The sequence below is a fragment of the Hordeum vulgare genome, chromosome 6H (genome assembly GCF_904849725.1).
Source record: "Hordeum vulgare subsp. vulgare chromosome 6H, MorexV3_pseudomolecules_assembly, whole genome shotgun sequence".
Classification (NCBI taxonomy): Eukaryota; Viridiplantae; Streptophyta; class Magnoliopsida; order Poales; family Poaceae; genus Hordeum; species Hordeum vulgare.
In genome coordinates this window covers 355,366,620-355,438,708 of record NC_058523.1, presented here as the reverse complement: position 1 = coordinate 355,438,708, position 72,089 = coordinate 355,366,620, and the positions used below count along the sequence as shown (strand labels likewise).

Below are 72,089 nucleotides of genomic sequence, written 5' to 3'. Positions count from 1 at the left end.
GTGCAACCCAGACATTCTGAGTATGTGTTCACTGACAGAACTATTCTCCTACATCTTACAGCTAAAGAACTTGTCCGAGACTTCATATCTCTTGAACCGGGCATGAGCTTGAAAAACAAGTTTCGGCTCCTCGAACATCTCATATGCTCCGTGTTACTCAAAATGCCTTTGGAGCCCCGATTCTAAACTATAACGCATGCCGCACTGAATGAGAGAGTAGTCATCACTCCGCGACTGCCAGGCGTTTCTGGCGTCCTGGTATGCCGCGGGAACGGGAGGATCACCTAGCAGTGTATCAAGGATATATGCCTTCTTGGAAGCCATGAGGATGAGCTTCAAGTTACGAGCCCAATCTGCATAATTGCTACCATCGTCTTTCAGCTTGGTTTTCTCTAGGAACGCGTTGAAGTTGAATGGGACATTTGCATTGGCCAATGGATCTACAATATTTGTAAAGACAATTTTAGACTAAGTTCATGATAATTAAGTTCATCTAATCAAATTACTAATGAACTCCCACTTAGATCAACATCCCTCTAGTCATCCAAGTGTTACATGATCCACGTCGACTAGCCCGTGTCCAATCATCACGTGAGACGGACTAGTCATCAATGGTGAGCATCTCCATGTTGATCGTATCAACCATATGACTCGTGTTCGACCTTTCGGTCTCCCGTATTCGAGGCCATGTATGTACATGCTAGGCTCGTCGAGTCAACCTAAGTGTTTTGCGTGTATAAACTGGCTTACACCCATTGTATGCGAACGTTAGAATCTATCACACCCGATTATCACGTGGTGCTTCTAGACAACGAACATTCGCAATGGTTCACACTTAGGGGAACACTTATCTTGAAATTTTATTGAGACATCATCCTATATTTTCTACCGTCGTTCTAAGCAATAAGATGTAAAACATGATAAACGTCACATGCAATCATATAGTGACATGATATGGCCAATATCATCTTGCTCCTTCGATCACCATCTTCGGGGCACCATGATCATCGTCGCCACCGGCATGACACCATGATCTTCATCATCATGATCTCCATCATTGTGTCTCCGTGGATTCGTCATGCTAACTATTACTTCTACTACTATAGCTAGCCGTTAGCGATAAAGTAAAGTAATCAACATGGCATTGCATCTCATACAATAAATTAAGACAACTCCTATGGCTCCTGCCGGTTGTCATACTCATCGACATGCAAGTCGTGAATCCTATCACCAGAACATGATCAATCTCATACATCACATATGTAACATCACGTCCTTTTGGCCATATCACATCACATAGCATACCCTGCAAAAACAAGTTAGACCTCCTTTAATTCTTGTTGCAAGTGTTACGTGGCTGGTTTGGGTTTCTATAAAGAACATTTCTCACCTACGTGACAGCCACAACGTTGATTTGCCAATGCTATTTACCCTTCATAAGAACCCTTTTCATCGAATCCAATTCGACTTAAGTGGGAGAGACAAACACCCGCTAGCTGCCTTATGCACCAAGTGCATGTCTGTCGGTGGAACCAGTCTCACGTAAGCGTACGTGTAAGGTTGATCCGGGCCGCTTCATCCCACAATACCACCGAAAAAAGATAAGACTAGTAATGGCAAGCAAGTTGACAAATCAGCGCCCACAACTTTTGTGTTCTACTCATGCATAGAATCTACGCATAGAACCTTTGCTCGGATCCCACTGTTTGGGGATCGTAGAAATTTCGAAAATATTCCTACGCCATACAAGGATCTATCTATGGAGAAACCAGCAACAAGAGAGGTTCTAGAGCATGTTCATACCTTTGAAGATTGCTAAGCAGAAGCATTACTGTGAACACGGTTGATGGAGTCGTACTCGCAGCGATTCAGATCGCGGTGGATTCCGGTCTATGTGCCGAACTACGGCACCTCCGCGTTCAACACACGTACAGACCGGTGACGTCTCCAACACCTCGAATCAGCAAGGAGGAAGGAGAGGTTGAGGGAGAGATCTCCGGCAGCATGACGGTGTGGTGGCGGTGGAGCTACATGGTTCTCCGGCAGAGCTTCGCTAAGCTATGCGGAGGACGAGGAGAGAGAGGGTAGGGCTGCGCCGAGAGAGAGAAATTTCGTGTCTCAAATCATCCAAAAACTACACTATATATAGGGGTAGAGGGAGGAGGTGCCCACCTTTAGGGTTCTCACCCGTAAGGGGTGCGGCAGCCCCATCTGCACCAGGGAGGTGGCGGCCAGGGCAGGGAGAGGAGGGGTGGCGCCCCAGATGGGCCTTGGGCCCCCTTGTGCGCTAGGGTTTGCCCCCCTTCCTCCCTTGTTGCGCACTGGGCCTAGGTGGGAGGCGCACCACCCCAGTAGGGGCTAGTTCCCTTCCACCTTTTGGCCCATGCTAGCCTTTAGGGCTGGTGGCCCCTCCCGGTGGACCCCCGGAACCCTTCCAGTGGTCCCGGTACGATACCGATGATGCCCGAAACACTTCCGGTGTCCGAAACCTCATATCCTCTATATCAATCTTTACGTCCGGACCATTACGGAGCTCCCCGTGATGTCCGGGATCTCATTCGGGACTCCAAACAACCTTCGGTAACCACGTACACTATTTCCCTATAACCCTGGCATCATCGAACCTTAAGTGTGTAGACCCTACGGGTTCGGGAGACATGAAGACATGACCGAGACATCTCTCCGACCAATAACCAACAGCTGGGTCTGGATATCCATGTTGGTTCCCACGTGTTCCATGATGATCTCATCGGATGAACCACGATGTCAAGGATTCAATTAATCCCGTATGCAATTCCCTTTGTCTATTGGTTTGATACTTGCCCGAGATTCAATCGTCCGTATGCCTATACCCTGTTCAATCTCGTTACCGACAAGTCTCTTTACTCGTTCTATAACACATCATCCCGTGGCTAACCCCTTAGTCACACTGAGCTCAATAGGATGATGGATTACCGATTGGGCCCAGAGATACCTCTCCGTCACACGGAGTGACAAATCCCGGTCTCGATTCGTACAACTCAACAGACACTTTCGGAGATACCCGTAGTGCACCTTTATAATCACCCAGTTATGTTGTGACGTTTGGCACACCCAAAGCACTCCTACGGTATCCAAGAGTTGCACAATCTCACGGTCTAAGGAAATGATACTTGACATTAGAAAATCTTTAGTAGACGAACAAGATGATCTAGTGCTATGCTTAGGATTGGGTCTTGTCCATCACATCATTCCCCAATGATGTGATCCCATTATCAATGACATCAAATGTCCATGATCAAGAAACCATGATCACCTATTGATAAACGAGCAAGCCAACTAGAGGCTCACTAGGGACACATTGTGATCTATATATTCACACATATGCATGCAAAGGGCTAGAAAACGTAGTGAAGAATGTTTTCCCCCATTGTGAGCAGAGGGAGTGCTTCGGCCATATGTGGATGAATTTGATCAAAAATTTAAGAGGTGAAGAATTTGGTCGCATGTGGCCAGTAGCAAGATCTTACACTAAGCACACACATTCATATCATCTTGGTAAGATAATGACAGCATGCCCTGAGTTTGTTCAATGGGTGAACACCTACCATTCTCTGTTATGGTATAGGCCAGGATTTAACACTGCCATCAAGTGTGATCATATCAACAACAACTTGGCAGAAAGTTTTAACAACAAGGTGAAGCAGTTAAATTTTTTGCATGTGCATGACATGGTTGACCAAAGTTCAATGGGTGAATATTACTCAGTAGCAAAATTCAAGGCTGCATTAACAATTCTAGCACTTACAGATCAGTCTCAGTGGGTGAAGTGGAAAACGAATTTTCCATGTGTCCTCCCCTAACAAAAAGGTAGGCTGACACGCCTAAAGGGACTAGATTCAAGGCATGGTTTGAGAAAGGTGGGAGTAGTAAAAAGGGCAAGGGAAAGAAGGATGGAGAGCCAAGAAGTCCCCAAAAAGGTAACAAAAATAGATGCAAGTTGTGCCAGGAACTTGGGCACCGAAAAGGATCTCCAAAAAAGTTGTTACACTCCTAAAAGGCCAAAGTATGTGGGCATATGTTTGCCATGTTTAATATCTTGTTGCATTTTTCAATTACTAACCAGTTGACATGCTTTATCTTTTTAGGAGGAAACGTGCAGGTGATCCCGTTGTTGTTGAACATTGTTGGCCAAAGAAAAAGTCAAGATGCAATGGCTGTAGAAAAAATAGAACTTCTTGTGAAACAATACACATTCAACCAGACTTGGAATGTGTTGTGCAAAATGAGCAAGACTTGGATGGTGTGGTGCAAAATGAGCAAGTCTTGGATGTGCTGCTGCAAGATCAGCAAGATTTTGATATTGTGGTGCCAACTGAAGATATGGTGACCTTTGAAGATATTCCAGCTAATGTGGTACCAACTGAGCCTATATTGGAAGTTGTGTTGCCAACGCCTGATGATATTGGGTCCGATGATACTACAAATGTTTTGATGTGAAATAAATTTGTTGTTCCAGGCAGTCCAGTGAAGAAAATCAAGATCTTGAGTGAACTGGGTGTTGTACAATCAAAAACAAGCATTGCTAAAAAGAAGAAGAAATTGAGTGGTAGGAGGAAGCACAAGTGAAAATTTGTTCAAACTTGTGTATTGCTACTATGGTGTTGAAATTTGTTGAAAACTTGTGTATTACTTTGATATGATATGTATTTGTGTAATACTATTCAAGGATTCTGAATAAATTCAAGGATTCAAGGATTTGTGTAATACTATTCAAGTTTGAAACTTGTTTAAATGTTGGTCAAACATAGGTTTGACCAAGTTTGAAATGAGCATAAAAATTCAAAACAAAATAAAAAATTGGATAAAACGTGCACATGTTCTTACTTTGTCATATACTAACAACTCAAATTGATTTGGCTATTTTAGACATTGTGGACAAAAAAACTTCCTTAGAAATGGTTTGTTGAAATTTACCCTACCTTTGGAGCTAATTTGAAACTCATGTGTGAAGACAAGTGGTTTTGGGTGTTGAACTTGAAACTTTCAAAAACCTCACAAAAGATTCCTTTTGGAGTGACTAATAAGTATCCAGGCTTGGTTTTTCATTTTCATGTGTGAAACTTGTTTAAATGTTGGTCAAACTTAGGTTTGACCAAGTTTGAAATGAGCATAAAAAATTCAAAAAAAACATAAAAACTAGCTAGAAAGGAAACTTGACATCTAATGTGTGTATACAAGAGTCCGTCCTAATATGGGAGCGTTTCGATAAAATATGACATACGTAACACTAAACCCTAGCTCACTTCTCTTGAAAACCCTACAACCTTGTTCTTGATAGCCATATTTGTGAAGGTTTTTTTCACGAAAAACTCCATAGTCCAGGCTTCTTATTTTTCCTATCGAGTTAGTCACATAGAATGATGATTGGCACAAGTTTTCTATTTTTTTATTATTTTTTTGAAGTAGTTATGCTAAACTCTAACCCTTGAAAACCATACACCCTCGTTCGTGATAGCCAAGTTTGTGAAGGCTTTTTCATGAAAAAGTCCATAGTCCAAGTTTCTTATTTTTCCTCTATACTTAGTCACATAGAACGATGATCGGCACAAGTTTTATATTTGTTTTGAATTAGTTATGCTCAACCCTAACCGTTGAAAATCTCTCAAAACCTCTCAAACCCCCTCAAAACTCCCTCAATCCCCCACACCGCTCTGGGCCATTGGATCGTTGTGAATGGACGGTCTGGATCAGGCACTAGGGCTACGTCACCGATCCGCGGGTTGCACTCTGATTGGCTGATCCGCGGGCTGGTCATTTTTTTAGTTGGATAAGATTGAGCACGCCGACCATCTATTGTTGGGCTTAATTAAAGCGGCCCACCCGTTGGACCCATGGACACCACGTTGATCCGGTTTGAGCAGGCCTGAAAAGCATGCATGCATGCGCGCACAGCCCTGCGCTTCCCGCCCTCGTAGCCTAGATGCCCGACCATCGCTAGCCGCTGCATGCATGGCATCGAGCTCATATCACTACGCATTTTTAATGGCCACTTTGCTACGTGAGCTACTGGCAGTACTACCACGATGCCACACATGCAGGCACGGGCGGCACATGTACAGAACAAGCAGCCGTGAACCCCGACCGACGACATAGAGTTGCAGCTTGGCTATTGATGCCGCCTTCGGTTTCCCATGCGTGTACATGTAAGCTCCCCTCCCCATCGCACGTCGCTGCTTGGCTATTCTATATGTCGCTCATCTCTCCATGTGTGTATGGGCGACACACGCATAGAAAGGGTGGCACACGTGTAAGCTCCCCTCACCATCGCACACGGGCGGCACACTCATACGTCCATTTTGCATCATGTTTTGATGTTGATATTTATCGCTTCTTGGGCTGTTATTTCACTTCACGGTACAATACTTATGCCTTTTCTCTCTTATTTTGCATAGTTTACATGAAGAGGGAGAATGCCGACAGCTGGAATTCTGGCCTGAAAATGGAGCAAGTTTGAGATACCTATTCTGCGCAACTCCAAACGTCGTCAAAATCAATGATGATTTTTTCTGGATTTATAAAAAATACTGGGCCGAAGAAGTGCCAGAGGAGCGCAACCAGAGGGGCACAAGCCTGGTAGGCACGGCCACCCCCCTCACCGCGCCTAGGGGGCTTGTGGGCTCCCTGCTGGCCCACTGGCCCCCCTCTTCTGCTATATGAAGGGTTTCATCCGGAAAAAAATCGAGAGGAAGCTTTTTCGTGGATTCGCCGCCGCCACGAGGCGGAACTTGAGCAGAATCAATCTAGAGCTCTGGCAGGACGATCCTGCCGGGGAAACTTCCCTCCCGGAGGGTGAAATCGTCGCCATCGTCATCACCAACACTCCTCTCATCGGAGGGGACTCGTCACCATCAACATCTTCATCAGCACCATCTCATCTCCAAACCCTAGTTCATCACTTGTAACCAATCTCCATCTCGCGACTCCGATTGGTACTTGTAAGGTTGCTAGTAGTGTTAATTACTCCTTGTAGTTGATGCTAGTTGGATTACTTGGTGGAAGAGTTTATGTTCAGATCCTTGATGCTACTCATTACCTCTCTGGTCATGAATATGATTATGCTTTGTGAGTAGTTACTTTTGTTCCTGAGGACATGGGATAAGTCATGCTAATAATAGTCATCTGAATTTGGAATTTGTTTGGTAATTTGATGTGTTGTATGTTGTTTTTCCTCTAGTGGTGTTATGTGAACGTCGACTACATAACACTTCACCATTATTTGGGCCTAGAGGAAGGCATTGGGAAGTAGTAAGTAGATGATGGGTTGCTAGAGTGACAGAAGCTTAAACCCTAGTTTATGCGTTGCTTCTTAAGGGGCTGATTTGGATCCACTACTTTAATGCTATGGTTAGAGTAGTAATGGCAAGCAAGTTGACAAATCAGCGCCCACTAATTTTGTGTTCTACTCGTGCATAGAATCTACACATAGAACCTTGGCTCGGATGGCACTGTTTGGGGATCGTAGAAATTTCGAAAAAATTCCTACGCCATACAAGGATCTATCTATGGAGAAACCAGCAACGAGAGAGGTTGTAGAGCATGTTCATACCTTTGAAGATTGCTAAGCGGAAGAGTTACTGTGAACATGGTTGATGGAGTCGTACTCGTAGCGATTCAGATTGCGGTGGATTCCGGTCTATGCGCCGAACTACGGCACCTCCGCGTTCAACACACGTGTAGCCCGGTGATGTCTCCAACACCTTGAATCAAGAAGGAGGAAGGAGAGGTTGAGGGAGAGAGCTCCGGAAGCATGACGGTGTGGTGGCGGTGGAGCTACGTGGTTCTCCGGCAGAGCTTTGCTAAGCTGTGCGGAGGACGAGGAGAGAGAGGGTAGGGCTGCGCCGAGAGAGAGAGATTTCGTGTCTCAAATCAGCCAAAAACTCCACTATATATGGGGGTAGAGGGAGGAGGTGCCCACCTTTAGGGTTCCCACTCCTAAGGGGTGCGGCAGGCCTATCTGCACCAGGGAGGTGGCAGCCAGGGCAGGGAGAGGAGGGGTGCCGCCCCAGATGGGCCTTGGGCCCCCTCCTGCGCTAGGGTTTGCCCCCCTTCCTCCCTTGCTGTGCCTTGGTCCTAGGTGGGAGGCGCACCAGCCCACTACGGGATACTTCCCTTCCAACTTTTGGCCCATGCTAGCCTTTGGGGCTGGTGGCCCCTCCCGGTGGACCCCCGGAACCCTTCCAGTGGTCCCGGTACGTTACCGATGACGCCCGAAACACTTCCGGTGTCCGAAACCTCACATCCTATATATCAATCTTTACCTCTGGACCATTCCGGAGCTCCTCGTGATGTCCACGATCTCATTCGGGACTCCGAACAACCTTCGGTAACCATGTACACTATTTCCCTATAACCCTGGCATCATCGAACCTTAAGTGTGTAGACCCTACGGGTTCGGGGGACATGAAGACATGACCGAGACATCTCTCCGACCAATAACCAACAGCTGGGTCTGGATATCCATGTTGGTTCCCACATGTTCCATGATGATCTCATCGGATGAACCACGATGTCAAGGATTCAATTAATCCTGTATGCAATTCCCTTTGTCTATTGGTTTGATACTTCCCCGAGATTCAATCGTCTGTATGCCTATACCCTGTTCAATCTCGTTACCGACAAGTCTCTTTACTCGTTCTATAACACATCATCCCGTGGCTAACCCCTTAGTCACACTGAGCTCAATAGGATGATGGATTACTGATTGGGCCCAGAGATACCTCTCCGTCACACGGAGTGACAAATCCCGGTCTCGATTCGTACAACTCAACAGACACTTTCGGAGATACCCGTAGTGCACCTTTATAATCACCCAGTTATGTTGTGACGTTTGGCACACCCAAAGCACTCCTACGGTATCCCGGAGTTGCACAATCTCACGGTCTAAGGAAATGATACTTGACATTAGAAAAGCTTTAGCAGACGAACAAGACGATCTAGTGATATTCTTAGGATTGGGTCTTGTCCATCACATCATTCCCCAATGATGTGATCCCATTATCAATGACAACAAATGTCCATGATCAAGAAACCATGATCACCTATTGATAAACGAGCAAGCCAACTAGAGGCTCACTAGGGACACATTGTGATCTATATATTCACACATGTATTACGGTTTCTCGTTAATACAATTATATCATGAATAATAGACAATTATCATGAACTAGAAATATAATAATAACTACTTTATTATTGCCTCTAGGGCATATTTCCAATAGTCCACACATATGCATGCAAAGGGCAAGAAAACGGAGTGAAGATTGTTTTCCCCCATTGTGAGCAGAGGGAGTGCTTCGGCCATATGTGGATGTATTTCATCAAAAATTTAAGAGGTGAAGAATTTGTTCGCATGTGGCCAGTAGCAAGATCTTACACTAAACACAGACATTCATATCATCTTGGTAAGATAATGACAGCATGCCCTGAGTTTGTTCAATGGGTGAACACCTACCATTCTCTGTTATGGTATAGGCCAGGATTTAACACTGCCATCAAGTGTGATCATATCAACAACAACTTGGCAGAAAGTTTTAACAACAAGTTAACAACAAGGTGAAGCAGTTAAGAAATTTGCATGTGCATGACATGGTTGACCAAATCAGTATCATGATCATTTGCTTGTGGGAAATGAGAAGAAGGATTGGGGATTGTCTACAAGGGGATAAGCTTCCTGCGATGGTACAATAGGTGGTTAATAGGAGCAGAAATTTTACGCATTTATCTGTTCAAAAATCTTCTGTTTCGGGTGCTGAAGTTAGAGATACCAAAACTGGTAGAAGGCATGTTGTTAACACTGAAATGCATGATTGCACTTGTTCGGAGTGGCAACACACTGTGAAGCCATGTGATCATGCCATACTTTTCTTGGCCTCCCGACCAAAGATAAACATGCACCCATATTTGAACGAATATTACTTAGTAGCAAAATTTAAGGCTGCATATGCAACTCCAATTCCAGCACTTACAGATCAGTCTCAGTGGCCTGAAGTGGAAAATGAATTTTCCATGTGTCCTCCCCTAACGAAAAGGTAGGCTGCTAGGCCTAAAGGGAGTAGATTCAAGGCATGGTTCGAGAAAGGTGGGAGTAGTAAAAAGGGCAAGGGAAAGAAGGATGGAGAGCCAAGAAGTCCCCAAAAAGATAACAAAAATAGATGCAAGTTGTGCAAGGAACTTGGGCACCGAAAAGGATCTCCAAAATGTTGTTACACTCCTAAAAGGCCAAAGTATGTGGGCATATGTTTGCCATGTTTAATATCTTGTTGCATTTTTCAATTACTAACCAGTTGACATGCTTTATCTTTTTAGGAGGAAACGTGCAGGTGAGCCCCTTGTTGTTGAACATTGTTGGCCAAAGAAAAAGGCCAGATGCAATGGCTGTAGAAAAAAGAGAAGTTCTTGTGAAACAATACACATTCAACCAGACTTGGAATGTGTGCTGCAAAATGAGCAAGACTTGGATGGTGTGGTGCAAAATGAGCAAGACTTGGATGTGCTGCTGCAAGATCAGCAAGATTTTGATGTTCTGGTGCCAACTAAAGATATGGTTACCTCTGAAGATATTCCAGCTAATGTGGTGCCAACTGAGCCTATATTGGAAGTTGTGCTGCCAACGCCTGATGATATTGGGTCAGATGATACTGCAAATGTTTTGGTGTGAAATAAAGTTGTTGTTCCAGGCAGTCCAGTGAAGAAATCAAGATCTTGAGTGAACTGGGTGTTGTACAATAAAAAACAAGCATTGCTGAAAAGAAGAAGAAATTTCGTGGTAGAAGGAAGCACAAGTGAAAATTTGTTCAAACTTGTGTATTGCTACTATGGTGTTGAAATTTGTTGAAAACTTATGTATTACTTGAATATGATATGTATTTGTGTAATACTATTCAAGGATTCTGAATAAATTCAGGGATTCAAGGATTTGTGTAATACTATTCAAGTTTGAAACTTGTTTAAATGTTGGTCAAACTTAGGTTTGACCAAGTTTGAAATGAGCATAAAAATAAAAACAAAATAAAAAATTGGAGAAAACGTGCACATGTTCTTACTTTGTCATATACTAACAACTCAAATTGATTTGGCTATTTTAGACATTGTGGACAAAAAAACTTCCTTAGAAATGGTTTGTTTACCCTACCTTTGGAGCTAATTTGAAACTCATGTGTGAAGACAAGTGGTTTTGGGTGTTGAACTTGAAACTTTCAAAAACCTCAGAGAAGATTCCTTTTGGAGTGACTAATAAATATCCAGGCTTGGTTTTTCATTTTCATGTCTGAAACTTGTTTAAATGTTGGTCAAACTTATGTTTGACCAAGTTTGAAATGAGCATAAAAAATTAAAAAAAAACATAAAAGATAGCCAAAAAGGAAACTTGACATCTAATGTGTGTATACAAGAGTCCGTCCTAATATGGGAGCATTTCGATAAAATGTGACATACGTAACACTAAACCCTAGCTCACTTCTCTTGAAAACCCTACAACCTTGTTCTTGATAGCCATATTTGTGAAGGTTTTTTCACGAAAAACTCCATAGTCGAGGTTTCTTATTTTTCCTATCGAGTTAGTCACATAGAATGATGATTCGCACAAGTTTTTTATTTTTTTTATTTTTTGAAGTAGTTATGGTCAACTCTAACCCTTGAAAACCATACACCCTCGTTCGTGATAGCCAAGTTTGTGAAGGCTTTTTCATGAAAAAGTCCGTAGTCCAAGTTTCTTATTTTTCCTAGATACTTAGTCACATAGAACGATGATCGGCACAAGTTTTCACTACAGGAATCAACTTCTTTGCCGTCTGCCATCACAGACGGCAAAGACAAAATCCCGGACGGCAAAGACAAAACAGCAGACGGCAAAGAATCTCACGGCGAGCAAAATTTCTGCGTCAGCCTACGACGGCATAGGACCTTCTTTGCCGTCTGCCCCCCCCAAAGCGGACGGCAAAGCTCTTTGCCGTGAGCTTTCCTTAGGAGCAGTCGGCAAAGTGCTCGAGACGGCAGCCGACAGGCGTTGCCTCTGTTAGGGGTTAACGAAGGCTTTGTCGTCTGCCTCCCCTTAATCTTTGCCGTCTGCCTCCCCCTTTATCTTTGCCGTCTGCCTCCTCCTCCCCCCCACTTTTTGCCGTCAGCCTCCCCCTTCATCTTTGCCGTCTGCCTCCTCCTCCTCTCCCCCTCCACTCTTTGTCGTCTGCCTCCCCCCTCCACTCTTTGCCGTCTGCCTCCTCCTCCCCCTCCTCGGTGCCCTCTTCTTTGCCGTCTGCCCACCCTGGAGGCAGATGGCAAAGAGCCTATATAGACACCCGAGGATGCACACCTGGGTGCCATGTGGCACCTTTGCCATCTACCAGCTGATGGCACAGGTCTTTGCCATCAGCTGGCAGACGGCAAAGAGCCCATATATTACCTATTTTTTTGTTTTATATTATTTCACAGCACACACATATATATATATATATATATATTTGACAACACATTTATATAATTCACCACACATATATGATATATAGTTCACCACACATATACTTGCCAACACATATATATAATTCACCACACATATATGATATACATATAAATCAATGTACATCCGCATATATTGAAAGAACCAACATACAAAGTATTGCACTGTTTATCCATATATACATATACATATAGTTCGACATTGTTCATCAACTCAAATGAAAACTAGATGATATACATATAAAGTTCATCCATCGACATTGTTCAACTCCATGAATGCCAGCTTCCATGCATGTAGTATATCCAATCTGCAAAAGTGTGAGTAAGAAAGTGAGAAGAAGAACAAAATATGATGTTCTTCAGCTAATTATGTCATTTTAGCGGAAAACAAGCAAAGAATATAATATTCATGAGCTAACCAAGGTTCTTATGCCATTTTAAGCTTATTATGGCATTTTGGAGCTAAATGGGTTAATTAAAGGAAAGCATAATATGCAAGAGGAGAAGAAAGAGGAGGAGGAGGAGAAGAATAAGAAATCAGGAAGAAGGAGGAGGAGGAGGAGAAGGACTAGAAGATCCTTGTCCTTCTCCTTCTCCTCCTCCTCCTCCTCCTTCTCCTTCTTATCTTCTTCTTCTTCTTCTTCTTCTTCTTCTTTCTTTCTTTTCATTTTGCCTATTTCTTCTCCTCTTCTCCTCTTGTTGGAGCTAAATTACCTAATTATGTCTTTTTGGAGCTAAATGGGCTAATTATCCCATTTAAGAGTAAAACAAGCTAAGTATATAATATTCATGAGCTAACCAAGGTTCTTATGCCATTTTGAGCTTATTATGGTATTTTGGAGCTAAATGGGCTAATTATGTCATTGTAGGGGAAATTAAAGCAAGGATAATATTAAAGAGGAGAAGAAAGAGGAGGAGGAGGAGAAGAAGAAGAAATCAAGAAGAAGGAGGAGAAGGGGGAGAAGGAGGAGGAGGAGATGGATTAGGAGGTCCTTGGCCTTCTCCTCCTCCTCCTCCTCCTCCTCCTCCTCCTCCTCCTCCTCCTTCTCCTTCTTCTCTTCTTCTTCTTCTTCCTCTTCTTTATTTTCATTTTGCCTATTTCTTCTCCTCTTCTCCTCTAGTTGGAGCTAAATTACCTAATTATGTCTTCTTGGAGCTAAATGGGCTAATTATCCCATTTAAGAGGAAAACAAGCTAAGTATATAATATTCATGTGCTAACCAATGTTCTTATGCCATTTTGAGCTTATTATGGTATTTTCGAGCTAAATGGGCTAATTATGTCATTGTTGGGGAAATTAAGGCAAGGATAATATGAAAGAGGATAAGAAAGAGGAGGAGGAGGAGGAGAAGACGAAATAAAGAAGAAGGAGGAGAAGGAGGAGAAGGAGGAGGAGGAGAAGGACTAGAAGGTCCTTGGCCTTCTCCTCCTCCTCCTCCTCCTCCTCCTTCTCCTTCTTCTTCTTCTCTTCTTCTTCTTCTTCTTTCTTTTCATTTTGCCTATTTCTTCTCCTCTTCTCCTCTTGTTGTAGCTAAATAACCTAATTATGTCTTCTTGGAGCTAAATGGGCTAATTATCCCATTTAAGAGGAAAACAAGCTAAGTATATAATATTCATGAGCTAACCAAGGTTCTTATGCCATTTTGAGCTTATTATGGTATTTTGGAGCTAAATGGGCTAATTATGTCATTGTTGGGGAAATGAAAGCAAGGATAATATGAAAGAGGAGAACAAAGAAGAGGAGGAGGAGAAGAAGAAGAAATCAAGAAGAAGGAGGAGAAGGAGGAGGAGGAGAAAGACTAGAAGTTCCTTGGCCTTCTCATCCTCCTCCTCCTCCTCCTTCTCCTTCTTCTCTTCTTCTTCTTCTTCTTTCTTTTCATTTTGCATATTTCTTCTCCTCTTATCCTCTTGTTGGAGCTAAATTACCTAATCATGTCTTCTTGGAGCTAAATGGGCTAATTATCCCATTTTAGAGGAAAACAAGCTAAGTATATAATATTCATGAGCTAACCAAGGTTCTTATGCCATTTTGAGATTATTATGGTATTTTAGAGCTAAATGGGCTAATTATGTCATTGTTGGGGAAATTAAATCAAGGATAATATGAAAGAGGAGAAGAAAGAGGAGGAGGAGGAGAAGAAGAATAAATCAAGAAGAAGGAGGAGAAGGAGGAGAGGGAGGAGGAGGAGAAGGACTAGAAGGTCCTTGGCCTTGTCCTCCTTCTCCTCCTCTTCCTCCTCCTCCTCCCCCTTCTCCTCCTTCTCCTTCTTCTCTTCTTCTTCTTCTTCTTTCTTTTCATTTTTCCAATTTCTTCTCCTCTTGTTGGAGCTAAATTACCTAATTATGTCTTCTTGGAGCTAAATGGGCTAATTGTCTCATTTTAGAGGAAAACAAGCTAAGTATATAATATTCATGAGCTAACCAAGGTTCCTATGCCAATTTGAGCTTATTGTGGTATTTTGGAGCTAAATGGGCTAATTATGTCATTGTTGGGGAAATTAAACCAAGGATAATATGAAAGAGGAGAAGAAAGAGGAGGAGGAGGAGAAGAAGAAGAAATCAAGAAGAAGGAGGAGAAGGAGGAGGAGGAGAAGGACTAGAAGGTCCTTGGCCTTCTCCTCCTTCTCCTCCTTCTCCTTCTTCTCTTCTTCTTCTTCTTCTTTGTTTTCATTTTTCCTATTTCTTCTCCTCTTGTTGGAGCTAAATTACCTAATTATGTCTTCTTGGAGCTAAATGGGCTAATTATCTCATTTTAGAGGAAAACAAGCTAAGTATATAATATTCATGAGCTAACCAAGGTTCTTATGCCATTTTGAGCTTATTATGGTATTTTGGAGCTAAATTGGCTAATTATGTCATTGTTGGGGAAATTAAAGCAAGGATAATATGAAATAGGAGAAGAAAGAGGAGGAGGAGGAGAAGAAGAAGAAATCAAGAAGAAGGAGGACAAGGAGGAGGAGGAGAAGGACTAGAAGGTCCTTGGCCTTCTCCTCCTTCTCCTCCTCGTTCTCCTCCTCCTCCTCCTTCTCCTTCTTCTCTTCTTCTTCTTCTTCTTTCTTTTCATTTTTCCTATTTCTTCTCCTCTTCTCCTCTTGTTGGAGCTAAATTACCTAATTATGTCTTTTTGGAGCTAAATGGCTTAATTATCCCATTTTAGAGGAAAACAAGCTAAGTATATAATATTCATGAGCTAACCAAGGTTCTTATGCCATTTTGAGCTTATTATGGTATTTTGGAGCTAAATGGGCCAATTATGTCATTGTTGGGGAAATTAAAGCAAGGATAATATGAAAGAGGAGAAGAAAGAGGAGGAGGAGGAGAAGAAGAAGAAATCAAGAAGAAAGAGGAGAAGGAGGAGAAGGAGGAGGAGGAGAAGGACTAGAAGGTCCTTGGCCTTCTCCACCTTCTCCTCCTCCTCCTCCTCCTCCCCCTCCTCCTCCTTCTCCTTCTTCTCTTCTTCTTCTTCTTCTTCTTATTCTTTCTTTTCATTTTTCCTATTTCTTCTCCTCTTGTTGGAGCTAAATTACCTAATTATCTCTTCTTGGAGCTAAATGGGCTAATTATCTCATTTTAGAGGAAAACAAGCTAAGTTTGGAGGAAAAACTTACCATAGTGGTCGTCAAGGAGGAGAAACACCACGGTTGCTCGCGGAGGTTTCATTTGGAGACGGTTTCTCTGAAGAAGGGTCGTGCGATGCCGCTCGGGAGTTATTCTGTAGAAAAGATATTTTGCAATGTCTCAGTTACCCTGCCAATCGAAGACAAGACGGGCATCGGCGGAGGGACTTGACCGCTCTTCTCGCACACACCCTGAAGAGTGGGTCGTATTAGTTAGTATTGAAACAGACATTACACACATGATTTGGCTAATGTGAAAAAAAACATACCACAAAAAGCTCGTACAGGGCCCGTTGACCCGCCTCATTCCGGGTCCTCTCCTCCTCAAGCAATCGTGTCTTGGTCTGGTCCCTCTCATCAAGAGTAGCCTGAAGAGCAGCCTGGCTTGCCAATCTCTCTTTCTCAAGAGCAGCCTGGTTTGCCGCTCTCTCTTTCTGAAGAGCAGCCTGAAACACCATTCCTCGTTACCACAGTAATGATCTATGGTGACAAACATAATGAAATGGATGAAAGTGTTCTTAGTCCGTACAACTAACCTCAATGGCAAGTTCGACTGGCCATGGACGACGCGTTATCTCAGGACAGTTGCTCGACTGGCGCACCTTTGATCTCCAGAAGAGTGAGTGGACAACGTATTATCCCATCTCCAATGGCTATCGAGCCAGGGGGCCTCCCGCCACCAGATATCATCACCAGCTCTGGATCCAAAGGTTCCTGGCTAGGGTTAAAGTCATCCCCTTTCGTAGCCTTCCCCGCGTCCCTGTATGCCACGAGCTTCTGGTGGGATGATATGTTGGTGAAGTTATTGGGATCATCCAGGTCAGACTCAGAGAATGCCTTCGCCTTCTTGTACGAGGCAGTATGGGCCATGCCATAAAGGTCGTACAAGTGTGGCATCTCAGTCTTATTGTGATGCGCCTAAAAGAGAGGAACAAAATATTAGCATCAAGAATGAATTGCATGAATCATGAAGCAAATCACATACCCAGTTTCGTCCAAACTGAAGTAAGTTGGTGCTGCCTTGATGGTGTGGCACACCAACCATTTGGCTACGCCGATCCTTCGCATTCTCGTGGACAGCTCGCCAGCTGCCTCTGCACCACTCATCAACCAACGCCTCCCAACAAGCCATCTTATCCGCACACCATCTTGGGGGCACCTGTAAGTTATTAGAAAGAATTTTCAGCGCTACGCCTATGAATGAAATCAAGAAAACTACGTAGAAGGACTTAAGAATAGGTAATTACCTTCATGTATTGCTCCTTCTTCAGAAACTTTCCGCGGCAATCCTTCTTCTGCTTCTTAATACCACATGTTGCGTAGTAATCTCGAATAGCCTGCGGCCGAGCCTCATGGCGCAAGTTCCGTAGTAACCGCCTACACTCGGCCTCGAGAACCCTGGCCGCCTCCTCCTCATATCTATCCTCACACCTATAGAAGGTCTACAATCAAACGTGAAAACACCGATTAGTACAATAATTAGCTATATTGTTAATTTTAAATTCTGTAAAAGGATAATTTACCCAAAAGCTCTTGATCACCATCTCGGCCCTCGTGTGGCACAAGATACCATCTATAATCTCCTCCGGCGGGGCCTGCATAGCCTGGTAGTGCTCCCAGGTAAATCCTAGTGTAGGAACCTGACCCTAACCAGGCAACGTGACAAACCCCGGGAAATTTGTCTGACAAAGCACGCCAAGGACGGAGTTCGGCCTGCGGACTCCAAGAGGGTGTACCCATCCCCTGCAGTATGATAAGGTCAATGCATTAGATATTTGAACAAACTTGAAGGCAAAAGCTAAAAAAGGGGTAAATGTACTTACCTATCTCCTTCAGGTTTAATCACCGGCCTCTGCTCGCGGTAGCCGGGGCGACCGGGAGACGTGTACTACCACGCTTGTACACGGTGGCCCCGTCCACCTGCACATCGCCCTCACTATCTGTAAGCTCATCCCCGCCATCCCCGCCCCTGAGCCACCCGGACCCTCGGTCCAATCCGGCAACTCGGTACGATCCGGCCAGGTCTCCCATCCGGGCCTCTCCACGTCGGGTGAAGCCTCCAGAACCGTAGTCTCCTCCGGCTGCTCCTGGGCGGAATGCACCTCGACCCGAGGCTGCTCCTGGACCGGAGTCTCATGGGACGAATGCTCGTCAACAACAGGCTCCTGGAACGGAGTTCCCGTAGCCTCCTCCGCAAACGGGTTGACCATACTAGTCCTATGCTCGGGTGAATGAGCTGGTGGTGGCGAGGACGGCTCAACTGTCCCCCTGGGTCTTCCGCGGACACCACCTCTCCCTGTACCCTTCCCCTTCTTCCCTACCCGACCGGCACCTCTCCCAGTGGGCAATGCCGCCGACGAAGAAGAACCCACGGGTGGTGTCGACAGACTGTCTTCCAAGGCTCTACGGAGAGACAGGGGTGGAAGGGAAGTACCACCCCTCATGCGGGGCGCCTGGGAAGAAACCGTCGAGCGATCTGGACCAGCGCCCACCATCTTTCCACACCTGGTGACCTGCCATGATAAAGATTAAAAGAAATTAGTACAACATAAAAAAAATTGAATAACTGACATGAATAATAATATGTACATGAATAATAAAGATTAAAATATATATAATTTAAGTTGTGAATCTTACAAACTAATAATCATCATCAATAAATGCATCATCATCATCACTATCACACATGTCTTCATGAATGACGCGCTCGTCGGGTTCAAGGGCGTGAAGTTGTGAAAGGCCTTCCTTTAATCGTTGAAGCATTGACAGGTCATCTGCATCAGTAACCTCTACGAGTTCCAGGTCTTCTGGTTCCGGCTCAGGGCTGGAGTCGGATTCATTGTCGCTGTCTACTTCCATGTTCTTGGGTGAAGCACGGCGGTTCTTGAAACATTTCTTGGAAAGACGTGTTTCTTGGAAGAATTCTCCATCATATGTGTCTGGGTTAATGTGAGGTTCATAATCCTGTTCATTTGGGAGAGGTGGTCTGACAAGTGGCGGCACTTCATAAACAACATACCAACATTCCAGATTCTTACCCGTTTGGCATGCCCACGGTAGATAGAAAACTTGGGTCGGCTGTTGAGCCGTAAAATAGACATCGGGAACATCTAAATGAGTGTTTGGATTGATTTCGACTAGTCCTATATGTTCATGAGTCCTTCTAGCCTTTTTCGGGTGGAACCAATAACATTTGAAGACTACGACGTTCGGTGGGTTTTCACCATAGAATTGAAGTTCATAAATTGCTTCAACTCTTCCATAATACTCGATAACACCTTCGCCGATAGCAGAGACACCACAATTTGTAGATTTCCGGTCGGTCATAGATAGCTCTTTGCCAAAGGTACGAAAGAGATACCCGTTGATGTTGTATTTTTCAAACGAACGGACCTAATAGTCAAAACCATTAGCGACTTGTCTCAATTCGGCATCCATAGACTCTGAATTAGCCTACAAGTTTAATACGAAATGGTTGTTGCATTAGCTGCAAGTTAGACCAAGAATGAAATGGTCCATTATTGATAATTACCGTTTGTTTGAACCAAGAGATGAAACCGGGATAGCCGCCTCCTGTCTTTGACAGAAGCTCATACTCTTCGACGGAATCATTTTCGATCACTGCTCCATCCGATAATTTGACGACGTAACGGTTGTTTGAAATATCCAGGAATAAGAGCACTTCAAATGAATTAGAAGTTAAGGGAAAATGTGCCGAGAACTCACTCGATGTACGGCCGCACTTATGTTAGGTTGTTGAAGATATACAACGAAATGTTCCGCCATTCTTCGACATCCAACGTTATTGGTTTCAAAGCACCGGCTGGTGCGAGCTTCCCTTTGAATAGGCTGAGGTTGGACCCACCTTTTTTAAGGTCTGCATCATTGTATCGAGGCTTCGGATTATGCAAATGATGATTTTTGGCTTCGTAGTGTGCTGTCACAAAGTTTGCCACCTCCTCAGTAATGAATGCCTCAGCCATCGATGCTTCAATTCTACGCTTATTTTTACATTTAGCTCGAAGGGTCCTCTGCATCCTCTCAGTTGCATAGCACCAACGATCTTGCACGGGCCCACCCAATCTTGCCTCGGTCGGTAGATGTAAAATCAAATGCTGCATTCGATTAAAGAAGCCCGGTGGAAAGATCTTCTCTAACTTGCACAACAACTCCGGTGCAAACTCATCCATGTCTTCTACCACGCCAGGCGACAATTCTTTCGCACAAAGAACACGGAAGAAATACCTCAGCTCCGCCAGTACTAGCCATTCATCCTCAGGAATAAAGCCACGTAACATCACTGGCATTACCCGCTCTAGCCATATGTGCCAATCATGACTCTTGAGACCAAAGATTTTAAATTTTTCAAGACTCGCTCCCCTGTTTAGATTCGCTGCATACCCATCGGGGAACATCAAGTGCATTTTGACCCACAAGATAATTTCCCTCATAGCTGGCCTTCCAAGATTGAACCAGGCCTTTGGCTTCGACCACTTTTGCTTTCCTTTGCCTTCTCGCATAGTGTCTCTTGATCGACTCTAGCCTTAAAATTATCCTTTGTCTTCCCATCTATGTCGAACAATGTACCAAAAATAGCCTCTCCGATATTCTTTTCAGTGTGCATCATGTCGATATTGTGTGGAAGAAGGAGGTCTTTGAAGTAAGGCAGATTCCAGAAGCATGGCTTGTGAGTCCAGGCGTGTTTTGAATTATACCCCTTGAAATACCCTGGACGCTCTGGATCAGGCTCAAGGGCGTTTAACTGATCCAGGATCTGTTGGCCTGTGAACGCAGGTGGTGCCAAGTTTTTGACATCTTTACCTTTGGTAAAGTTCTTCTTGTCTTTTCTGAACTGATGGTCAGGATCCAGAAACTGTCTATGCAAGTCAAAGCAAGAATACTTCCGACCCTCCTGCAACCAACGAAACTGAAGAGCTGCCTTGCATTGGGGGCACAGGAACCTTCCATGCACACACCATCCAGAGAATAACGCATACGCTGGCAAGTCATGCATAGAGTACATGTGCCACACATGCATTTTGATGTTTTCTTTTCTAGCGGCATCGTATGTTTTGACCCCATTATCCCAAGCTTCTTCCAATTCATCCTTAAGCGGTTGCAGGTACACATTCATATTCTTCCCCGGATAATTGGGCCCTGGAATTATCAACGTCAGAAATATGTTCTTTCTTCACATAATCTGCCCGTGGGGAGATTGAGTGGAATGACAAATATAGGCCAACAACTGTATTGGGTTGCTGTCATGCCGAAGGGATTAAAACCATCCGTGGCGGCGCAGACTCGAGGATTCCTTAGATCTGCCGCTTTATCCTGATGCAATCCATCGAAATGTTTCCACGCTTCCCCATCCGATGTGTGTACCATCATCTTATTCCCATCCGCATCTAGTTCGGTTCTTTTGCCCAATTTGTGCCATGTCATCTGTCTGGCTGTCTCTTCGACCATGCAAAGACGTTGAAGTCTTGGTACGATTGGCATATACCGAAGAACACTAACTGCGATTTTGGTCTGCCTCTTCTCACCCATACCGTTGTCTACCACAAGATACTTGCAAGACTCGCAATTGGGACAATAGTCCAAGTGTGCATACTCCTTCCTAAATAAGACACATCCTTTCTCCGATGCATCTATCTTCTCATAGGGCATCTTAAGTACACGAAGTATATTGTCCGACTGGTACAGGTTTGTAGGCATGAAATGGCCTTTGGGTAGGAAACGTCCAAATAGTGTCATCATCGCGTCGTAGCATTCTCTTCCCAAGTTGAACAGAGCCTTCAGAGCCATTACTTGTGCAATTGCATCCAGCTGATAGAGCTCAGTGTGCTCATGGAGAGGACGTTTTGAGGACTCCAACATTTCATAAAAGGCCTTTGCAGATTCCTCCATCTCATCTTCCGAATCCCGAGCATCATCAAAGTCTTGCACCGTGTCTTCGATCCCGGTACCATGCTCGTCCGTGCAACGACGGACCAGCTCAGCTCTTGTGCGTTGTATAGACTCACCATGAAATGTCCACACCGTATAATTAGGCTTAAAACCCCTCCTCTGCAGGTGTTTAATCATTACAGCCTCTGTCGTCTTTTTATAGTTGTCGCATCCAGGACAGGGGCAATAATTTCTTTTCTGGCCATTTGCGAATGCGGCTTTCACAAATTCCTTTGTTTTTATAAACCATTCTTTCGTCATCTCTTTCTGACTAGGGTGACCGGTATACATCCACGCACGATCACTCATCTTGCGTAGCTACTAAAGATAGAAGAAATATATTTATATGTAATTTAGCATTTATATTCATCGGTTAATCAGGTTCGCCAATTTTATTACATCCAGGCAACCTACACGCTAATAGGTAAAGATAGGTCCTAATCCCACCCGAGTATGTGTAGATTGGGTTCGTTTTCCCATGCTCTGCTCCGGATCCAACGCAAAATTTCGGCAGCACCTCTAGATACACATCTCCGCAATAAACAGAGAGGATGTGCATCCGGAGAACAACGGGGGAAGCACTGACGAAATTCCGCATCGGATCCAAAGCATAGCATACGGGAAAACGAACCCAATCTACACATACTCGGGCTGTCCATGGATAATGTTGGACAGTTCGAAAGGATGGCGGTTATAAATATGCAAAGACATGCATATTTATAGATGTCGTCCTTTCGAACGGGAGACGCATACTGGTCATGCATACTGATAAATTAATTTAATTACCTAAATCTATAAAGTTTCGTCTGGAAACCGAGCCACAGTAAATGAAGGGGCGGGGAGGAGATGCAATTTGTACTAACCCACGAATGCAGGGGCGGAGCTCGTACAACGCACAGGCAGGTCTTCGCACAGCAGACCTCACAGCGACGAGACAACTATCACATGTAAATCCACCCGATAAACACAAATATTCCAATTATTTCATTTTAGAGAAAAACAAGCTAAGTATATAATATTCATGAGCTAACCAAGGTTCTTATGCCATTTTGAGGTTATTATGGCATTTTGGACCTAAATGGGCTAATTATGTCATTGTTGGGGAAATTAAAGCAAGGATAATATGAAAGAGGAGGAGAAAGAGGAGGAGGAGGAGAAGAAGAAGAAATCAAAAAGAAGGAGGAGAAGGAGGAGGGGGAGAAGAAGGAGAAGGAGGAGAAGGAGGAGGAGGAGAAGAAGGAGAAGGAGGAGAAGGTATTTTTCTTTTGTTCTTCTCTTCTTCTTCTTCTTCTTTCTTTCTTTTCATTTTTCCTATTTATTATCCTCTTCTCCTCTTGTTGGAGCTAAATTATCTAATTATGTCTTTTTGGAGCTATCTGGGCTAATTATCCCATTTTAGAGGAAAACAAGCTAAGAATATAATATTCATGAGCTAACCAAGGTTCTTATGCCATTTTGAGCTTATTATGGCATTTTGGAGCTAAATGGGCTAATTATGTCATTGTTGGGGAAATTAAAGCAAGGATAATATGAAAGAGGAGGAGGAGGAGAATAAGAAGAAATCAAGAAGAAGGGGAGAAGGAGGAGAAGGAGGAGGAGGAGAACGACTAGAAGGTCCTTGGCCTTCTCCTCCTCGTCCTCCTCCTCCTCCTTCTCCTTCTTCTCTTCTTCTTCTTCTTCGTCTTCTTTCTTTTCATTTTGCCTATTTCTTCTCCTCTACTCCTCTTGTCGGAGCTAAATTACCTAATTATGTCTTTTTGGAGCTAAATGGGTTAATTATCCCATTTTAGAGGAAAACAAGCTAAGTATATAATATTCATGAGCTAACCAAGGTTCTTATGCCAATTTGAGCTTATTATGATATTTTGGAGCTAAATGGGCTAATTATGTCATTGTTGGGGAAATTAAAGCACGGATAATATGAAAGAGGAGAAGAAAGAGGAGCAGGAGAAGAAGAAGAAATCAAGAAGAAGGAGGGGAAGGAGGAGGAGGAGAAGGACTAGAAGGTCCTTGGCCTTCTCCTTCTCCTCCTCCTCCTCCTCCTTCTCCTTCTTCTCTTCTTCTTCTTCTTCTTTCTTTTCATTTTCCCTATTTCTTCTCCTCTTCTCCTCTTGTTGGAGCTAAATTACCTAATTATGTCTTTCTGGAGCTAAATGGGTTAATTATCCCATTTTAGAGGAAAAGAAGCTAAGTATATAATATTCATGAGCTAACCAAGGTTCTTATGCCATTTTGAGCTTATTATGATATTTTGGAGCTAAATGGGCTAATTATGTCATTGTTGGGGACTTAAAGCACGGATAATATGAAAGAGGAGAATAAACAGGAGGAGGAGAAGAAGAAATCAAGAAGAAGGAGGAGAAGGAGGAGAAGGACTAGAAGGTCCTTGGCCTTCTCCTTCTCCTCCTCCTGCTCCTCCTCCTCCTTCTCCTTCTCCTTCTTTTCTTCTTCTTCTTCTTCTTTCTTTTCATTTTCCCTATTTCTTCTCCTCTTCTCCTCTTGTTGGAGCTAAATTACCTAATTATGTATTTTTGGAGCTAAATGGGCTAATTATCCCATTTTAGAGGAAAACAGGCTAATTATATAATATTCATGAGCTAACCAAGGTTCTTATGCCATTTTGAGCTTATTATGGTATTTTGGAGCTAAATGGGCTAATTATGTCATTGTTGGGGAAATTAAAGCAAGGATAATATGAAAGAGGAGAAGAAAGAGGAGGACAAGGAGAAGAAGAAGAAATCAAGAAGAAGGAGGAGAAGGAGGAGAAGGAGGAGGAGGAGAAGGACTAGAAGGTCCCTGGCCTTCTCCTTCTCCTCCTCCTCCTCCTCCTCCTCCTTCTTCTCTTCTTCTTCTTCTTTTTCTTTCTTTTCTTTTTGCCTATTTCTTCTCCTCTTCTCCTCTTGTTGGAGCTAAATTACCTAATTATGTCTTTTTGGAGCTAAATGGGTTAATTATCCCATTTTGGAGGAAAACAAGCTAGGTATATAATATTCATGAGCTAACCAAGGTTCTTATGCCATTTTGAGCTTATTATGGTATTTTGGAGCTAAATGGGTTAATTATGTCATTGTTGGGGAAATTAAAGCAAGGATAATATGAAAGAGGAGAAGAAGGAGGAGGAGGAGGAGGAGAAGAAGAAGAAATCAAGAAGAAGGAGGAGAAGGACTAGAAGGTCCTTGGCCTTCTCCTTCTCCTCCTCCTCCTCCTCCTTCTCCTTCTTCTCTTCTTCTTCTTCTTCTTTCTTTTCATTTTTCCTATTTCTTCTCCTCTTCTCCTCTTGTTGGAGCTAAATTACCTAATTATGTCTTTTTGGAGCTAAATGGGCTAATAATCCCATTTTAGAGGAAAACAAGATAAGTATATAATATTCATGAGCTAACCAAGGTTCTTTTCTTCTTCTTCTCTTCCTCTCGTATTTTTGTTCTTCTTCTTCTTCTTCTTCTTATTTTCTTTTTTCTTTTTTCCTCTTATTCCTCTCTTACTCTCGTATTTTTCTTCTTCTTCTTCTTCTTCTTCTTCTTATTCTTATTCTTATTCTTATTTTTTCTTTTTTCCTATTATTCTTGTTCTCCTTCTTCTTCTTTTCTTCTTCTTCTCGTCCTCCTCTAGCTCTTCTTCTTCTTCTTCTCCTTTTTTCTTCTTCTACTTATTCTTCTTCTTCTACTTTTTCTTATTTTCTTCTACTAAACAGGAAACTAACCTAAGACTAAACATAAACGTAAACTAAACTAAAACTAAACCTAAACTAAAACTAAACCTAAGCCAAAACAAACCTAAAACCTATAACTAATTAAACCAAACTATTACAAAAAAAAGCTAAAAAAACTGACCTCGATCCTGTGGCGCATGGAGGAGAGGCAAGGGGAGGAGGGCCGCAGGGGGTAGGGGCCCGAGGAGGGCGTGGGGAGTAGGGCCGCAGGGGGGAGGGGCGCAAGGAGGAGAGGCGCGGGGAGGAGGGCCGCAGGGTGAGGAGCGCGAGGAGGGTGTGGGGTGGCGTGGCGGCGGCGGTGCTGGGGTGGGGTGGCAGCACTAGGGTGGGGTGGGGCAGCGGCGCTGGGATGGGGTGGGGCGGCGGTGCTGGGGTGGGGCGGCGGCGCTGGGGTAGGGCGGCGGCGCTGGGGTAGGGCGGCGGCGCTGGGGTGGGGTGGCGTCGGCGGCGCTGGGGGTGGAGGTTGCGGTGGAGAGAGAGGAGAGAGAGAGTGGGGGAGCGGGTGGGCAGGACGACCGTTAACGTTAGGGGGTCCATCCCGTGTGCCGTCTGCCACAGACGGCAAAGTTAGTTAGGTTGTCGGCAAAGGGGTGGGGTGGGGCGGGGTGGAGTGGGGAGAGAGGAGAGGTGGGGTGGGATAGGTTTGCCGTCTGCCTTCACTACTTTGCCGTCAGTTGACGGACAACAAAGCCCTGGCCGATGGCAAATATTCTTTTTACCATCAGTGAGCTCTTTACCGTCTGCTTTAGGTCAGCCGACTACAAAGAGGGTCTTTGCCATCACCCAGCAGACGGCAAAGCCCTAGCTCATGGCAAATTACTGTTTTCCAGTGGTGTTTATATTTTTTTAAAATTAGTTATGCTCAACCCTAACCGTTGAAAACCTCTCAAAACCTATCAAACCCCCTCAAAACTCCCTCAAACCCCCACATCGCTCTAGGCCATTGGACCGCTGTGAATGGACGGTCTGGATCAGGCACTAGGGCTACGTCACCGATCCACGGGTTGCACTCTGATTGGCTGATCCGCGGGCTGGTCATTTTTTTAGTTGGATAAGATTGAGCACGCCGACCATGTATTGTTGGGCTTAATTAAAGCGACCCACCCGTTGGATCGATGGACACCACGTTGATCCGATTTGAGCAGGCCTGAAAAGCATGCATGCATGCGCGCACAGCCTGCGTTGCCCGCCCTCGGAGCCTAGATGCCCGACCATCGCTAGCCGCTGCATGCATGGCATCCAGCTCATATCTCCATGCATTATGAATGGCCACTATGCTACGTGAGCTGCTGGCAGTACTACCACGATGCCACACATGCAGGCACGGGCGACACATGTACAGAACAAGCAGCCGTGAACCTCGACCGACGACAAAGAGTTGCAGCTTGGCTATCGATGTCGCCTTCGGTTTCCCATGCGTGTACATGTAAGCTCCCCTCCCCATCGCACGTTGCTGCTTGGCTATTCTGTATGTCGTTCATCTCTCCATGTGTGTACGGGCGACACACGCACAGAACGGGTGGCACACGTGTAAGCTCCCCTCCCCATCGCACACGGGCGGCACACTAATACGTCCATTTTGCATCATGTTTTCATGTTGATATTTATCGCTTCTTGGGGTGTTATTTCACTTCACGGTACAATACTTATGCCTTTTCTCTCTTATTTTGCAAGGTTTACATGAAGAGGGAGAATGCTGGCAGCTGGAATTCTTGCCTGAAAGTGGAGCAAGTTTGAGATACCTATTCTGCGGAACTCCAAACGCAGTAAAAATCAATGATGATTTTTTCTGGATTTATAAAAAATACTAGGCCAAAGAAGTGCCAGAGGAACGCAACCAGGGGGGCACAAGCCTGCTAGGCGCGGCCACCCCCCCTGGCCGCGCCTAGGGGGCTTGTGGGCTCCCTGCTGGCCCACTGGCCACTCTCTTCTACTGTATGAAGGGTTTCATCTCGAAAAAAATTGAGAGGAAGCTTTCGTGGATTCACCGCCGCCACGAGGCGGAACTTGAGCAGAACCAATCTAGAGCTCCGGCAGGACGATCCTGTCGAGGAAACTTCCCTCCCGGAGGGTCAAATCGTCACCATCGTCATCACCAACACTCCTCTCATCGGAGGGGACTCGTCACCATCAACATCTTCATCAGCACCATCTCATCTCCAAACCCTAGTTCATCACTTGTAACCAATCTCCATCTCGCGACTCCGATTGGTACTTGTAAGGTTGCTAGTAGTGTTAATTACTCCTTGTAGTTGATGCTAGTTGGATTACTTGGTGGAAGAGTTTATGTTCAGATCCTTTATGCTACTCATTACCTCTGTCGTCATGCATATGATTATGCTTTGTGAGTAGTTACTTTTGTTCCTGAGGACATGGGATAAGTCATGCTAATAATAGTCATGTGAATTTGGTATTTGTTCGGTAATTTGATGTGTTGTATGTTGTTTTCCCTCTAGTGGTGTTATGTGAAAGTTGACTACATAACACTTCACCATTATTTGGGCCTAGAGGAAGGCATTGGGAAGTAGTAAGTAGATGATGTGTTGCTAGAGTGACAGAAGCTTAAACCATAGTTTATGCATTGCTTCTTAAGGGGCTGATTTGGATCCACTAGTTTAATGCTATGGTTAGACTTTGTCTTAATTGTTCTTTCGTAGTTGCGGATGCTTGCGAGAGGGGTTAATCATAAGTGGGATGCTTGTTCAAGTAAGGGCAGTACCCAAGCGCCGGTCCACCCACATATCGAACTATCAAAGTAACGAACATGAATCATATGAACATGATGAAAACTAGCATGGCAGAAATTCCCGTGTGTCCTCGGGAGCGTTTTTCCTCCTATAATACTTTGTCCAGGCTTGTCCCTTGCTACAAACGGGATTGGGACACTTTGCTGCACCGTTGCTACTTTTGTTACTTGTTGCTTGCTACGAATCATCTCACCACACAATCACTTGTTACCGATAATTTTAGTGCTTGCAGATTTTACCTTGCTGAAAACCACTTGTCAGATCCTTCCGCTCCTCGTTGGGTTCGACACTCTTACTTATCGAAAGGACCGCGATTAATCCCCTATACTTGTGGGTCATCACACACGCACACAGGTAAGTCGGTTTCCCATGTGTGTACACACTTGCATGCACGCGCGGCACACGCACGGAACGAGCACGCGTGAACCCAGACCGACGGCACAGAGCTTGCTGCGCTGAAACGTCGCGGCCTGGCTATTGATGTCGCTTTCGGTTTCCCATGCATGTGTACGCAACCACATGTATGCTCCCCTCTCCGATGCCACTCAACACCGCCCGCTCATTACTTCCACTCGATGTAAAACACATCGCACTAGGGCTATTTAAACCACCTATCATCTTCCTCCTCCTCACTCATCCTCTCCCATCAGCATCTAGACCCTCTGCATCCTCTTCTCACCACCACAAACAACCCCAAAACCAGGCCGCCGCAGCGATGAACGGGTCACCCTTCTACAGCGGGAAAACCATCCGCTTTCCCCCCACCGTGCTAAAGAAGCTCTACGCCGTCGAGGTGTACGTCTTGAACACACTCCGTGTGTGGGCGGTGTCAAGATGGAGGGGCGCAAGGGAATTCACCAACACCTTCCTTGCGCTTGGATTCGACCACCTCCCTCGGGGATCTCCAAGGATGTACCGAGTTGAGGAGGTCACCCACAACGGGGTTGTGGTTTCTATCCTTGCCCACTTCACCAACTCCATCGATGCGTTCTACCTCCTCGATCGTGTGTTTTGGTGTGTTTGTGAGTTCATCGCTTTCACCACCCACAACATCTTCACAGACTACACCAACATCTTACCCATCGCGAAGTGCGTGCATGCTCTATCCTACCCCATCGACAACACCCCGGAGGATCAGTGAAGGGTGCTTGGAGGAGGAGCGAGGTGGAGGAAGAGCGAGGAGGATCAAGGAAGGCAGACTATCTATCTATGTTTTTTTATCTAAATCTGTCTATCTATGTTTTTGTTATGTTGTTTACAAGTTGTAAGCTCCGGGCTTGGTTGCCCCCCCCCCGAACTATCTATGTTATGTGTCTTTCCATTATGGTACTATGGTGCACCATTATCTTCCCCACCGCGGGATGCATACACACTATGAGATCAAAATATGGCCCCACTCTAATTGCTTCCACGTCTCCTTGTTTCTTATTTTACAAATCTCTATCATCAAGGGGTTAACGCAGCCATTGATTGCCCAAACTCAATTAGGACTGTAATACCTATTAACATGACAACATAAAATCAACAAATCTTTTAAAGTTAATAACATAAGATTATAAAATAACAAACATATATAAAGAGCAACCTTGGATTGCACGAATGAGCCAAATAATGAAAGGGGGTACTATATAAATATATGGGAACTCCCACCTATGAACATGACGATAATTAAAATCAGCAAGCAATATACATCAATAATACTCAAATGATGATCAAGAAAGCTAAAAGATGCCATTGTGTATACTCATATCTTCTTCCGTAGCAATAGGAGGTAGCAACAACATCAGCAAGTAAATTTACGTCACAAAAATAAATAAGCAGCAAGACAACGGTATCAACAAGCAATTTTATTTAAAAAATAGCATCCTTACCAAGCACTTTTATCCAACTATTACATGAGTACAATATACGTCCACTACCTATATGAATGGATCAACGATACATCAAGGCACGAGCGATGCTGAAGGACGATACTTCGGGGATACTCGTATCACCATGTTTTTCTTTTATTTTTAAATTGAAAAAAATCAATACTTTGGAAATACATGTATCGAAGCCGTATCTGGCGTATCGAAGTATCGAGGAAGTATTCAACGGCGATACACAGATTTCTGAGGTATCGGTGCTTCATAGTATAAAACAGGGATGGTGCCCCTACGCGGGTGGGCTGGTCTCTATTGGGGCCTGGTTATTTTCTCATGGCCCAACATCTATTCAGCAGCAAGATATTTTTTACTAGAAACTGAATTTGGGGGTGTGCACTCTGTTAACTCAAGAAGAAGACCAGAGCATGAACATTGAATATTCCCTGCGAATAACATGAAAAATGTCGCACACGGGCTTGCTTCGATTCAATTACATGAACTTGGCATGACACACAAATCGCACCCTATGCCCTGACAGACCTAAATGCCCCCTCTAATGATGGATGAACAACAAGTAAAACAAAAACAGAGCATTGATACAACAATAAAACCCTCCTTCCATGAAATTTGCTTGCTTCTGCAAATCGATCATCTCCATTAGATTTTTCTTGATCTTCTTTAGTTCCCCGATCAGTTCAGACTCCAAGTGCAGTTCAGCATTGCGCGCATGCCTCGCCATTGGCACGACTCTGCCTGTCCCTCTGTCCGAGCTCCCAAATTCTCCATCTGCGGTACCCCACCGAAATTAAGCTCCTAGGTTGCAGCCCCGCTCGAATCAATGTAGCCCTCGAACTGAATAATCTCAACATATTCATCCATCCACTCGAAATGGGTGCATTACTTCAGGATCTGAAAACAACAATATGAACCCTAAATTCCAAATTCGAGGGAAAAACAAAATATGGAGAAATCTGAGCAAACAGTAGTGAAAGAACGAGCTAAGAAATGAGATATAACCTTGCCATCACTTCCTGCCATTGTTTTGCTGAAGCACTTCACAAATTCCTACCCAAGATTTCCATTATCATCAATCCTAGTGACCAGCCATTTTAGAGGCTCCGGGCATGGGCAGTCAGGGCACCTTGTGAGCGGCACTGGACCATACTGACGCCATTTTGAGTTCATGGTGGAGGAGGTGAACATGTGCACTAGGTCACTGGAGAAGAGGAAGAATAGGGAAAGGGGAAGCAATGGACGGCGGCGGGCGGACGGGCACAGGCGGTCGTCTCTTCTAGATGCGAAGAGATGGGTCCCGCGCTTAGTGGACAAGTGGTGGGTCCCATGCTTACATGGATAAGTTGTGGGTCCAAGCCCTAAGACACGTTTCACCTGATGCACTGACAAGTGGGCCGTAACTAGATGGACTGCCAAGTAGGGTCCGTGGTTACGTGGATAAGTTGTGGGTCCAGCCCCTAACAGTTAATGAGGGCATCAGTTCAGATTAAGGGCCATGTCGTGTGTGGGCTATTTCCTCGCTTAAAAGTGTCGCGCCAAGGCAATACGAATGAAAGACGTCTCATTTCTTCCAATTCACGTGAAAGATGTCGCACAAGAGCTATCGACCCACGTCTAATATGAGAAAACATTAATTTGATTAATCCTAGTAGTTCCTCTCCTTATGGATCTTACAAAATAATAAATGGTGTTTTTTCGTAATAACGTGACATCAATGGGATATAATGGTTGCAACTTTAGATTTATAATGGGTTGGAAAAGAGAGGAGGGGTGGGAGAAGCTGAGTAAATTGTAGATTTGTACCTAGGTGTAGTACATGATCTAACAAATTTTGCAAGAGAATGGGTGGGCTAGACATTAATATGTATCTATGGACAAATATTACTACTAGTAAGGTACAGGTATATTTCACGTGTGAACTTAGATAACCGAAGTCGAATGTGTATTGCCATGCCACTTTATAACATGCAAAACATATGAGTTTGAAGTCATATATACCTAACATATATATAAGATGTAGATTTAATCCTCGTAGTTATACAGCTAACAGTAATACAACTCTAAGGTATATACAACTCAAATCTCATCTGACATATATCCAAAACATTTGTTTCTAGTATATTGAAAAACAAAAATACTTTACGAAAGCGCTATTATAGGCTTGAAATGAAAGAAAAAATATAAAGAGAAATTGAATAGCATTTTTTTAAAGAGAATTCGTGGAAGCGTCTACCACACAGAGAAGTGTCTATGATTTGAAGTTTGTATGTTAAAGTAAAGAGGGCAGTAATTTATTTAGAAGGAAAATTGAAAGATCAAAGTATAGAACATTCGACAAAGGAGAAGTACTTGTTTATTTTTTAGTTTTGTGCATCAACCATGGAACTTCTAGATAGTACATCTGGAGTGAAGAGGATATCCAATGGCCAAACGTCACTAGTAGAAAATGGGTCTTTCGGTCGGAGCACAAAAGACCATTAGCCCCGGTTCAAATTAAAACCAAAACCAATGCTAGGCATTGGTCCCGGTTCAGTTCATCTCATTAGTCTCGGAGCACAAAATATCCAGTGACTACCACGTGGCATGCCGCGGAGCATTAGTCCCGGTTTGTGGCCAAAACCAGGACCAAATGGTAGGCTATTAGTCCCGGTTTTAGACAAAAACCGGGACAAAAGTGTTGCCTATATATACCCTCGCCCCTGCCACCCTCTCCTCTATTTTTTGGCTGTTGAGGTGTGCATGCCATGCTCTTGCCACTCTTCTAGTTCATGCATATGAGTTGTTCGATTTAATGCCCGAACCACACTACTTAAGCTTTCTCCTCTCCAAGCTCGACCTCCAAGCTCCATTTTTCTCAATATTTCTCTAGGTTTGGTCATGCACCAACTACACAAGTGTTCTAAAAAGTTATCTACTTCATCCTTTCATCTCTCACTGCTTGTTTAGCTCATTTCAAATGCTCTAAAAGTAGAGTGGTTTGTGGGTTTTAGTGCAGGAGTGTGTGTGTGAGTTATTTTGTTTTAGATGCAAAATTTGAGCTCAAATTAACTTATTAGAGTCTGCACATGTGTAGGGTGCCGTCTCGTGCCCCTCCTCACTGTTGTCGATCGCCCGCATCGATCTCGTCGCGAGGACCAACGTGGTGAGCCTCTTGTTCTTGTCTTCTTTTTAAAAGAAAAAAAATCTTACTTGTATGATTCAGATAGATACTTGTATAAATTACTTACTTTCATTATTTTTTATATTATATAGTGCGATGGTTTTGGTATCCGCCTTCGTCGGCCCTCGTCCTATCTATGATTTGGATGTGGTATATATTATCTTTTATAACTATTTGTTTTATTTAGTGTTTATGAAAATTATGACCAACGTGACATATATTTTTTAAACTAGGAGGTATGTGAACTGGAAATTCCCACCCACATAGAAATTCTGGTCGAGAAGTTAAATTTGGTTGAAAAGGAAAACAATTACTTGAAGAAAAAATTGAAAATAATTGAGGAGAAGAATATGGAACTGGAGTTGCATGTTGCCGATGTCGTCGATGATCGCAAGATGAAGATGGATGCGATGCGGTTGAAGATGGATGCAATGCACTTGAAGATGGATGAAATGTACTTGAAGATTAGGAATATGAGAAAATATGCCATTGATAAAGAGGCTTGGGATCATTATGCTGTTGGGTCAATTGTTACCTTAGTTGCGATTTTGATCGCATTTGTTGCTGCATTTAAATGTTTTACATAGTTGTATGTTGTTTTATGAGAGAATTTTATGTATTTATTTTTGCAATAATAACATTTGATCACTATTGTACTTTGGTTTTAATGTGATGATGAACTTGCATTAATTTGGTCATTTCTCTATTCATGATGTTCTGCAATGGTTTTTTGATATACTTAATTTCATAATACAGATAAACCGTCAATGGATTACGGTGACTAATGCCCGAGTCACATTTAAGTTCACACAAAATGGTATCCTCGACCGAGGATAGCAACCTTATCCTTTTCATCTCTAATTGATATACAAATATTGCATGTGTTAATGTACGGTGGTCATTTCACTATTCATGTATGATGCCAGACCGATGCATGGAAGCGATGGATGTACGGCGAACGACGCAGTTCTAGATTTATTGCAGGCCTGCAGAAATTTATCGATGTGGCTGAGGCAAACAAAGTGGATAATTTTATGCCTTGTCCGTGTGTTGGGTGTCGAAATGTGAAGGAGTACTCTAGCTCGAAAACCATTCATCTCCACTTGCTTCAGAGAGGTTTCATGCCCACACATTATTGTTGGAACATGCACGGAGAAAGAGGGGTTAGGATGGAAGACGATGAAGAATAAGATGATGATGACAACTATCCTACGTTCACTGAAGAATACAGTGATACTACAATGGAAGACAATGAAGAAGAAGGAGGTGAAGAACAACCAGCATCAGATGAGCCCGCTGATGGTCTTGGTCGGGTCATTTCTGATGCAAAGAGAGAATGCGATATAGAAAAGGCGAAAATAAAATTGGAGGCCATGCTAAAGGATCATAAAAAGTTGTTGTAGCCAAATTGCGAAGATGGCAGCACAAAGCTCGGTACCACACTGGAACTTTTGAAACGGAAGGCATAAACTGGTTTATCTGACAAGGGATTTGAGAAATTACTGAAAATATTGAAGCCGAAGCTTCCAAAGGATAAAAAATTTCCTGAGACTACGTACGAAGCAAAGAAGGCTATCTGCCCTCTTGGATTAGATGTGCAGAACATACATGCATGCATTAATGACTGCATCCTATACCGCGGTGAGAAGTACGAGAATATGGATAAATGCCCGGTATGCACTGCATGTCATACAAGATCACACAGGATGACCCTGGTGATGTTAAGGGCGATGACGAGCCCCAGGAAGAAGGTTCCTGCTAAGGTTATGTGGTATGCTCCTATAATACCCGGTTGAAACGTCTGTTCAGAAACAATGAGCATGCCAAGTTGATGCGATGGCACAAAGACGAGCGTAAGAAAGACGGGAAAAAGTTGAGACACCTCGCAGATGGGTCGCTGTGGAGGAAAATCGAGAGGGAGTGGTCGGACTTTGCAGATAACCCAAGGAACTTATGGCTTGGTCTAAGTACAGACGGCATGAATCCTTTTGGGGAGCAGAGCTGCAGTCACGGCACATGGCTCGTGACTCTATGTATCTACAACCTTCCTCCTTGGTTGTGCATCAAGCGGAAGTTCATTATGATGTCAGTGCTCATCCAAGGACCGAAGCAACCCGGCAATGACATTGATGTGTACCTAAGGCCATTAGTTGATGAACTTTTGTAGTTGTGGGCCAAACCAGGTGTACGTGTGTGGGATGAGCACAAACAACAGGAATTTGACCTACGAGCATTGTTGTTTGTAACCATCAATGATTGGCCTACCCTTAGTAACATTTCAGAACAATCAAACAAGGGATACAATGCATGCATGCACTGTTTAGATAAGACTAAAGATACATATTTGAAAAAATCTAAGAAGGTTGTCTACCTGGGGTGTCATCAATTTCCTCCGACCAATCATCCCGTAAGAAAGAAAGGCAAGCATTTCAACGGTGAGGCAGATCACCGGAAGAAGCCTAACCTCCCTATTGGTGATTAGTTATTGGCTATGGTCAAGGATTTGGATCAAACAGTAATATTTGGAAAGGGTCCTGGCGGTCAATATGTTCCGAAAGACGACGTTACCGGACACGTGCCCATGTGGAAAAAGAAATCTTTATTTTGGGAGCTACCCTATTGGAAACACATAGAGGTTCGGTCTTCAATCGACGTGATGCACGTGACGAAGAATCTTTGCCTGAACCTGCTAGGCTTCCTGGGCGTGTATGGGAAGACAAAAGATACAACAGAAGCACGGGAGGACCAGCAACGTATGAAAGACCCATACGACAAGAAGACTGATAAAGTGCGTCAATCTTAAGCAGCTACGCTCTTACCAAAGCAGAGAAGGAAATCTTTTTTGAATGCCTGAGCAGTATGAAGGTCCCCGCTGGCTTCTCGTCAAATATAAAGGGAATAATAAATATGACAGGGAAAAATTCAAGACCCCGAAGTCTCATGATTGCCACGTGATTATGAGGCAGTTGCTTCCGGTTGCATTGAGGGGCTTCTACGGGAAAAATGTTCGATTACCCATTGTGAAGCTATGTGCATTCCTCAATGCAATATATCAGAATGTAATCGATTGAGAATGTCTGGAAAGGCTACAGAAGGATGTGGTCCAATGTCTTGTCAGTTTTGAGTTGGTGTTCCCCCCGTCCTTCAATATTATGACGCATCTCCTGGTTCACCTAGTCGACCAGATTTCCATTCTCAGTCATGTATTTCTACACAATATGTTCCCCTTCGAGAGGTTCATGGGAGTCTTAAAGAAATATGTTCATAACCGTGCTAGGCAAGAAGGAAGCATCTCCAAGGGTTATGGAACAGAGGAGGTCATTGAGTTCTGTGTACACTTTCTTCCTGACCTTAAGCCAATTCGTGTTCCTGAATCGCGGCATGAGGGGAGACTGAGTGGAAAAGACACACTAGGCAAGAAAGCAGTGATATGTAGGTACGGGCATTCTTTCACTCAAGCACACTACACAGTTCTAAAAAGTTCCCAGGGAAGGCTATCTCCTAGATTGAAGAAAAACACATGGATACTTTTGGCACTTGGTTGCGAGCACGTCTCATTAATGACAACATTGTTGGAGATCAACTCTACTTGTTGGTCGCGTCACCTTCTTCGACTATACTACATTTCCAAGGATACGAGATAAACGAGAATACATTTTACATGACCGCCCAAGATAAAAAGAGCACCAACCAAAGCAGTGGTGTCCGCTATGATGTGACAGACGAGAATGGGAAAAAGGACACATACTATGGTTACATAGAGGAGATATGGGAACTTGACTACGGACCTACTTTAAAGGTCCCTTTGTTTCGGTGTAGTTGGGTGAACATGAATGGAGAAGCGGTAAAGGTAGACCAGTTGTACGGAATGACAACAGTTGATCTCAACTATCTTGGTTACAGAGATGAGCCATTCGTCCTAGCCAATGATGTGGCTCAGGTTTTCTACATAAAAGACATGTCCTCCAGACTGAAATAAAACAAGAAAATGAATACATCGGACGATGAGAGAAAGCGTCACATAGTTTTTTCAAGGAAAAGAAACATCATGGAGATCAAGGACAAGACAGACATGTCAGCAGATTATAATAAGTTTGATGAAATTCCGCCCTTCATAGTGAGAATTGACCCAAGCATCACGTTAAATAATGAAGATGATCCATGGTTACAGCCAAAGCGATCATAGGCAAGGGATCGAAATATAAATCTATGTAATGTTTTAAACTTTATGTGATGTGTACTAATGTATTAAACTTTATGTGATGTGTACTGATGATTCTTCGAAAGAAATTGTTGAAAATTTGTGATGTGACTTTGAATGGTGCATTTTGAACATACAAAAAGTATGGAGTTTAAATCAGTTCAAAAAATGAAATCCCTTTGTAACAGATGAGTTCTCATTCGAAACTCTGATACTTCGAAAGAGATTCTCCGTTTTATACACGAAGTGCATCCAGTTTTTGTCCTAACCCTCTAAACTTTTTAGCACATGCTATGTGAGTGAAATGATGATACCATGCCAACTTTCAACATTCTCAGAGTTCATTTATAGTGCTTTTTCAATTTCAGGGTCAATTAGCTCAAAAACAAATAAGTAAATGCACGAAAAATACCAAATGAAGTCGGAAATTATTGAAAATTTGTGATGTGCCTTTGAATGGTGCACTTTGAACACACAAAAAGTATGGAGTTCAAATAAGTTTAAAAAAAGTGAAATCCATTTGTAACAAATGAGTTCTCGTTCCAAACCCTAATACTTCGAAAGAGATTGTCCGTTTTGTACACGAAGTGCATCTAGATTTTGTTGCAAACCTCTCAACTTTTTAGCACATCCTATGTGGGTGAAATGATGATACCATGCCAACTTTCAACATTTTCAGAGTTAATTTGTAGTGCTTTTCAATTTCAGGGTCAATTAGCTCAAAAACAAATAATTAAATGCATGAAAAATATCAAATGAAGTGAGAAATTGTTGAAAATTTATGATGTCAACTAAAAAGAATCAACTAAAATATTAACTAAAAATAATGAACTAAAATTATCAAACTGTTTTATTTGTCAAAAGAATCAAGTAAAACATTAACTAAAAAGAAACAAAAAATATCAACTCAAAACAATCTTCATAAAGTTTTTTTGTTAAAATCTTAAATGGAAAACTAAAATAAAAGAGAAAAAAATCTTTAATTGCAAAGAATTAAAATATAAACTAGGACTAAAAATTATTAAAGTAAAAAAATGCCGCCTATTGGTCCATCACGGCCTCCATACGACTAGAAACCTAACTGACATGTGGGCCAGGATGCAGGCTCGCGGGGCTCAATAGGCAACGAGAGGAGAGTTAGGCCCACAGGCCTGCAATAGAGAGAAGCTCAAATGAGCTGGTGCGGTAGTGCTTCTAAAGCACTCTCAGCGCTCCTCGCTCGGCGAGGTGGGACTAAAGATTGCCCTACGCCGCGCCGGAGCCAGCCAGGCATTTACTCCCGGGTCGGGGCTCGAACCGGGACTAAAGACCCCTTTAGTCCCAGGTGGAGCCACGACCCGGGACTAAAGGCCCGTGCTTCCCACCTTTTGGGCTGCCGAAAAAGGGTCTAAAGCTCTACCTATATAAGCGGGAGTTGGAAATGTCCAACCCAAATCGCCGGTTCGATCTTTCTTCCTCCTCTCGCTCGCCTGCAGCACCGGACGAACTACTCGACGCCGCCAGGCTGCGCGCTGTCGCCGTCGCCCTGTCGTCCTACTCGCCATCGTTGTCGCCCTTCCGTCCTCCTATCGGCGTTGGACCTCCTCGCGCGCCCTCCTCCCCGTCGTCGACACCCTGCTACCGTCATGCTCGCCGGCGCCGGACCTCCTCACGCGCCCTCCTCCCCGGCGCTGGTGTCGCGCTCCTCCCCGCCTCTGACGCCCTCCTCTATCCAACATCCCATGTGGCCGGTGAGCCTCTCTCCTCTCCTCTCTCGATCGTCGACATGCTTATGTGCTTAATTGTTTTGTACGTATATAGATTCCTAATTAGTGTTTTGTAGATTATTGCTTAATTTTGCTATTGTATATGCTTAACTGTTATTTGTAGAATATTTCGTGAATTTAGGGTTAGGTAGGTTAGTGTTAAATAGGTTATTTGTGTTATTTGTCGGTCACAGTTAGTGTTAATTAATATGTTATTGTTAGTTTAGGGTTAAGTATGCATGTTTCTTTTATGTTAAGTAATTTAGTTTAGGGCCTTTTAGTTTAGGTCACAGTTAGTGTTTAAGCATATACAAATCTACAATCTACAAATATCACTTAAATCACTAAAAATATCACTTAAGCATATGCTTAAATGATATTTGTAGTGATTTAAGTGATATTTGTAAATTGTAGAATATTTGTAGATTGTAGATTGTATATGTTTAAGTGAATTTTCTTTTAGATGTAGGTTAAGCTAGAGAAAACAACATTGTTAGTGTTAATAATGGATTTGTCAAGAGTGCCCCATTATGTATGTGCACAAGTTGATTCAATCTTTTTTTGGTCTCATTTATGTAACCTAGCTAGCTAGATTCTATATGTGACGTTGTTGTCTGTCAAAGTATTGAAGAAATCCATGGCTTCATCATTACCTGGTACTAACAGACGCATGGCGCTATCAAGCTCTTGAAAGTTGTTTTGGAACGGAGTTCCTGATAGAATAAATCGTTTTTTGGTACGAAGTTCAGCAAAGTCCTTCCAAATAGTGATATTCGGATGGTTCTTTTTGAACTGCGTACCAAAAAGCTAACTATCCTATTCGGGATTCCGTTTCAAAACAACTTTGTAAAGCTTCATAGCATCATGCGTCTATTACTACTAGGTAATGATGAAGTCATGGTTTTCTTGTAGAAATACATGGCTTCATCATTACCTTGTAGTAACATACGCATGGCGCTATCAAGCTCTCGAAAGTTGTTTTGGAACGGAGTTCCTGATAGAATAATTCGTTTTTTGGTATGAAGTTTGGCAAAGTCCTTCCAAATAGGGATATTCGATTGGCTCTTTTTGAACTGCGTATCAAAAAGCTAATTATCCTATTCGGGATTCCGTTACAAAACAACTTTGTAAAACTTCATAGCATCATCCATCTATTACTACTAGGTAATGATGAAGTCATGGTTTTCATGAATAAATCCATGGCTTCATCATTACCTGGTAGTAACAGACGCATGGCGCTATCAAGCCCTTGAAAGTTGTTTTGGAACGGAGTTTATGATAGAATAATTTGTTTTTTGGTATGAAGTTCAGCAAGGTCCTTCCAAATATCGATATTCGAATGGCTCTTTTTGAACCGCGTACCAAAAAGCTAATTATCCTATTCGGGATTCTGTTACAAAACATATTTGTAAAGCTTCATAGCATCATGCGCCTATTAATATTATGTTAGATGAAGTCATGGTTTTCTTGGATCCTTTGACAGTAGACAATATGACATATAGAAGGATAGATGAGATCAGAAAAAATATAAATAATTTTCTACACATCCAGAACGTCGCCATTTTGTTAAATTCCTTAAAGGTTAAGAGAATCCATTAGACATATTTTAGAGTACAGATTCACTCATTTTGAGATTCACTCATTTTTCTCCGTATGTAGTTTTCTGATGAAATCTTTAAAAGGTCTTATATTTTGGAACGGAGGGAGTAGAAGTTTAGAAAAGTTTATTAAATAGTAGAAATTTAAATAGTAGGACATACGATGCCCGACCCGCATCCTCGTCGTCGACTGGGCTCCGCCGGGCTGGCAGTGCGAGGAGTTACCTTCCGGGGCGCGCACCTTGGTGAGGAACCGGGCTCCCGTCATCGACCCGAAGCTTCTTTGATGGTGATCGCGGGGGCCACTTTCGGTGCCTAGGTTGCCAGCCCCCGAGGAGGAGGTACGTTGCCGTGTCAGGGAGGAGGACGAGCACGTCCGTCGCTACATGAAGGCGTTGGATGCCAGGTTCTCCAGTACCTGGCAAGTTCTTCAGGGATCTCACCCGAGCTATGATCCGGTGATAGTCCCTGCACATGGGTGTCCACCGCCTGCGCCTCATTACAACGATGGCTCTTTGTTGGTTGATCAGTTATATATTATTCGATGTATTAGTGTATTCGAGAGAAGTATTATTTATGTATTCCAGATTATATATTCGATAATATTAAGTGGATTATTCGATGATGCATTAATTAAGTGGATTATTCGATGTATATAAGCGGGAGTTTTAGTTGTTAGTTAATTTAGTTCCTTATGTTTAATTAATTTGTAGATACTATGGATCCAATACACGGCAGAGACGAATATCAGGAAGACGTGATGCATGGTGTCATCCGCGGGGATGGTATTTTAGTTTGCGATGTCGATGTCACCAATCAGTTTCTGAACGAGTCCGACGAGGGAGATGAGTCTCTCAACACACCAGGTAGAAGCTTCGGTGAGGTAGACGCCCACGCCTCGGATGAGGGAGGAATCGGCGGCTCCAATGAGGAAGAAGCCGACGAGGGAGAAGTCGACCGCTTCGTCGAGGTGCATATATATATTAATAAATTAACCCTCTGCTATATACATATATTAACTCTTTATTTTAGTGTCACACCCCTAGATTGTGGTTTGTAGTTAGTTGCATCAGTGAGCATTCATGCATGCATTCAAATCAACTTAATACAATGGGGATGATCTACAATTGGGAAGTGATCAAAACCCCAATGATTTGAAAAATTGACAACAAGGCAATAAATATTAATACCTTAAAAGGGACTAAGAAAATGTTCCAAATACTTGGTAAAATAGTGACATAAAACAAATTTGTCAAACCAAAATTTGAAGTCACAGAAACATTTTGAAATGGATTTTTGATTTGACTAAATAGCTATTTGGAATGGAATTAATTTGATTCCTTCGATTTTAGAGTTTCAAAAATGTTGAAACTATTATGTGGCATTGCTTAATTTTATCACTGTCACATAACACTAATTTAGGGTTTTATAAAATATCTAAACATTTTACTTTAAAACCTAAACCTAAATGCCAGAAAGAAATAAAAACAGAAAAAGAAAAAGACAGAGAAGAACTTACATGTCGCCACTCCAGGCCCAACCAACCAGGGGGGTCCCCTGTCGTCTCCCTCCTCTTCCCAGAAGGCAGAGGAGAAGCAGGGGACGGCGAGCTCGCCAGGGCGCCACCTCCTCCCTGCCTACCTGTCCATCCTAGCCAGCGTGATGCCTCCCCCGTGCCTTGCTTTTCCTCCTCCCTCGAACCCCTCTGCCTCATCCATTCCTCCTTCTCCCCCTCTGCTCTTCTTCCTCCCGCCATGGCCGAGCTCTGCTTGAGCTCACCGGCGTCTTTCCGACCGCAGCGAAGGCCCCCTGAGCAGCCCATTCTCTCCACCACGACGAGTACCTCCTCCATGCCGAAGGAATCAAGCCCGGAGGCCCCCTGTCATCGCCTCACCGCCATCTTCTCCACCTCCGGCCGCCGGACCTTCCTCGTCGATTCGCGCCAAACAAAGTGTCCCCGAGCTCGCCGTCTGCTCCAATCGAATCCCTGTGAGCTCCGGATCCGTTTCCCCCTTGCCTCATCGCCGTTCCCCTCTCCTAGCACCCCGTGCCACCGGAGTTCGAAGCTCCTGCCGCCGGCCATGGCGCCGTCGTGGCTAGAGCCACCTAGGGCCGCTGCCGAGCACCTCCCTGTGGTCTCCACGCCCGCAGGAAGCCGTAGCCATCTTCTACTCACTCTTCCGTGCCCCGTGGCCTCGATCCCCACCGTGGCCGAACTCCGGCGACCGCCCCGCTCGTCGCCTCCGTTGCTCCAGGCCACCTCAGAGCTCCAAATCGGCTGGAATGGATGCGGGCGAGTCCCATCTCCATGTAGGTAGCTTCTGCCGCTCGCATGGTCGCCGGAGGGTGATTTCCGATCACCTCCGCCATCTCGGACCTCACCGGCGTCGAGCCGCTGGTGGGACTGACCCTGTCGACCAAGGGTTTGACTCCCCTGAGTCACAGACAGGTGGGGCCCAGTCCTGTTTAAATTAAGTCAATCACAAAAACTAACTAATCAGATTAATTAAACCTAAAGACTCACTGACTAGTGGGCCCAGACCCTAATTAGGAATAAAAGATTAAAATTAAACTCTTTTTAAAACTTGTGTCACTCACTAGTGGGCCCTGGCTGTCAGGTTTGACCTAGCCGGCCAGTTGACCTGCTGACGTCAGTGGTGATGCAATAATAGTATTTTCTGTTTATAAAATTATTCCAGAAAATGCCTAAGACTTGCAAAAATCATAGAAATTAAAATATAACTCGGATGAAAATAATTTATATATAAAAAAGTATCAGAAAAATCCAAGGAATCTGATTATGGCATTTTCATGTATGTTTGAAAAAGTTAACAACACCAAATAGGCAAAATGATGAATAGGGTAAGTTTAATAAATAGTTTGGAGTTGGAAATTGATACTTATTTTAATTCCACTTCAATTACTATGCTCAACATTAGTCAATGCAAATCAGTACCTCAAAATACTAACTCCATACATGTTGGAATAATTTGTTATGAGCATCAGGTCAAATCAATTAAAAGGCTACCCGGGGAAATACCCGGCTTGAAGTGATGTTTGGATCCTAATTCAAACCCAGCTGCACCTTAAGAAATGATAGCCACATTAGCCCTTCCACCTTTCATTTCATGTCTTGAGCATGCATCATAGTGTTGCATTTCCGTGAAGTAATTGTTGTTCTTTCTTGTTTGCCGGTGTTGTTCCCCCTCGCTAAACGATGTTTCCGACGATGTGATCGTTGACATTGATGAACACTCATTGCTATCTTCAGACGTGTCAGGCAAGCAAACCCCCCTTGAGCATATTGAAATAAACCCACTCTCTCGCTCCTGCTCTCTTTTACTGCATTAGGACAAACACGATTCAACTGTGCATGTTATCGGTAGTTGAACCCATTCCTCTGCATGACCTGATTTTGTCACAGTAAATAGTTGAAACCACTTAGCATGAGTAGCAACTGCTTGAGCCTTGTTGTGCTTACTCATCCATGCTTGTTTACAATGCCTGCTATGCTTAGAGTCGTGTCGGGTCTGATCCATCTGGATGATGAATCGGAATGGTTGTGATCATGTTCTACAGTGTGAGAGTAAAGGTGTGAATCTGATTTGGTAAAGATAGCGATGAGAGGCCATGTAGGAGTACATGGCGGGTTCTCTCATTGGGACCGTCCTTAAGAACTGAGTTCTGTGTATGTTATCCAAGACAAGATACTACCATGCATTGGGCCCTGAAATATGACCCCGCTCAGCTTATTAATTGCCTAGATCTCTGTCCAGGAGTTGCAATTAGTTTCTGGTGTTTGTACGAAAAGTGTTGGCGGCCGTGTTTAGCTCTGCCCGACGGGGTAGGCTTCACTACGGTAGATACACAGTGGCACGGTGTACCAAGTGGCACCCGAATGGTGGGCTTGGGAACCCTGCGCGCATCGTTTGGGGCCGTAGAGGAAACCTCGGCCCGACTTCCTTGCGGGTTCAGTCTCAAATAGGCGATAAACCTGGACTAGGGTCTTGTGTGGTTAACGGTCGTGGCCGACACCCACGCCAGTGCTTCCGCTTGAAGGTTGCCGAGATGCATGACGAGCATATGGTGCTAAGTGGTGGGAGCATGTGTGAAGAAGTATACCCCTGCAGGGTGATTCAATCTGTTCGAATAGCCGCGTCCTCGGTTATGGACTACTTGGAAACATTACGTGGTACATAGACAATTTAAATGGATACTCTAAAACATGCAAGATAAGTGTGAGTGCTATGGAAGGCCTTCTCGTAGGGAGACGAGAGTGAATCCATAGTAGGGTATTGAATTGGTGAATATGTGGACTCGTGTGCGCTATCCCACCTCAAAGAAAGAACTTATAGTCGTAGTACAGGTTAGCCAAGAGTCAAAGCTGGCTTGCTGCAATCAAACCACACAATCCTTCCATTGAAACATGATGCATATGTTGATAGTTCTGATGTAAGTCTTGCTGAGTACCTTTGTACTCACGGTTGCTTTATTTATGTTTTGCAGAGAAGATTTAGTCTCATTAAGGTTTCTACGCGACGTGTTCGGTGTTGACCGGAATAGCTTGGGAATCCCAGACAGAGGTCTGGCTCCTTTGGTAGGGTCGTAGTAGCTTTTCAGGCTCTTCCAGCCACTTTTAGTAGATGTCTGTACCCAGACATGAATTGCTTCCGCTTGTTGTTTGTATGACTTGAGTGTCGGGTCACGAGACCCCTGTTTGTAATATCATATTATGTTGACTCTTATGAGTCTTTAATAAATGCTTGAGTCATAGAGTTATGTTGTGATGCCATGTTGTATCTACACATATCGTGCATAATGTTTGTATGTTTGAAATGCATTATATGTGTGGGATTCGACACCTAGTTGTTTGCCTTTAGTAGTACTCTTTACAGGGAAATGCCTCTTTGTGCTTCCATCGAGCCTTGGTAGCTTGCTACTGCTCGGAACACGTTGATTGACCGGCATGTATCCTTCTTTGCTGCTGTGTCTGTCCCCTCGGGGAAATGTCACGCGATGTAATGGAGTCCTTGTAGCTTGCTACGACTCGTCTACACACGCTGATGACCGACACCTCCTTTGCTTGGTTATGTATGCCTGTCCCTGTACGGTTGTACCGCTGGGGTTTATAACTAGTCATGTCGACCCGGGTTCTTTGTCGAATGAACGCTAGCAACATATTCATATACGTGAGCCAAAAGACGTAAATGGTCCTGGCCAAGGTAAGGTGGCAGCCGTGGAGTTTACCGTGCGTGAGGCCGCAAAGTGATGTGATGTGTTACAGGCTAGGTTCTTATGACTCAGGATCGGGGTCCTGACATTTAGCCCTCCAGATCGAGCAAAACTTCAGTACGGACAAAATGAGGCCCAACCAAGAAGCTGGATGACGGTGAGCGATACAGGATCGAAACAGTCTCAAATGTCGGGCAACCAATTGCTCCTACAGATGTAAAGCAGAAGTTTGTGAAAGCGTCAGAGTTGTTGTTAGGGACCACATCCATATCACCACTCGAGAATGTATTAAGCCAAGGGAGAAAGATGTCTCATATGTCGGCACAACAGCCAAAGAAAACCTTTGGACAAAGCTCATGCTTCATTTCACCCTGTCGGCGCCAGAGGTGGATCTAGATGAGGAGGAGCCAAATGAGGAGGAAATGAAGATGCGAAAAGAGGCCCTAGAGAAAAAAGTCAAGGAGTGGGCTCTTAAGAAGATGGCCGATCTATTCACGGGCTAGAAAAAAAGATTGCACCAGGAATTTATCTTGAAAGATAAGACTCCAGATTTCGTTCACGGCTATGAGAAGATAAAAGCCTACTGGGCCGAATTTGTGGCATACAAGAAATCGGAGGACGCCTTGAAAAAGTGTGCAACAAATAAGATGAATGCAGGTAAGAGGAAGTACCACCATATTATGGGGCGTGGTGGCTACGGCGGTAAGATGGCTAAGTGAGAAGCACTTGAGGCATCATTTATGGAAAAAAATATAACTCCAGAGCCCTTAAGATGGCTCGAACGGGGAAGAAACTGATTTTACGTGCATGGGGGCTTGTTGGACAAAGAAGGGAAGGCAATATATAACAAAAGACACAAAGATAATCCCCTATCCATCGAGGACATTAGACGTGCAGTACAAGATGTTGAAGAGGGACGGATCGTTCCCGATCGAGAGAAGGACGAGCTCACACGCACCCTTGGGAATAAGGAACACAAAGGGCGAGCACGAGGCGTACCAGGCTCCCCGTCGTGGATGCTTGCGTTTTTCGAGGAAAGGAAGAGATTTCCCGATAGAAGCCATCAGAGGAGAAATGAAAAAGAGACACGTGATAAAGCGACTGAGGCTGATCGGCTGCATAATCTAGAAGAAACAGTAAAGCGGCTGCAGCAGGATCAAATCGACAGACAGCAAGGTAGCGGCCAATCTCAGCGGCTCATGATAGAAGCTGCATCAAATCGGAAAATCAACGTCGCTTCCACGCAGCTCCAGGATGATGGTGATGATGCACTGACGACGGATCCTCCTCGTCTCTACCAAGTGGCTGATATCACAGAGAGCACACCTTGTGAGCTAAAGGTGAAATTTACTAACTTAAGGTTGACGGTGGCGGTCGGCATGGCCATACCAATTGGACATAATCCAACTTGGCATTGCTCTCCGGTTCCAGAAGGGTGCGTTGTCGTCGCGGTGGATGAAATGATCAACGGTTATGAGGAGCTGAAGCTCGACCACCCTGCAGGTGAAGATAGGGATTTGACTCAACTTGGAGAAGTCAAGAAACAAACTGTTGTATGGCCAAAGCAGGACATCTTGCTTCCAAATTGGATGCCAAGGCCACCGACTCCTCATAGCAGCAATTCTTCTTCTCCTCCACCTCACCAGTGTCTAGCGCAATCGTTGTCTTCGTCGCGTCACCAGTCTCCAGCGCAGTCGTCTCCACCGCCGCATCAGCCGTCTCCACCGCCCCGTCAGCCATCTCCGTCCACTAAGGATCAGGGGAAAAAAGCTGAAACGTACCACCGCTAATAGTGGCGGCAGAAAGGGGTTTCGATCACCGAAACATAAGTTGTCGCTCCTCTCAAAAGTACCTCATAAGCATATGGATAAGAGACCTTGGGACTATACTGGAGAGGACAATATTAAGAGGGCAGACGCCCAGCATCAACATTGGAAGATTGAGACGGCTAACAAGAAGAAGCCGGAAGAGGCAGAGTTCCCGGCCACCCCAGAAGATCACGATGCTTGCGTGAAAATGCTGAAAACCCTTGCAGATCCCTCGCCACCGTTGCCAGCAGACTATGAACGCTCTATTCTCAAGTCGGCTCAGGCAAAAAAGCAGAGGTTGAAGAGTAGTACGTCCAGCGGAAAATCAGTTGCCCAGCTCGGACAACAAAAAACCAATCGTTCCCCCGCTCAAAGTGTATTCCAATACAAAGATGTGCTCGAGCGGAGCTGCGGTTGAGCGGAGGAATGATGAAAACAGCTGGTATCGATCCGGAGTTTGTTGCATTATACAGAGAAGCGCCAAGGCTCAAGGCATGTCTATTGATGAGTACTTAAACCATTTGCAGAATTCGCAGACATAACATGCGTGTACTAGTACAGGGCTCCTCTCGTCAAACCTGAGTTAGTCAACGAGGTAACAACAAAAATACGAAGATTGCATGACTGGTACATGCAACCATGTGCTGAACAGCAAAACTGGATCTACCTTGCATATAAAGACGAGCATTTCAGGACTGGACAAGGCATGCTAATGATTGAATTCGATGAATTATTTCAGTTGTACAAACAAGACGCCCTCGAAAAATCTATCATCACTGCCTATTGTTTGTAAGTATTATTAATTTATGTCATTAAGTCTTACTCAGCTTGTTTTTGCAGTATAATCTTACTCATCACTATATTAATTTTGCAGAATGAAGATTTTCGAATGCAAAAGAGGACAACTCTATGACAATGGGTTCACTGACCCATATTACATTCATCACCAAAGTCTCGCAACGAAGCCACGCGAGACAGAGTAACTTGATACAAGGGTTAAGGTTTTCTGGTACCAAAAGGGAAATACTATTTCCTTACAACTTCAAGTGAGTGTTACTACACACATTTTATTTTTGCTTACTCGATGTTATTATAAGTGTATAATTGATTCGTTATGCGTGCGCAGGTTCCACTTTATTTTGGTAATCATTGTACCTGACGAGGGACAAGTAATAGTCATGTACCCGGAACGCACACCCCTCAATGAACGGGCGAACATGCAGAAATGCCTCCAAAGATAATTTCAATCATTATGACACTATCGGCAACTTCTCGTTCATTTCCCGATAGCAAGGAATTAATATAGAACTCCTTTATTCATTTTCTTTTCCTGACAGGGCTTGGTAACGGTTCACCGCCAAAGCTCGAGGCATTTGGAAGTCGGAGCTTACATTTAAAAAAATAGATGTAAGTAACTACTAGCTAGTCCGCACATATCTTTATTCTAGTTTTAATATCATTATAATTCTTGATTATGTTTTTGATTGAACTCTTTTCTCGTAAAATGCTTGAGGGAGGAAGACGAGAACAATTTACGTGGATACTATCTTTGCGAGTTCATTCACAAGACGACCCATGAGATAGGCAAAAACTGGAACATAAAAAAGGAAGTACGATAAATAATACTCACAACTTCATTTTATTACCGTGAATTGTGTTCGTTTTCCTTGATATATATATCTACCCCTTCTTTAAATTAGATCAAACGGTTACAGGACGGTCTTCTACTACAGGAACATGTACGAGCAATTGAAGAGAAAATTATCGGATTCTTAGATGCAGAGGTCGTAAATGTCAAGGAAGAATACTATTGCCCGTTGATGCAATTGATATGAAATGATATAGTATAAAAACACGCATATATGTGCATGTAACTCGTGTCTACATTTTGTAATATGTTCAACAAAGCACGACGAATGAGATGATGTAATATATTCGTGGCGATGATGTGCAATATAGTCGTCCCTTTATTGTTGTGTATGTACCATCCAATTTAATGTAAAACAAGAATTAAAAAATGCCCAAAACAAATAAATGAAAAAATAGGAGGCAGCAAAATAGCCGCATCCAATTTAATACAAAACCCTAAACCCTAAAAGTGCTTAAAAAAAGCAGCGAAAAAATAGCCCCGGTTCATAATACGAACCAGTACTAATACCCCTTCCCCCCTCGCTTCCAGCCCCACCACGTGAAAGGTCATTAGCCCCGATTAGCCCCAGTTTAGGACCGAACGGGGCTAGCATTAGTCCTAGTTGATTATCAACCGAACCAAAGCTATAGACCTTTTTTCTACTAGTGCGTGCTCAGATTGCCACATCTCTACCATCGGATTGGCCTCATCAAACAACTAACATTTGAGCTGTTCGTACAGCACATGGTGTTATAAATATAGTTTTCAGTTGATTATTAAATTGACTATAAATAATGTGAGAATGAGATAAACCGAGTTGCCGGCTTTATTGTTAGCCATGCATGCTCGGAAATACAACCATTACAATAGTGTATATATTTAGGAGTAAGTATCATAGGCTACTATAATACTCCCTTCGTTCCGAAATACTTGTCCTAAAAGTAGATGTATCTAGACTTATTTTAGTTATAGATACATCCATTTTATATATTTATAGGACAAGTATTTCCGGACGGAGGGAGTATGATACTAACCTATGCGATTACTCGCAAGGTCCGTACCTCCCCACTATCCAATCTCAACGGCCTTTAATAACAAGGATTTCCATATAAATTTTGAAGGATTAGAAGATATTTTTTCTATGTTGGTTGTTTGATTCATAGGATCTCTCACTACTACTTACCATATGATTTCAAGCATCCACTCAAGCCTATTTGAAAGAAACCTTTGTTTTTCCTATATAATACAATGAAACAGTCTAAAATCATGTAGGATTGAGATGACTATGAAATTCCAATTCTATGTTTTCTCTATCTCCGTGTTTTTAGAATCCTGTGAATCAAAGAGTCCCTTAATTTCGCATGTTGTCCTGTGTGCAAGAGTGCTAGTATACCAGATATTCCTAAGCGAGGAAAGACGTATAAACAGAACACCATTACACAAGCCGGTCTGGCCAGCACAACAAACACACACGCCATACCGTGTCTCCAGTCACACTAGAATAACGCAGACCAGGGTTAATCCCGCGAATGGACGTGTGTGTAAATGTGAGCAGCGGCATGGGCAGTGTCAAGTCCCACAACTCTACTGTCCACCTCCACCATGAGGTGGCTCCATAGTTTATGAATAATGTGACATAGAAGACAATGAGTAGGAATATTTGTTTGTAATGATAATTTTTTTTTTGTTGAATAATTCAAAGGTGGCATATTGGCATGGTACCCACATAGCTATTTCTTTTGCGCAAGGACTTAATTACGTGGCGACTTGGAGGGATATATACTACAGATATAAAACAAAGTGAATAGAAGAAACAATCAAGCTTTCATATTAGATGGGAACTATGTCATATTGCGAACAAATACACGAGTATAGGGTAGCACAGAATGGTTCTTAATAAATTAACGACAAACTAAGAAATAGATGAGTAAAATGATGCATTTTAACAGAAAAAATTTGCATTTAACTACTGGAAAAATGTAGTTTCCTTTTGAGGTGGAAGAATTATATTGTTTCTCATTGGAATGACCAGTCCGTCAACTATGAGGTGCTTGTGATTAAATCGTTAATCCTAAAATATCTCATGCTGGGTGTCCCGGCATGCATTCAGCAGGGAGAGGATGCGTACAAGTTGTGAGTGTCTATGTTTGTATTGTTTTTCTCATTTCTCAAAAAATATATTCATGTACAATCATTATTACTTATTGTTTTCAATATGTTCTGTAGAAAGAACTGCATTATATGTTGAAAAAAAATACCTCATCTGTCCCATAATATAAGAGCATTGTTTACGCTAGGGTGTCAAAAACGCTCTTATATTGTGAAACGGAGGAAGTAACATTTTAGCGTTCCCTTTGATCTATATTTTGCCTTTCAAGAATAATCTAATGTCGTTACCATTGATCTCTATTTCTTGCATAGTGACCCTTTTGAATTATCGCCTCTATGATCAAACATCAAGCAAAAGTAAATCCTTGAGCGATAGAGGGACATTTCTAGATCTATCCCAAGGCTCGGGAATTCTTGTATTCTTGTTTTCACGTTATTTTTTCTTATTTTGGGCTTTAGTTGATCCGCATTAGACTAATTCATGGCTAATTTCCTAAACAAATTATGCAGTAAACACGGCAAAGTGTATCTCCACAAACCGAAAACTCGGCAAAAATCAACTGATCGGTGGATCCAGCTCCACACATGTGTTCAGAGGAAGAATCTAGCCTACGCGCGGCCGCTTTTCTTCCAGAAGATAAGCACGAGACGTCACCAATGGAACAGTGACGTGACCGACAATGACCTAGGTAGCAGTCCATACCCTTTACTCCAGCAGCAAGCAGCTGGCTATAGGAGACAAATATGTTACACCAAGCAATTACTTTGGACAGCGACGCCACGTGTAAGAAATTGAAGAACATCGGGACAGCATGTAGCGCAGCGCTGCGCGAGAAATCTGCAATTACCTGGCAAGCAAAGAGTCAAGTGGTAAGCAGATCTGAGTTATCGATCCATGCGCGCATTTGCCTCTACATCTTCCATCGCCGGCCTATTCTCAGTAGGTTGATCTGCCATGAACATTCCAGACTAACATAAGCGAAAGCAGTGATAATCAAAACATGTGATACTGTAGTGGATCTGACAAAAAATTACGGAGATCCATGCGATTCCGCTATGTTTTTTTTTTTTTACCTGGTTTCTCCAAGATCCAGATTCTTGGAACCAGCCAAAGCTGAATCAATCAGCGGCGCCGCAGTAAATGCCTTTTTACCTTCCCAAGGCCGGAGTGAGCAGCAGCGGGTAACGGTAAAATCCCTTGGAAAAGATGAGAGAATTTATCAAAGCAAAAGGGAGCATCTTCGTACCGAGGGAAAAAGGGAGGGAATCCGTGCGGGAAAGCGTACCCACGCGCGCGGCGCCGTACGCTCTAGCCTCCCAGAAATGGAAACTTGCAGAGAGCGGCATGAACACAGAATTGCGGGGTAGTTGTACGGCATACGATGACGCAAAAACGACGGCCGGCCTGTGCTGTGGACACGGCGGCGGTGTGCTGGCGCGCGCAGCCAGCCACGGCGAAGGCGGAAGGGAAGCGGGAGAGTGGATGACAGGAAGAGCAGTGAGCACGCGGCCGCGACGGCACACCCGGGCGGTGCCGTAACGGCCGGCCGTGTGCTCACTCTCTTCTGTCACCGCCCGGCGCCCGAACCGGTCCTTGCCGAGCTAAGCAGCCGCGCAGCGCGCCTTCAACGCACACCGCCGCCGCGGCCACCGCACGCGGCACGGACGCTGGCGTTCCTTGCGAGATCGATGGGGGAGATGGGAGGGGTGGGGAGAGTCGGATGTTGGGAGGCCGGATATATAGGCTGGGGGGTTGGGGGGAGGTAGCCGGGCACGCACGTGTTGGGCCCGCGGTTTGGCAGCGACGAGCGGAGAACGTGCAGCGCCGGAACATTCCGCAGCTTGCTGGCTGGCTGGCTAGGGTTTCCTACTCGATCCCGTCGCGCGCCAGAGAGCCGGGGTGGTTGGTTGCATCGATCTAGCGCATAACAAGGGCACGATCGAGCAATGGATCGATGGCGGCCGGCGCTGCGGACCGGACGCGGCCGCGGCCGCGCGCGCTAGCTAGGTAGCACGCTAGCTGCTAGCTGTCGCCGCGCAGCGCCAGATCGAATCGAGCTGCTAGCTAGCGGCGTCGGCCGCCCGGCGGCCAGGCTGGGTGGATGGATCGATGGCAGGCGTGCCTCGCCTCCTCGATCGTATTCGGCTCTTTCTAAAATCGGGCATGCGCGGCGCCGTGAGTGAAGGCGAGGGTAGGCGTGTGGGGTTCATCTCCTCGAAGCGATAAGCTGGGGGCATTAAAGGCGCGCCGGGGCCGGTGGCCCCTCGACACGACACGAGAGGCGAGGCCACCCCGCGATAAGATTTTTCCAAATCTTGCTCCCCTTTCCTTTTTCTTTACCACCAGCTTTGACTCCCCGCACAATCGAAATCCATCACCACAACCACAGCAGAGATGCCCACCCGTCTCAAGCGTCGCTGGAGCGCCAACAAGTGGCAATTTCAGCAACGCGCCTTCTTCTCATCGCCTCACGCACATGTTCGACGTGACATGGCTGCTCGGACAATTGTTGAGCCACCAGAGAGAGATGGAGTATATATGTTTTTATTTACTACTCCCTTCGTTTTAGTTTATAAGTCCGGCATATGTATTTAAGTCGTCAATTTGACCAACTTAATGAGAAACATATATTAAAAAAACATATCATTAGAAACTTTAGACATTCTATTTTTTAATGATATAATTTTTATGTTAAACAATATATTTTATATAAGTCAAATTGACGACCTATGTATACGCGCATGCCTTATAAACTGTGATGGAGGGATATGTATATTAGTTTTAACGTGGGTAGAAAATAATATGAACATTTACGATAAACATATTTATATGGCGTGAAAATATATACAACAATGAATCAATGGTATTGATTTGGTAGTGTATATGTTAATATATTTTTATATGAACTTGTTAAAAATATACCTTCTTCGTTCGTAAATATAAGTCTTTGAAGAGATTTTATTATTAACTACATATGGATATACGCGTGTCAAATATAGGCATATTTCACAGTGTAGATTTACTTATTTTATTTTGTATGTAGTTTGTATTGAAATCTCTAAAAGAATTTATATTTAAAAATAAAAGGAGTATAATTTTGACCATAAACAAAGCTAACATGCAGAATAAATAAAAACGGAGGGAGTACTTCATTTGTACCCAAAAGAAGAGACCTAATTTGTGTGCATATCAATAACGTGCTATTTTACAGATAATAGCGTCACAATAGCGTATTACGAGAGACAGGGCTACATTTTAGCAAATATGAATACTACATCATTAGTGGCATTGGTTAATCATGTAATAGCACTCAATTTTGATGCTACAAGTCGTAGTATTACATTCTTTTGTGCAAAATTCTGAAACAGAGGAAAGAACAGCCTAGCGGCCCAAAGTCACTCCTCAGCCGGCCAGATCCCATACATCTCTCATTCTCAGTCTCATACGTAATCCACGAGGCAAGGATACCCCAGTTTGCGTTCATCCCTATGTAGTTCCCATCTCAGCCAGGAGCAACGACGGTGGCGACTTGTCATGAGCGGCAACGGCGGCGGCTGGGCTTCTTTCAGATTGACTCCAGCCAACACCAGAAGGGACGATGTCAGCCACACCATTGGTAACGGCGGAAAGCCAACAACCAAATAATACTTTCCTCTATTGCTCCCATGATTCCACGTCGCTAATCTCCTCATGTTGCTATCTCGTGCACGTGCGTGTTCTCTTGTTGCTACTCCTATGTGCTACCGCGACCACTTCTTGCACCTCCCACGGAAAGGAGACAAGGGGGATGCGGCCGTTAAGGAGATGTGGAGCATGCAGTGTAGGGGATGTCGGGGTCGACGAATCCGAGGCTAGGTTGAGCAGATCTAACTACTGGCTCGACAATCGGGCGTGTGATGGTCGTTGCGAATCTGCATGGAATGGAGAGGAAGTAGGGAAGTGAGAGCGGCAAGTTTGAATTTTGATTTCAGATTGCCCCACAAATATTTTGTGATTCCACACAAATAGATCATGCCTCACATTTAAACTTTTGGAATATATATATTTAATATTTTTATGCAAAACACTATTTTCAGTTATACCAAGCTATAACATTTATAGCATCTATAGAAGTGTGGCCCTAAATTTTCTAGCACACTATTTTTTTCATTGGTGCATATATGCTACTTCATCTATTCTTCATATGTTTCTTTCAAACTTAAAATGTGTTCCATTATTATTCTACTCCCTTCGTTCCTAAATATAAGACTTTCTAAAGACTCCACTAAAAACTATATATGAAGAAAAAATGATTGAATACACAGTATAAAATATGTTCATATGCATCCGCATGTAAGGCTACCCATAGTGGAGAGTAACTTGGCTTCATGGTTGGAAGTGTTAGTAACATACATATCTTCATTTGCAACTTTGTGTATTTATTTTACATTAGGAAGCCCTATGCAATGTTAACATATTACGTTACTCTATTTGACCATCTCTCCTCTAGTTACCTGACACATCATTTTTTTCTTATGTGACATGGAGTATATTACTATTTATGTTACTTTCGTTATGACTAGTCTACAAATTGGGATAGCTAGGAAAAGCTAGGAAAAAAGATGCACAATAGCCATGGTGGATGCAGAATCTCAGATTAAAAGTGATATTATGGCTTTATTATACTCCCTCCGTTCCTAAATATAAGACATTTTAAACATTGCATTATGAACTACATATAAATATACATAGACATATTTTAGAGGATAGGTTCGCTCATTTTTTTCATATGTAGTCTTCTAGTGAAATCTCTAAAATGTCTTATATTTAGAAATGAAAGGAGTACTAAACTTCAACGAATTTCATGTGTACGTTTGTCTTCGGTATTATTTATTCCCCATTTCATTTCCAAAACATTTCGTGCGCGTACACTCCCATTATGGGAGTACTAGTAATGGTCAAAACCAACTAAGGTACTCCCTCCGTCACGGTTTAGAAGGCATGCTTGAAAATTCTCTAGAACCTAGGTGGTTATTGATTGACTGTAAGACGAGGTAAAAAATAGCATTCGCACTATGCATGCATATTGAAGTAGTATAATAGAGTACTAATTAGCTGCTATTACGGGTTTGTCTATTATGAAAATGCACATAAATTTATCTGTGCCTTCTAAACCGTGAGGGAGGTAGTAGCAAAAATAAAATGTTACTACTATTACGGGATTGTCATGTGCTTTAATGCTTTTAGAACTGAGGACAACGAGTAGTTGTGGTATGCCACTATGAAGGAATATCCAGTCGACATGAACTATTATGTCTTTTCAGATTCATACTTGTCAAAAGGATGGACATGGTAATTTATGTTACTCTAGTGGAGTAGTACTCCCTTCGTCTTAAATTCTTGTCTTAGATTTGTTTAGATATGAATGTATCTAGTCACACTTTGATATTTAGATACACTCATGTCTAGACAAAACTAACACAAGAATTTTGGGATGGAGGGAGTACATAGTAACTTTTTTGAAATGGTCCTGCTAGTTCCAATGATATGTTATGATGCTCTTTATTTTTTTATTTTTGCGGTTGATGCTCATTTTGTTCTCACGGGGAAGAACCTATTGGTGAGAGTGGACTTGTAGAGCATGGTTCCACCATACCATGGTCCCCCTTAATTTTTAAAAAATAAGAGAGTTTTATAAAGTTTGCTAGTTTTAGAGCAAATCATATCAGCGCCTAAAATTTAGCTTTTTTTAACATCTCACAACATCTTTATTAGCTAGTAATCAACACATTGTGGCTTATAAGTAATGGAATGATGGCACTAGGTGGCTCATCAAACCACGATTTTGGGGGGAAAATTTGCAAAGTCTAGCTAGTTCGTCGGCAACAGAATTTGCCTCTTTGTGGCAATGGTCGTACCGCACCTGGGTAAAATCCCTAGCCATATGATAACAATTATCAAGAATAGCTGCAGCTATACCACAGGAGTTACCTCCTTCTTGCATCGAATCAATCACATCAGTGTTATCCGAATTAACTATGAGCTTGTTGCAACCCACTAACATAGCGAGGTTCAGACCAAACGTGAGTGGGCTTCAGCCATGAACACGTCCAAGCAAACACCAATAACATAATTGCTTGCTGCTATGAACTTGCATGCATTATCATGTAGGACAGCACCAACAGTGCTTGAAGTAAATCTGGATTGAATGAAGCATCTACATTTAGTTTGGTAAATCCCGGTGGAGGTCTCGTTCATGGGTTCCTTTTCCCTTTCGCATATTTGTCTGAAGCTGCAGCAAAGTTTACAGCTAAGGCACGAACTGAAAGAGCAATCTGGGATGCTCCATTTGTGTTCTCCCCATGCACCAACTTCCTTCTTTCCCACCACAAAAACCAGCGGGTGATTGCAATAATCAAGTTACCATTTCTCTCACCAAGCACCTTAGTTTCATCTGTCGGAAGGGACAGAAGGTGCTCCAGTACCGCTTCCCCTGCACGATCAGCCATACATCCTCTCCGAATGACGCTTTCCATGCCCAACTTCCTCGAGACTTCTTTTACATTATTGCATTGGAACAACATGTGCTTTACACTTTAAGCATTTTCACATGTCGGGAATTTGGTTGTGATTCTCATGTGCCTATCTGCAAGATTGACCCGACATGGGAGAGTTCCATGAACCGTTCTCCATAGAAAAATCCTTACCTTAGCAGGGCAGGGTAGTTTCCACACGAACTCCCAGATTGGATTACGCGTAATAGCACCCGGAAACTGATCTCCTTGGTGCTTTCAACTCATAGTGGCTCCGCCTTGTCTCAAGATAAGCTGATTTGACAAATAAAGAACCATGTTTCAATGGGTGCCAAGCAACAAAGTCCAGCATATCAAAGGAAGGTAAAGGAATACTCAGAATCCGATGAACATCAACTGACCAAAATGTTTGTTCCACTAGTAGAGCATCCCATTGGCCTGTTGCAGGGTCAATCAGATCAGAAACCTTGGATAGCAGATTGTTACCTCGTGGAGTGATCGGTAGTCTTGTAGGAGACTGAAGAATCCAAGCATCCGACCAGATATTAACTTTGCTTCCATATCCAATACTCCATATATGACCAAGTTTTAACGTTTTAACCCCCTCCATAATACGTTGCCAAGTATAAGAGGATTTCTTTTTCAAAGGTGCATTAAGCAAATCTCCATTCGAATAATACTTAGCTCTTTGAATGGTTGCACAAAGGGATTCAGGGGCATCCAATAAACGCCATGCTTATTTTGCCAACAGAGCCAGATTAAAGCAATGGATATCACGAAAACCCATACCACCTTCCTTCTTAGGAACACACATTTTCCACCAAGCAAACCAGTGCATCCTCCTATGATTGGCATCATCACCCCACCAAAATTGTGCCATCGCGTCTGTTTTTCCTTTCCAATTTTTTTACGAATTTTGAAGACCGACATTGCATAAGATGGTATGGCTTGAGCCACTGATTTGAGGACTACCTCTTTCCTGCCTAGTGATAGAACCTTTCTTTCCATCCCATAAGTCTCTAAACAATCCTGTCAATCAAGTAGTTGAAGCAATCACTCTTATCCAGACCAACAGTGGCTGGAAGCCCCAAGTACTTTTCATTCAAACTTTCAGTCATTATCTCCAGAGTGGTACATATATTCGCCCTGGTTTCAGTGGGTGTGTTCGGGCTGAAGAAAATGCTTGATTTTTCTACACTCACTTTTTGTCCCGATGCCGAACAGTATGTATCAAGGATCCCTCTTAAAGAAGATGCATTATGAGCGTTTGCTTTCATCAAGATTAGTAAACCGTCTGCAAATAAGAGGTTAGTTACAGCCGGTGCATCTCTGCACACTTTAACCCCTTCAAGATGTCGTGAATTTTTAGCGTGTGAAAGTAGAGCAGTCAAGCCTTGAGTACACAAGAGGAAGAGGTAAGGGGAGAGAGGATCTCCGTGTCTCAATCCCCTAGATGGTTTGAAATTTTCCATCTCTTCATAATTGAAGCACACTCTATATTGCTCAGATTTTACACATTGCATAACAAGTGCCACCAATTCACATTAAAGCCTAGTTTTACCAAAATAGCTTCCAGGAATACCCATTCAACACGGTCATAAGCCTTGTGCATATCAAGTTTCACTGCACACCATCCTTCCTTCCCCTTCTTCCTGTTTTTATGGCATGCAAACTGTCATACGCGATGAGTACATTACCAGTTATAAGTCTCCCAGGAACAAAGGCACTCTGGGTAGGAGAGATGATCTGTGGGAGCAAAGGTTTCAGGCGTGCAGCAATCATCTTCGAAATAACCTTGTAAACTACATTGCAAAGACTAATAGGGCGAAGCTGTGTTACCTTCTTAGGATTTATATTCTTAGGGATCAGGACAATAGCCGTATCATTCCACCCAGAGAGAATTATTTATGTATTAATAGCCTGGAGTACTTCTTGGACTAAATCATCACCAAGCAATGGCCAGAACCTTTTATAAAAATGGTATGAAGGCCATCCGGCCTAGGGGCCTTGAAATCTCCAATATCAAATAAGCCCTTCCTCACCTCTTTTGTCGAGAAAGGTGTCGTCAGAACGTTGTTCATTTCATTGGTAACGCACCTCTCAACATTCGAAAGAATACCACGATCTAGATCAAACACTCCAGCATCAAAGAGCTTCACAAAGTAGTCCCCGATAATACTATTCAACTGATCCAGACCTTGGTGCCATACACCATTGTCATCCATCAGCTTCTTAATTTGATTAGGTTTATTTCTCGCAGAGGCAACCTTATGAAAAAACATGTGTTTCTGTCCCGATGGACTAGCCAATTGGTACGCCCTGTTTGGATCCAGTACATCTCATCTTGGTCCAATAGATTCTCTTTGAAGATTTGCACTTCTTTTAGTCTCGCTCGATTAACAGAGTTTGGAGTCTCGCGTTTTAGCTTCTCCAATTCAATTTTAAGCTTTTTAATCCGTTTTTTTTGGTCCTCTCAAAGTATCTCGATCCCAAGTATGAAGGTCAGCATGTACAACTCGTGTTCTATCAGCCAAAGAAGGGCCAACATGCCTAATCTTTGCACGTTCCCAAGCTGACTTTACTATTTCCTCTACCGTGCTTTCGTGGAGCCACCTAGCTTCAAATTTCATACCTCCACACGTCTTCTTTAGCTGATGCCCATCGTAGTACTCTATGTCAATTAGCACAGTTCTATGATCCGAGTGCACATGTGACTCGTGTATTAACGCATCAAGTGGGAATTTCTCGTTCCATGCTTCATTACAGACTGCACGGTCAAGTCTTTCCTTTATGTCTCCTCGCCTCTAAGTGAATGATTCTCCAGTATAATCCATATCATTAAGAGAGCATTCCGTAAGACAGTCCCTGAAAGCCTGCATCATTTGCCTTGGTCTGGGGTTGCCCCATCCTTCTCTGAACCTACCAAGATTTCATTAAAATCACCAATGGTCATCCATGGCGCATCGGTTGTTCTTTTAAGATCAGATAAATATTTCCATGACAAGTGTTTACTGTCCCACGCTGGCTCCCCGTAAAAGCAAGTTAAACGCCAACTAGTAGCATTATTGGGCATGAGCAGAGCATCTATGCAATTTTTAGTCAAAAAATTCACAACAACTCCAGAGCCATTATTGCAGAAAAGAACCAGCCCCCCTGACCTCCCATCACTCGCCACTATATGAGCCATATCAAGGCCCAACTTCACACGAAGCTCTTCCACTTTATCTTTATTAGAATGTGATTCCGAAAGAAAAATAACATCCGCGCCAACCCGCCCTTGGAGTTTCAAGAGCTCGCGAACTGCTGTGGCCGCCACCATTCCACGACAGTTCCTATATAGGAGTTTCATTGGTCCCGGTGGTCCTCCCCCAAGGAGGCCGCCGATTCAAGGATTGAACCATTTGGGACAGTTGTTCCATCGACAGCACACAACTTCTTCCTGTTTGCATTCTTCTATGGGGTGCTTGCATGTTTAAATATCATAGTACGTACATCAGGATCCCCTTCAAACAGGTTAAATTTCTCCGCAACAGCCCCTGAAATCCCCATCTCATTGTTGGGTTGCTCCACAAATGGGACTAGTGCCATGTTTACACTTGTACTATCATCACTCCGAGTTGCAAAATTTGCTTCAGTTGCATTACTTCTTGTAGCAATACGCTTCCCAAGGATGTTCTCAGCCCCGTCCATCATCCTCACATCTTGACTTGAGGTTTTGCCATTCCTATTCTCCTGGACAGTAAGAATGTCTTCTCCTTCATCAACATGAAACATAGAATTGAACCGCCAGCTTTGAGGCTTCAGGTTCACATCATTTACGTAACTAGCCCCTGCCGCATACTCATGTTCATTACGCCCTCGGCCGGGTCCAGGACCATGACCTCGACCATGACCACGACCAGTATGATCTTCATCCCTGCCTCCATGACCACCCAAGCTATGGCTGATGGGGAACGTCGCATGGGAAACAAAATTTTTCCTACGCGCACGAAGACCTATCATGGTAATGTCCATCTACGAGAGGGGATGAGTGATCTACGTACCCTTGTAGATCGTACAGCAGAAGCATTAGCGAACGCGGTAATGTAGTGGAACGTCCTCACGTCCCTCGATCCGCCCCGCGAACAATCCCGCGATCAGTCCCACGATCTAGTACCGAACGGACGACACCTCCGCGTTCAGCACACGTACAGCTCAACGATGATCTCGGCCTTCTTGATCCAGCAAGAGAGACGGAGAGGTAGAAGAGTTCTCCGGCAGCGTGACGGAGCTCCGGAGGTTGGTGATGACCTTGTCTCAGCAGGGCTCCGCCCGAGCTCCGCAGAAACGCGATCTAGAGGAAAAACCGTGGAGGTATGTGGTCGGGCTTCCGTGGAAAAGTCTACTCAAATCAGCCCTAAAACCTCCATATATATAGGTGGGAGGGCAGGGACCTTGCCTTGGGGCTCAAGGAGCCCCAAGGATGTCGGCCGAGTCCAACGGGGGAGGACTCCCCCCCCCCCCAAACCGAGTTGGATTTGGTTTGGTGGGAGGGAGTCCCCCTTCCTTCCCACCTCCTCCTATTTTTTTCTTTTCTCTTGATTTTCTCTTCTTGGCGCATAGAGCCCTTTTGGGCTGTCCCACCAGCCCACTAAGGGCTGGTGTGCCAACCCTGAAGGCCTATGGGCTTCCCCGGTATGGGTTGCCCCCCCGGTGAACTCCCGGAACCCATACGTCATTCCCGGTACATTCCCGGTATCTCCGAAAACCTTCCGTTAATCAAATGAGGTCATCCTATATATCATTCTTCGTTTCCGGACTATTCCGGAAACCCTCGTGACATCCGAGATCTCATTCGGGACTCCGAACAACATTCGGTAACCAACCATATAACTCAAACACGCATAAAACAACGTCGAACCTTAAGTGTGCAGACCCTGCGGGTTCGAGAATTATGTAGACATGACCCGAGTGACTCCTCGGTCAATATCCAATAGCGGGACCTAGATGCCCATATTGGATCCTACATATTCTACGAAGATCTTATCGTTTGAACCTCAGTGCCAAGGATTCATATAATCCCGTATGTCATTCCCTTTGTCCTTCGGTATGTTACTTGCCCGAGATTCGATCGTCAGTATCCGTATACCTATTTCAATCTCGTTTACCGGCAAGTCTCTTTACTCGTTCCGTAATACAAGATCCCGCAACTTACACTAAGTTACATTGCTTGCAAGGCTTGTGTGTGATGTTGTATTACCGAGTGGGCCCCGAGATACCTCTCCGTTCACACGGAGTGACAAATCCCAGTCTTGATCCATACTAACTCAACTAACACCTTCGGAGATACCTGTAGAGCATCTTTATAGTCACCCAGTTACGTTGCGACGTTTGATACACACAAAGCATTCCTCCGGTGTCAGTGAGTTATATGATCTCATGGTCATAGGAATAAATACTTGACACGCAGAAAACAGTAGCAACAAAATGACACGATCAACATGCTACGTCTATTAGTTTGTGTCTAGTCCATCATGTGATTCTCCTAATGACGTGATGCAGTTATCAAGCAACAACACCTTGTTCATAATCAGAAGACACTGACTATCTTTGATCAACTGGCTAGCCAACTAGAGGCTTGCTAGGGACGGTATTTTGTCTATGTATCCACACATGTAAATGAGTCTTCATTCAATACAATTATAGCATGGATAATAAACGATTATCTTGATACAGGAATTATAATAATAACTATATTTATTATTGCCTCTAGGGCATAATTCCAACAGTCTCCCACTTGCACTAGAGTCAATAATCTAGCCCTCACATCACCATGTGAATTACATTGTAATAAATCTAACACCCATACAGTTCTGGTGTTGATCATGTTTTGGCCGTGGAAGAGGTTTAGTCAGCGGGTCTGCTACATTCAGATCCGTGTGCACTTTGCATATATTCACGTCCTCTCCCTCGACGTAGTCGCGGATGAGGTTGAAGCGTCGTTTGATGTGTCTGGTCTTCTTGTGAAACCGCGGTTCCTTTGCTAAGGCAATGGCACCAGTGTTGTCACAGAACAAGGTTATTGGATTCATTGCGCTTGGCACCACTCCAAGATCCGTCATGAACTACTTCATCCAGACACCCTCCTTAGCGGCCTCCGAGGCAGCCATGTACTCCGCTTTACATGTAGAATCTTCTACGACGCTTTTCTTGGAACTGCACCAGCTTACTGCACCCCCATTAAGAATAAATACGTATCCGGTTTGCAACTTAGAGTCGTCCGGATCTGTGTCAAAGCTTGAATCAACGTAACCTTTTATGGCGAGCTCTTCGTCACCTCCATACACGAGAAACATCTCCTTAGTCCTTTTCAGGTACTTCAGGATATTCTTGACCGCTGTCCAGTGTTCCACTCCTGGATCACTCTGGAACCTACCTGCCATACTTATGGCCAGGCTAACATCCGGTCTAGTGCACAACATCGCATACATGATAGAACCTATGGCTGAAGCATAGGGGACGGAGCGCATATGCTCTCTATCTTCATCAGTTGCTGGGCACTGAGTCTTACTCAATCTTGTACCTTGTAGAACTGGCAAGAACCCTTTCTTGGACTGTTCCATTTTGAACCTCTTCAAAACTTTATCAAGGTATGTGCTTTGTGAAAGTCCTATCACGCGTTTTGATCTATCCCTATAGATCTTAATGCCTAGAATGTAAGCAGCTTCTCCTAGGTCCTTCATAGAGAAACTTTTATTCAAGTAACCTTTTATGCTCTCCAAAAACTCTACGTTGTTTCCAATCAGTAATATGTCATCCACATATAATATTAGAAACGCCACAGAGCTCCCACTCACTTTCTTGTAAATACAAGATTCTCTAACCACTTGTATAAACCCAAATGCTTTGATCACCTCATCAAAACGTTTGTTCCAACTCCGAGATGCTTGCACCAGTCCATAAATGGATCGCTGGAGCTTGCACACCTTGTTAGCATTCTTAGGATCGAAAAACCTTCGGGTTGTATCATATACAACTCTTCCTTAAGGAAACCGTTAAGGAACGCCGTTTTGACATCCATCTGCTAGATTTCATAATCGAAAAATGCAGCTATTGATAACATGATTCTGACGGACTTAAGCATCGCTACGGGTGAGAAAGTCTCATCGTAGTCAACTCCTTCAACTTGTGAAAAACCCTTTGCCACGAGTCGAGCTTTATAAACGGTCACATTACCGTCAGCGTCCGTCTTCCTCTTAAAGATCCATTTGTTATGAATGGCCTTGCGGCCCTCAGGCAGTACCTCCAAAGTCCACACTTTGTTCTCATACATGGATCCTATCTCGGACTTCATGGCTTCCAGCCATTTGTTGGAATCTGGGCCCACCATTGATTCTTCATAATTCGCAGGTTCATTGTTGTCTAACAACATGATTGATAAGACGGGATTACCGTACCACTCTGGAGCAGCACGTGGTCTCGTCGACCTGCGTGGTTCGACAGAAACTTGAACTGGAGTTTCATGATCATCATCATTAACTTCCTCCTCAACCGGCGTCGCAATGACAGAGGTTTCCCCTTGCCCTGCGTCACCATCCAGAGGGATGAGAGGTTCGACAACCTCGTCAAGTTCTATCTTCCTCCCACTCAATTCTCTCGAGAGAAACTCCTTCTCGAGAAAAGCTCCATTTTTAGCAACAAACACTTTGCCCTCGGATTTGAGATAGAAGGTGTACCCAACTGTCTCTTTTGGGTAATCTATGAAGACGCACTTTTCCGCTTTGGGTTCCAGCTTTTCAGGCTGAAGCTTTTTGACATAAGCATCACATCCCAAAACTTTAAGAAACGATAACTTTGGACTTTTGCCATACCACAGTTCGTATGGTGTCGTCTCAACGGATTTTGATGGTGCCCTATTTAAAGTGAATGCAGATGTTTCTAATGCATAACCCCAAAATGATAACGGCAAATCAGTAAGAGACATCATAGATCGCACCATCTCTAATAGAGTACGATTACGATGTTCGGACACACCATTACGCTGTGGTGTTCCAGGCGGTGTTAACTGTGAAACAATTCCACATTGTCTTAAGTGAGTACCAAACTCGAAACTCAGATATTCACCCCCACGATCAGACCGTAGGAACTTGATCTTCTTGTTACGATGATTTTCCACTTCACTCTGAAATTGCTTGAACTTTTCAAATGTTTCAGACTTGTGCTTCATCAAGTAGACATAACCATATCTACTTAAATCGTCAGTGAAGGTGAGAAAATAACGATATCCGCCGCGTGCCTCCACGCTCATCGGACCACACACATCGGTATGTATGATTTCCAACAAGTCACTTGCACGCTCCATTGTTCCGGAGAACGGAGTCTTAGTCATCTTGCCCATGAGGCATGGTTCGCACGTGTCAAGTGAATCAAAGTCAAGTGACTCCAAAAGTCCATCAACATGGAGTTTCTTCATGCGCTTTACACCAATATGACCTAAGCGGCAGTGCCACAAAAATATGGCGCTATCATTGTTAACTCTAACTCTTTTGGTCTCAATGTTATGTATATGTGTATTGCTATCAAGATTCAATATGAACAATCCTCTCACATTCGGGGCATGACCATAAAAGATGTTACTCATAGAAATAGAACAACCATTATTCTCTGACTTAAAAGAGTAACCGTCTCGCAATAAACAAGATCCAGATATAATGTTCATGCTCAACGCAGGCACTAAATAACAATGATTTAAGTTCATCACTAATCCTGACGGTAACTGAAGTGACACTGTGCCGACGGCGATTGCATCAACCTTGGAACCATTTCCTACGCGCATCGTCACTTCATCTTTCGCCAGCCTTCGTCTATTCCGCAGTTCCTGTTTCGAGTTGCAAATATGAGCAACAGAACCGGTATCGAATACCCAGGCACTACTACGAGAGCCGGTTAAGTACACATCAATAACATGTATATCAAATATACCTGATTTTTCTTTGGCCGCCTTCTTATCTGCCAGATACTTGGGGCAATTGCGCTTCCAGTGACCCATACCCTTGCAATAGTAACACTCCGTTTCAGGCTTAGCTCCAGCTTTGGGTTTCTTCGTCGGATTGGCAACAGGCTTGCCGCTCTTCTTCGAATTGCCCTTCTTGCCTTTGCCGTTTCTCTTGAAACTAGTGGTCTTATTCACCATCAACACTTGATGCTCTTTACGGAGTTCAGACTCTGCGACTTTCAGCATCGCAAACAACTCGCCGGGAGACTTGTTCATCCCTTGCATGTTGTAGTTCAACACAAAGCCTTTATAGCTTGGCGGCAGTGATTGAAGGATTCTGTCAGTGATAGCTTCTTGCGGGAGTTCAATCCCCAGCTCAGCTAGACGGTTTGAGTACCCAGAGATTTTGAGCACATGTTCACTGACAGATGAGTTTTCCTCCATCTTGCAAGCATAGAGTTTATCGGAGGTCTCATACCTCTCGATCCGGGCGTTCTTCTGAAAGATAAACTTCAACTCCTGGAACATCTCAAATGCTCCATGACGCTCAAAGCGACGTTGAAGTCCCGGTTCTAAGCCATACAAGACTGCACATTGAACTATTGAGTAGTCCTCCTTACGTGCTAACCAAGCGTTCTTAACATCCTGATCAGCCGTAGTGGGTGGTTCATCTCCTAACGCAGTATTAAGGACATAATCCTTCTTCCCAGCTTGTAAGATTAGCTTAAGATTACGAGCCCAGTCTACAAAGTTGCTTCCATCATCTTTCAACTTAGCTTTCTCTAGGAACGTATTAAAATTCAGGATGACTGTCACGTGAGCCATGATCTACAACACAAATATATTCAAAGTGGACTTTAGACTATGTTCAAGATAATTAGAGTTTAACTTAATCAAATTATTCGCTAAACTCCCACTCAAAAAGTACATCTCTCTAGTCATTTGAGTGGTTCATGATCCACTTACACTAGCTCAAGTCCGATCATCACGTGAGTTGAGTATAGTTTCAGTGGTAAGCATCCCTATGATAATCATATCATCTATATGATTCATGATCGAACTTTTAGTCTCATGTGTTCCGAGGCCATGTCTGCACATGCTAGGCTCGTCAAGCTTAACCCGAGTGTTCCGCTGTGCGCAACTGTTTTGCACCCGTTGTATGTGAACGTTGAGTCTATCACACCCGATCATCACGTGGTGTCTCGAAATGACGAACTGTAGCAACGGTGCACAGTCGGGGAGAACACAATTTCGTCTTGAAATTTTAGTGAGAGATCACCTCATAATGCTACCGTCGTTCTAAGCAAAATAAGGTGCATAAAAGGATTAACATCACATGCAATTCATAAGTGACATGATATGGCCATCATCACGTGCTTCTTGATCTCCATCACCAAAGCACCGACACGATCTTCTTGTCACCGGCGCCATACCATGATCTCCATCAACGTGTTGCCATCGGGGTTGTCGTGCTACTCATGCTATTACTACTAAAGCTACATCCTAGCAAAATAGTAAACGCATCTGCAAGCACACACATTAGTATAAAGACAACCCTATGGCTCCTGCCGGTTGCCGTACCATCGACGTGCAAGTTGATATTTCTATTACAACTTGATCATCTCATACATCCAATATATCACATCACATCATTGGCCATATCACATCACAAGCATACCCTGCAAAAACATGTTAGACGTCCTCTAATTTTGTTGTTGCATGTTTTACGTGGTGACCATGGGTATCTAGTAGGATCGCATCTTACTTACGCAAACACCACAACGGAGATATATGAGTTGCTATTTAACCTCATCCAAGGACCTCCTCGGTCAAATCCGATTCAACTAAAGTTGGAGAAACCGACACTTGCCACTCATCTTTGAGCAACGGAGTTACTCGTAACGATGAAACCAGTCTCTCGTAAGCGTACGAGTAATGTCGGTCCAAGCCGCTTCAATCCAACAATACCGCGGAATCAAGAAAAAGACTAAGGAGGGCAGCAAAACGCACATCACCGCCCACAAAAACTTTTGTGTTCTACTCGAGAAGACATCTACGCATGAACCTAGCTCATGATGCCACTGATGGGGAACGTCGCATGGGAAACCAAAATTTTCCTACGCGCACGAAGACCTATCATGGTGATGTCCATCTACGAGAGGGGATGAGTGATCTACGTACCCTTGTAGATCATACAGCAGAAGCGTTAGCGAACGCGGTTGATGTAGTGGAACGTCCTCACGTCCCTCGATCCGCCCCGCGAACAATCCCGCGATCAGTCCCACGATCTAGTACCGAACGAACGGCACCTCCGCGTTCAGCACACATACAGCTCGACGATGATCTCGGCCTTCTTGATCCAGCAAGAGAGACGGAGACGTAGAAGAGTTCTCCGGCAGTGTGACGACGCTCCGGAGGTTGGTGATGACCTTGTCTCAGCAGGGCTCCGCCCGAGCTCCGCAGAAACGCGATCTAGAGGAAAAACCGTGGAGGTATGTGGTCGGGCTGCCGTGGAAAAGTCGTCTCAAATCAGCCCTAAAACCTCCGTATATATAGGTGGGAGGGAGGGGACCTTGCCTTGGGGCTCAAGGAGCCCCAACGGGGTCGGCCGAGTCCAAGGGGGGAGGACTCCCCCCCCAAACCGAGTTGGACTTGGTTTGGTGGGAGGGAGTCCCCCTTCCTTCCCACCTCCTCCTTTTTTTTTGTTTTCTCTTGATTTTCTCTTCTTGGCGCATAGAGCCCTTTTGGGCTGTCCCACCAGCCCACTAAGGGCTGGTGTGCCACCCTCAAGGCCTATGGGCTTCCTCGGGGTGGGTTGCCCCCCGCCGGTGAACTCCCGGAACCCATTCGTCATTCCCGGTACATTCCCGGTAACTCCGAAAACCTTCCGGTAATCAAATGAGGTCATCCTATATATAAATCTTCGTTTCCGGACTATTCCGGAAACCCTCGTGACGTCCGTGATCTCATCCGGGACTCCGAACAACATTCGGTAACCAACCATATAACTCAAACACGCATAAAACAACGTCGAACCTTAAGTGTGCAGACCCTGCGGGTTCGAGAATTATGTAGACATGACCCGAGTGACTCCTCGGTCAATATCCAATAGCGGGACCTGGATGCCCATATTGGATCCTACATATTCTACGAAGATCTTATCGTTTGAACCTCAATGCCAAGGATTCATATAATCCCGTATGTCATTCCGTTTGTCCTTCGGTATGTTACTTTCCCGAGATTCGATCGTCAGTATCCGTATACCTATTTCAATCTCGTTTACCGGCAAGTCTCTTTACTCGTTCCGTAATACAAGATCCCGCAACTTACACTAAGTTACATTGCTTGCAAGGCTTGTGTGTGATGTTGTATTACCGAGTGGGCCCCGAGATACCTCTCCGTTCACACGGAGTGACAAATCCCAGTCTTGATCCATACTAACTCAACTAACACCTTCGGAGATACCTGTAGAGCATCTTTATAGTCACCCAGTTACGTTGTGACGTTTGATACACACAAAGCATTCCTCCGGTGTCAGTGAGTTATATGATCTCATGGTCATAGGAATAAATACTTGACACGCAGAAAACAGTAGCAACAAAATGACACGATCAACATGCTACGTCTATTAGTTTGTGTCTAGTCCATCATGTGATTCTCCTAATGACGTGATCCAGTTATCAAGCAACAACACCTTGTTCATAATCAGAAGACACTGACTATCTTTGATCAACTGGCTAGCCAACTAGAGGCTTGCTAGGGACGGTATTTTGTCTATGTATCCACACATGTAAATGAGTCTTCATTCGATACAATTATAGCATGGATAATAAACGATTATCTGGATACATGAATTATAATAATAAATATATTTATTATTGCCTCTAGGGCATAATTCCAACAATGGCCTCCTCGGCCACTCCCTCGTCCTCTCCTAGATGCCATAATAAACGACCCTCATTCAAACTTCTCCACGTCATGCTCCCCTGATCCACATTCCTCATGCCAATGTCCCATCAGACTGCAAGCATTGCAGAAGGTAGGAAGTTTTTGAACTTTACGAGATATTTCTCAGCAACACCCGCTTTGGTAATGCCAACAGCAAGGGTAAGTTTCTTATTCACATCAAGTTTAACTCGAACACGAATGAACTCTCCAACATACCCACTTGGAAGGGTTACCTGTACCTCCTCAACCTGGCCAATTCTCTTCGCCAAATTTACCAGGGCAGAATTGCTTCTTAAAACTCCATTAGGGAGCCCATGAATTTGGCACCAAGTTTCCAGCTTGTCTAGTGTGAGTTTTTCAGGTTTGGAGAAACCATCATATTCTGCCAAGATAAGTGCGAGGCCACAAAAATCCCATGGCCCCTGGTGCATTGCTTTGTTACAATCTCCAAGGCAATTAAATTGGATGGTGAACAGATTGGCATTAATCCTCCTCCATACCACTCATTGCGTGGGATTCCAAGCAGCTTTCATGTCTTCAATAAGCGCACTTTGACTGAAGGATTTTTGTGTCAAGAGGTGCCCGATCGCCAGCCACTTGGGTTTGATTTCCTCCACATCTAATTCCTCTTCCCACACAAGATCATCTTCCTCATCTTTCTGCAGGTTCATATTCACAATCAGGCGACTAGTCTCCTATATCTGATGGTTGCCCCGGTCATCCCCTGATTGGGAAGCCGCCGCCATACTTAGTAGATTGAAGGAGAACCCTAAACCCTCA

General features: G+C 43.8%; 1 long non-coding RNA gene across 3 annotated transcripts; it reads right to left on the bottom strand.

The window, feature by feature from the left end:
• Positions 1–30,782: 30,782 nt before the first annotated feature.
• LOC123406013 lies at positions 30,783–53,933 on the bottom strand. Of its 3 annotated transcripts, none has more exons than XR_006611997.1 (3): positions 52,949–53,851; positions 52,723–52,824; positions 30,783–31,285 (listed from the first exon to the last, which is right to left on the bottom strand). It is a non-coding gene; the product is annotated as an uncharacterized LOC123406013 (long non-coding RNA). The 3 variants fall into 3 exon arrangements; XR_006611996.1 differs by lacking the exon at positions 30,783–31,285 and having other exon boundaries at positions 52,321–52,824; positions 52,949–53,071; positions 53,161–53,849; XR_006611995.1 differs by lacking the exon at positions 30,783–31,285 and having other exon boundaries at positions 52,321–52,824; positions 52,949–53,933.
• Between the last annotated feature and the right edge of the window lie 18,156 nt (positions 53,934–72,089).